At 38.6% G+C, this 72,089-nt stretch overlaps 1 protein-coding gene and 1 pseudogene across 1 annotated transcript; both read left to right on the forward strand.

Annotated features, from left to right (window-relative positions):
* Positions 1-22,151: 22,151 nt before the first annotated feature.
* Positions 22,152-24,901, forward strand: LOC101704692 (protein FAM13B pseudogene; annotated as a pseudogene).
* A 4,757-nt stretch (positions 24,902-29,658) lies between these two features.
* Dspp (dentin sialophosphoprotein) lies at positions 29,659-40,105 on the forward strand. The gene is made up of 5 exons (XM_021248831.2): positions 29,659-29,750; positions 33,855-33,930; positions 34,991-35,071; positions 35,218-36,189; positions 36,656-40,105. The coding sequence occupies exons 2-5, from the start codon at positions 33,880-33,882 to the stop codon at positions 38,243-38,245; spliced, it is 2,694 nt and encodes an 897-aa protein (XP_021104490.2). The 5' UTR covers positions 29,659-29,750; positions 33,855-33,879; the 3' UTR covers positions 38,246-40,105.
* Positions 40,106-72,089: the final 31,984 nt, after the last annotated feature.

A 72,089-nucleotide genomic window follows, 5' to 3' on the forward strand; every position in this document is an offset into this window, starting at 1 on the left:
ATACACTCTATGGTGGACAGTTTTATTCTTAGGCATATACTGTACTGAAAAAAATTCATGCACTTGTATATTAAAAGACATATACAAGAATTCCCATAGTGGCACTCCTGTTTGGAATAGCCAGGAACAGGAGGACAGAAAAATTATGATGCATTCATAAAATTAAACAGCTTCCTGCAAAGAATTTAAATGAATATAAATTGATGCTAAAAATATAATTTGCGTAAAAATTAAGGCCTCAAAGATTCCGTGTACTATATGCCCCTTTGAAAAAAGTTACAAACAACTAAAACTACCAGATATCCTTCTACAAAATATTTATATTGTGGTATAACTGATGTCCTAAAAAGCAAAGGGAGGAATCATACAAGTTATTGGGTGGTCACTTCCATTGGAGGGAGGCAGGGCACGGGACAGTGAGCAGAGGTTACAGGCAGCTGTTAGTGTGCACGTTCTTGTTTTCATGCAGTGTGTATGAGGCATTTATTATTTAAAGAACAAATAAGTCAGCAAAAGATACTGCCATAGCTGAATGGAAGACAAGGCTGTGCAATAGACCAAGCATTATGATTTATCAGATTTTAGCCATTTAGCAGTGAAAACATAATAGGTAGGGTTTAAAAAAAATTATCATACATAGAAATTTCAGGTTGAACCACCATTGGGAGAAAGAAAAGGCTTGGATCTGGGGCAGGAGGTTGGGCAGGATGGCATCTCAGAGGAAGGGAAAGAAATCTCAAGAAAATCTCAGATGCAGCCGAAGGAGAAGGGCTTGGGGGAAGTTCCCTGTGGGAGATGTTCCTTCCTGGAGCTTGGAAAACAGATGTGCCTAGGGGTTCTTTTGATGTTGGGCTCTGTTCTGAGCTCTGTTGTAAGCAACTTGCATTATTCAAAGCCCATGGTAAAACTGCTACAGAGAAAGGATAAATAATAAATTTAGAAAGACTTTTCCTTTAATCACTCAACTATTCCACATTTGTTTACTGAGTTCCTACTGCATGGAATAGTATGCTTGGGATCCAGCAGCAAACAAAACCGACTATATCTCTGTCTGCATGGGGTTAATGTATACTTTAGGGCTATGAAATGTATTTTCAAGTTATGATGCTTTCAATTTATGATGGTTCTATATATACATATCTTCACATGTAAATGGGGAAACAACTGAGGCACAGGTTCACACAGCCAAAATGTACAGTACTGGGTTGTCATCTGGGCAGCCTGACCCCTGGCTGGTGGCTCTTTTCCATTTACAACACTGCCTCTAGTAAAGACCAAAGCAAATAGGCCAACCTTGCTCAATAGTAATGAAGGCACAGCTGCCTCACAGGACAGAGCAGAAATTCTTAGTGGCCCATAATTTTAAATTTCTGCTAAAATATTTTGAAAACCTTGCTACCGTGAATGTTGAAGTTTTTTCCAGGTTCATGATCATCAGCTGGAAGAAAAGATGATTCATTGCTTTCCAAATTAAGGGGAAGTAGGTTCTCAGTGAAAACAGTCCTGGGTTAGTTGATGCCTAAATCCAAATGCCACATATAGTATGTCTTTTTATTTTTAGGCACTCCAGGAAACAAAGATATCCAGGTAGAAGCACATTAGACTCTCAGTGGACTTACCAGACAGCATAGCCTGCAGATTTATTTTGAGTGGAAAGAAGTTGGTCTATTTTCCCTACTCTGGTCACGTAGTATTTTTTTCATACAGCGTTCTTTTGTCTGTGGTTATTACTTCCTTCTACAACACACAGACAGAAATGTTCACTTACAGGCAGATGTTTCCAAACTCCTTTTACCACTACATTCCATGGTGAAACATATATATATTTTTAAGCCTCAAATTGCCTTTCTTCTTTCTACAACTATTTTGGTATTTCCAGGATTTAAAATACACACACACACACACACACACACACACACACACATGCATACACACGGACACACACACACATGCACACACACACACACACACACACATACACGAAGGCCCCCAACACCATCTTTTCCCAGAAAAAAAGAAAGTGAACTTGTGATTTCTCTTTTTGGAATTTTTTCCTTTAGGTTTCATTATAAAGTTATCTGTCAAGGTATAAGCAAGGTAGGTTGCTCACAATAGAACACCCAGTCTTTCTCTATTGATTTAAAACAGTTTCAAGAACCTGGTGTCCTTGACATTGATGCTTGGAATCTTATTACCACAGCATTGACCTGTGATACATGCTATCCTACTGCCTTCTGCTAAAATGATGCTGACTGGGCTCACTGGATGGATTTCACAACTCATCAGGAGTGACAAATACCCTTTGAAAAGCACATGTCCCCTGTGTAGCACCCCTGATGTCACAGGGAGTGGCTTTCAGCCTGGATTGAACATCAAATTACTTGTAGAACTTTGCAATAGGGCAGATGCCTAGGCCTTTTGTAGGACCTATTGCATTAGAATATCCAGGGAGTGACAGGAACGAGTCTGGAACTTCTCACTTGACAGATTTGAGATGACAGTTGGACTGGGGAAGTGACAAGAGCAGCAAATTCAACTGTCACTGAGAAAAGAGCAAATTCATCTGTCATCTACATATAAGGGAGGTGCAGGGCTTGATCTCTTTCATAGGACTGAAACTTTTACAATTTTGTCCTTTAGAAGAAAAATAATATAAAATTAGGTAAGAAAATGAATATTTTTTTATAATGAGAAAATAAGTCACAATAGATTACTAATTTAAAAACTGTGATGGTTGATTGATTGTGTCAACTTGAGTAAGAGAAGCTCAACTAAATTGGCTCACATCCTAGGGTGTAGAAGACCCACCCTAGGGTGGCTTGTTGCCTGGATGGTATAAAGGGGAAATGAAGGACAAATCTACTTGTTTCTTTGGAGGAGCTCTGGTCTTCACCTTCCCCTTGGAGATCATCTCTTGGCTTCTGGTGCAGACTTTTCAACTTCCAGCTCAGACTCTTCAGCCTTCTGACAGACTCCTCACCTTCTGGTGTAGATTCTTCAGCTTTTCATTGCAGACACATTGGCCTCCTGATCTGGGCTCTGCAGTGAGCTCCAGACCTATAGCTGAATCCTTTGGTCTCCAGTGTGCAGACAGACTTTCTGCAGTTTCCACATTCAATTCTGTGGATGGCCATTGTAAACAAATCTTATAAATTCATATATATATATATATATTTGTACATCTTGTGTTATATCTGTTTCTCTAGTAAACATTAACTGATATACTGACAAATCCCACAAATACAAAAAATAAAAATAATATTTATAATAGAGCAATTATTTGGTCTTTGCTTAGCATGGATGATTGAAATTAGTTTTCACTAGTAATGAGAAAGTTTCTGCAGCTTCATGGTGTGTTGGTGAAAGGTCAGGTAAATGTTTTGGATGGCTGTCCTACTCGTTTGCCAGGACTGTCATAGCAAAACTCAGACCACGTGACTGAAACAACGCAATTTATTTTCTCACAGTTGTGGAGTCTGGAATTCCAAAACCAAGGTGTCAGGAGGCCTGATTTGCTCAAAGTTTCTCTCCTTGATTTAAAGATGGCCCTTGTCACATGGTTGTCCCTCTGTCTGTGCTGTTTGTATTCTGTTCTGCTCCTGTTATAAGGACCTGGGTCACACTGGGTTAGGGCCCACTCTAATAATCCTATTTAAAAAAATTAGTTTATTAGCACATGTGTGTAGTACATATTTTACATTCCTTGTGTGGAGGTGGTCCATGAACATAACACATTTGCAATTCTTTTTGTTCATCCACTTTCCCTTACCTCCCTCCATCTGTTGATCTCCTTTCCCTTTGAGAATGATCTATTTCCCTACTTCCTACTATCTATTTTTCATTATTTTTACTTTGGGTTTCTCATATCAGAAAATAAGTTTAATTTAATCCCCTTTTTAAAAGCAATTTTAATTTAATCACCTCTCCAAATGTAGTCCCTGAGGTCAGGCATTGAGGGTTAGGATGTTAACGTGGGAATGTTGGAGGGATGCAGTTCAGCCCATTGTCAAATTTGCAAAAACTCCTCCCAAGTTTCTTTTATGTGCTAAAGAAGAACTTCAGTCCATTAAAATTTTCCCTGTGTAGTGACTGACCTTCAGTACTCCAAGCTGTCAGCACTTTAACTAGTTTGATGTCTCTGTTTTTATCATATTGGTTTATTGCTATAATTTTGTAGAAGCTAATTTAGAAAAAAATTAAAAATATTTTCCATTGATTCATTTTCCCTTATATAGATTTTCAAACACTTCAATGTATGCTGCTTACCTCTATAATCTGTTACTTTCTTTTATTGAATTATTGCTTTTGGTATCATTTAAACAAGATTTTACAGTTCCCTTCTCAACATTAGATTAATTTCAACTTATTTCATTTTCATATTTAATTGTTTTTATTTAATATTCAACTATTTTTATTTTAACATCTTTGTTATATAATAAATGACAAGGTATGTTTTGTACAAGAATAAATCAGAAATTTGTAATTTCATATTGTTTTAAAAAAGTATTCCTCAACTTTATGCCAAATTGTAGCTGAAATTTATTAAGTATGCAATTTTCATGCAAAAAGAAAAATGTCTAATGTTTTTATAATTATGTATGGTGCCTCATTGAGTATGCACGTGACAAAGACGGTGTTGTGTGTCTGATGTTGGACCCTCTTTCACAGGCCAGCTTCTCTCTACATCTGTTTCATAACTTCGTTCTCATGGCCACCCACATGGTCCTGGTACTGATTGCCATAGGAGGTGCGTATTTCTGGAACTGCCTCTGTCCCTGAACCTCGCAGTGACAGGTGTGTCAGCACAGGTGGTAAGGATGCCATTTCCACATGGAGACAGCTAGCGTGGAAATGAGTGGGAACCATGAAAATAGCTTTCCCTCGACTCAAACTGAGTCTGGACCCATTTAACCTTTCACAGCCACCAGACTCCTAGAGTGCTGGTGGCCAGTCCAACATCAGGTATTCTAAGGGGAAGGGACAGCAATCTTAACTGATTGTGGTTAAAATAGCTTTCTTTTGCAGATTTCACATAAACGTGTGCTTATCTAGATATATTGCTGGGGCCCGTTCCCGACTTTGGGAGGGGCTTGCAAGTCCATCATGGGGCTCTGCACCTCGAGCTTCATAATCTTTTTATTTTTATTTTTATTTTTTTTAACATAATGCATTTGGTTCTTATTTTTTCCCCATTCCTAGCCCTCCCTTCATGCCCTCCACTCTTCCCTATTTACAAAGACTTTATTTCCATTTTTTCCATTTCTCAGCATTTTTCCTTTCCCTTCTTTCCTTTCCACTGCCCCTCCCATTACCCCTACCCGTTTGGACCTTTTCTTCCTACTTTGCTTTATCTATTATTCATTCTAATCATTGGTACACTTTAGGTATACAATATAATGACATTCATCATTGGAAATTTGCACCTTTACATAGTCTCTCTTGGTTCTTATTTTTCACCCTTGCCCAGCCCTCCCTTCAACCTCTCCACTCCTCCCTTTACAAAGATTTTGTTCCTGTTTTTCCATTCTCTCATATTAATCCCATACCTTTCTGTCCTCTCCCCTACCCCTCCCACTTCCTTCCCCTTTGCCCCTTTTCTTCCTATTTCACATTACCTATTATACATTTAGCCCTTATTTACACTTTCAGTTTCTCACACCAGAGAAACTATTCAGTATTTATACATGTGTGTCCAATTTATTTCACTTAAGAGTATGGCCTCAATGTGCATCCACTTAGCTATAAATGTCTCTACTTTCTCATTTTTTATGGCTGAGTAGTACTCCATTTTATAAAAAACCCCACATTTTCTTTATCCAGTCTCCAGTAGATGGGCATTTGGGCTGTTTCCAAGTTTTAGCTATCACAAACTGTGCTGCTATGAACATGGGTGCACATATATCACTGTGGTATGATTCTTTTAATTCTTTGGGGAAGATCCCCAGCAGTGGAATGCAGGGTCAAATGGGACTTCCAGTCCTAGTTCTTTGAGGTATCTCCATATTGATTTCCACAGTGCTTGCACAAGTCTACACTCCCACCAGCAGTGGAGCAGGGTTCCTCTTTCCCCACAGCCCTGCCAGCATTTGTTATTGGTTGATTTCATGATAGCAGCCATTCTTTCTGGAGTGAGGTGGAATCTCAGTGCTGTTTTTATTTGCATCCCTCAAATCATTTCAGATGCCCATTTTCGGATTGGGCCTTTAAATTTGGGAGGTCTGATCTTTTTAAGTTCTTTATAGATTCGAGATAGTAGACCTTTATCTGAGGAAAAGCAGGTGAAGATGTTTTCCTACATTGTGGGTTGTCTCTTCACAGTGCTGGTGGTTTCTCTTGCTGTGCAGAAGCTTTTTAATAAGAAGAGATCCCACTTGTTGATTGTGCTAGTTCACGGGCAACTGAGGTTTTGTTCATAAAATCTTTTCCTACACTGATGTCTTCAAGAGTTCTACCTAACCTCTGTTCCAAGTGGTTCACAGTTTCTATTTTAATATTTAGATCTTTAATCCAATTTGATTTTAGTTTAGTTCATGGCAAGAGATATAGGTCTAGTTTTAATCTTTGGCAAGTTGAAACCCAGTTTTTCCAACACCATTTATTAAAGAGGCTATCTTTCCTCCAGTGAGGGTGTTTGGCTCCTTTGTAGAAGATGGGATGGCTGAGTGTGTCTGGCATTGTTTCTGCATCTTCTAATGTGTTCTACTGGTCCTCAGGTCTGTTTCTTTGCCAGTACCATGCTGTTTTTATCACAGTAGCTTTGTAGTATAGTTGCAGGCTGGGGATTGTGATACCCCCTGCCATGTCTCTGTTACCTAGAATTGCTTTTGCTATTCTGGGTCTCTTCTTGTTCCAAATGAATTTTTGGATTGTTTTCTCAAGGTCCATGAAGTATGCTGCTGGGATCTCAATTGGAATTGCGTGGAATCTATATAGCAGTTTCAGAAGTATGGCCATTTTCACTATATTAATCCTTCCTACCCAAGAGCAGGGGATGTCTGTCCATTTTCTGATATCATCTTCAATCTCTCTTTTCAGAGTGCCATTGTTTTCAGGGAAGAGGTCTTTGATTTCTTTCATTAGGTTGATTCCTAGGTATTTCAGTTTTTTGGATGCTATTGTGAAAGGAATTATTTGCCCTATTTCTCTCTCAGTGAGTCTGTCACTCGTGTGGAGGAAAGCTATTGATTTTTGTGTGTTGACCTTGTATCCAGCTACTTGACTGAATTTGGTTATTAAGTCTAGAAGACTTTTGGTGGAGTTCTTGGGGTCTTCTATATAGAGTATCATGTCATCTGCAAATAATGACAATTTGACTTCTTCATTTCCTATCTTTATTCCTTTTATTTCTTTCTCTTGTCTAATTGCTGTGGCTAATGTTTCCAGAACTATATTGAACAAGAGTGGTGATAGTGGACATCCTTGTCTTGTTCCTGATTTGAGTGTGAAGGATTTCAGTTTTTGACCATTTAGTATGACATTGGCTGTTGGTTTTTCATAGATGGCTTCTATCAGTTTGAGGTAGAGACCATCTATTCCAATTTTTTGTAGGGTTTTTATCATAAGTGCATGTTGGATTTTGTCAAATGCTTTTTCTGCATCTATGGAGATAATCATATGGTTTTTGTCCTTGGCTCTATTGATATAGTGTATTACATTGATTGATTTGCATATATTGAACCATCCCTGTATCCCTGGGATGAATCCCACTTAATCAGGGTGTATGATCTTCTTGATGATCTTCTGCATTCTATTTGCCAGTATCTTATTGAGGATTTTTGCATCTATGTTCATTAGTGAGATTGGCCTGTAGTTCTCCTTTTCGGTTGGGTCTTTCTCTGCTTTGGGGATCAAGGTGATGCTTGCTTCCAGGAATGAATTTGGGAGTATTGCTTCCCTTTCAATTTCATTGAAGAATTTAAACAGTAGTGGCAGCAGTTCCTCTCTAAATGTCTTGTAGAATTCAGCAGTGACGCCATCAGGGCCTGGGCTTTTCTTAGTTGATAAGTTTTTCATTACATTTTCAATTTCATTGGTTGATATTGGGTTGTTCAGAATTTTTAGGTCTTCTTCATTCAACTTTGGTAATTCATATGTATCTAGGAATCTGTCCATTTCTTCTGTGTTGTCCATCTTATTGGTGTATAGGTTCTGGACGTAGGCATTGATGTTCCTCTGGATTTCTGCTGGGTCTGTTGCAATTTCACCCCTTTCATTCCTAATTGCATGGATTTGGGCCTTTTCTTTCCTTTTTCTGATAGGTTTGGCTAAGGGTTTGTCAATTTTGTTGATTCTTTTGAAGAACCAACTCTTGGCTTCATTGATTTTTTGTATCATTCTCTTAGTCTCCATTGAATTGATTTCTCCTCTGATCTTTATAATTTCCTCCCTTGTATAAGCTTTGGGGTTGTCCTGCTCTTCTTTTTCTAGAAGCTTGAGGTTCAGCATCAGGTTGTTTAATTGGGCTTGTTCTGTTTTCCTAATATGTGTATTCACTGCTATGAATTTCCCTCATAAGACTGCTTTCATTGTGTCCCATAGATTCAGATATGTTGTATCGTCATTGTTATTTAATTGAAGGAACTGTCTGATTTTTTTCTTTAACTTCCTCTGTGACCTATTGGTTATTCAGAAGTGTGTTGTTCAATTTCCATGTGTTTATGAAATTTTTTGAGTTTCTTTTGCTATGGATCTCCAATTTCATCTCATTATGGTCTGATAATATACAGGGGATAACTTCAATTCCTTTGCACTTACTTAAACATGTTCTATGTGTGAGTATATGGTCTATTTTTGAGAATGACCCATGTGCAGCTGAGAAGAATGTGTATTCTGATTTTGTGGGGTGCAAGACTCTGTAAACATCTGTTAAGTTCATTCATTCAAGAGTTCGATTGAGTTCTAGTATTTCGTTGCTTGTTTTTAGTCTAGTTGATCTATCTGTTTGTGACAGTGGGGTGTTGAGTTCCCCCACTACAATTGTATTAGTGCATATATGACTTTTCATGTCCGTTAGTATTTGTTTTATATAGTTGGGTGCACTAGTGTTTGGTGCATAGATATTTATGATCATCATCTCTTCCTCTTGGATTGTTCCCTTTACAAGGATGTAGTGTCCTTCTTCATCTCTCTTAATCAGTGTTGGTTTGAAATCTACTTGATCTGCAAAGAGAATAGTTACTCCTGCTTTTTTTCTCATTCTTGTCACATGGAATATTGCTTTCCACCCTTTAACTTTCAGTCTATGAGCTTCCTTTTGAATTAAGTGTGTTTCTTGTATGCAGCATATTGTTGGATTTTGCTTCTTGACCCATTCTGCCAGTCTATTTCTTTTGATTGGTGAATTGAGACCATTAACGTTGATGGTTATAAGTGAAACATATTGACTTGTCATTGCCATAACTTTTTCTTTTTGTTGGGTTCTGTCCCTTTACCTTTAATTTCTTGTCATTCCAGATGGGTTCATTCTGCTTTGCTTCCTGGGGTTGTGATCCTCAATGTCTGTTCCTAGGCTATTGCGTAAAATTCTTTGAAGTGTTGGTTTGGTATTCACGAAGTTCCTAAGGTGCTCTTTGTCATGAAAGTATCTTATTTCTCCATCAATTTTGAAAGATAGTTTTGCAGGGTACATCAGTCTGGGTTGGAGGCTATTTTCTTTTAGGGCTTGGAATATGTCACTCCAAGCTCTTCTTGCCTTGATGGTTTGTGTTGAGAAGTCTGCTGTGATTCTGATGGGCTTTCCTTTGTATGTGATTTGTTTCTTTTCCCTAACTGCTTGTAGAACTTTGTTCTTCTGTTGAGTTTCTGGAATCTTAACAATTTTATGCCTATGTGTCGATTTTTTTGATCAAGGCTATTTGGAGTCCTATATGCCTCACTTCTTTGTATGTCAAGCTCTTTTCCCCTGCTTGGGAAGTTGTCTGCCATTATTTCTGTGAAGAGTTTTTTTATGTCATCTGCACTCTCTCCTGTTTCTTCATTGACTCCCATCAGTCATGTTATTCTTCTTTCCACTGTCTAGCAGCTGTTGGATTGATTTCTCATGTTCCCTTATATTTTTGAAGCAATTTTTCTTTTCCTGGTCACTAATTGTAATCTTATCTTCTATATCTGAAATTCTGTCCTCACATTGGCTCATTTTGCTGTGTAGACTTTCAGTGGAGTTTTTGATCTCCTGGAAATCTATTTGCATCTGTTTTATAGATTCCATTTTTTTCCTATGCTGGGATTCCATCATGTTTCTCAGGTCCTCTCTAGATTTATTAATCATGTCTTGCACTAGGAGCACAATTTCTCCTATTATCTGAGAAATTATTTTTGATTTCATTTTTTCTAGATCCTCTTTTCTTTCCATTTCAGTGGTTCCAGGTGGTTGAGTATCAGAGTGTTCCATCTCATTTCCCTTTGGGGTTGCTGTAGGTGATCTGGAAGTCTGGTTTTGAGATTTATTTATGTGTTTTCTCATTTCGACTGGGGGGGCGGTGCTGTTGGCACCTGTGTAGATCACCTCCTCTGAGCTGGGAGAGGTGGGACAGGGGCTGGGAGCAGCTATAGGATGGTAGCCTGGAAGCCCCTTACTCTGGGCCGGGAGTGGCAGGACAGAGGGCATCCCACAAGCTCTTTTCTCTGGGCTGGGAGCAGCGGGAGGGATGGTGGCTGGGAAGCCCCTTCCTCTGGACCAGGAGCAGTGGGATGGTGGCTCAGAAGCCCCTACCTCTGGGCCAGGAGCAGAGGGATAGATGGCAGCCTGGAAGCCCCTTCCTTTGGACCAGGAGCAGTGGGACGGTGGCTCAGAAGCCAGGAGCAATGGGAACGAGCTTCATAATCTTTATGGAGAGCAAACTTTGACACATGTCCACAAGGTCATTCTCCATGTGGGCCTTTCAGGTCTCCACATCATACAGGCTTTCCCAAAGCACCTCTTCAAAGTAATGCCACTCTTTGATAAAGGTTTCAATAACATGGAATGAAATGAAATGAAAATGATGTGGGCCTTGGTATACACATGTACCACATAGAGTGGTCAGCTGTCCTTTCTTGAGGGGACTGTCATCTTTAATGAGTGAAAACCTTTTCTATCAATTTGGTGCCAACGCAACCGTCCTTATTTGAAATATTGGTGGCAACAGTGAGGAAAACATTAAGCTCCCTATCTTCTGCTTCTCCTCCCTTTTTTGGTTCTGCCTTTGTAGCTTCCTTGAAACATGTTAGGCTGCTTGTGGGTAGGCTGGAAATAGCACAAGTGTGAGTCTCATGGTTATCACGGTGATGGAGGCTGGAGGCTACACAAGCATGCAGGAGCAGGGTCTGGCACTGATGCAGTCTGCTTCCTGGGCTGCAGATGGCTGACTTTTCATTACACCTCACCTGGCAGAGAGGGTGAGGACTCTCTGGGGTCCCTTTTATGAGAGCAGTAATCCCATCTCCACTCTCGAGGCCTCATCACCTCCCAGATGTGCCCCCCTCCATACTTCCATATTGGGGTCAGGATTCCCGAACATGGATTTGATGTCCTCCATGTGGACTCTCCTGAAACTGCACAATGACAATCAAGTTTCAATGTGAGCTTTGGAGAGGACAAGCCATATTCACACTACAGCACCCTCCTCTTTTCACTGCTTCTGCAGATGCACTGAGGTCTGGAGAGGTCTCTGGCACCTCACAAACCTCACAGCCAGGGCCATCATTTATCAGTTTTTCTCCTCTAATTACAATCAGTGCACACCAGGCAGTGGGCTGGGTGGGCATGGGGGTGGTCTGCAGGGCTGGGGAGGGGTTCAGCTCTGTAGACTGGAGGGGGTACATTGCTGCTGTGGTTGATTCTTCTCTATTTCAAACATCAAATACATTATGATATGGAAACAACTCCTGTGGTCTGATTTCACCTTACTGTCTCTACCTTGTGGACCATCTCAGAGCTGGACCTATGACTTTTCTGTGAAATCACTCATTTTTAAGAAAAGAGAAACAACAGTAATAGCATGAGCAACAACGACAATCAGTAGAAGCTGATACACCTACTTTTTTTTTCACAAAGTAGTTTTATACAATCATGTTTGATTCTTACAATCATCCTGTGAAGAAGGCAGGAAAGGCATTCTTTTTTTTTTTTTGGTACCGGGGATCAAACTTGGGTCCTTGTGCTTGCGAAGCAGGCGGCGAAACCACTGAGCTAAATTGCAGGCATGGAAAGGCATTCTTAATATCCACCTTCTGCAAATGAGAAAACTGAGTTCGAGAAGGTTAAACAGCTTTCCAACATATCCAAATTCAACAGTCACCCTCTTCCTCCTCAAAGCATTAATCTAAGGCTTCCATGTACCCGGCATAATACTAAGTACTTTTTGTGTCTAGTTCTTTTAAGACAGAAAATTATAAAACCAAGAGACAAAAGTATCCAAAACCTAGTGCCATTTCTACTAGACCAAACTTCCCTCTTCAATAATAAATTTCACATATTCAAAAGCAACCCATGTATTTTATGTGAGAGGATCTCATATAAAATCTACAATCCCAGGCTGGGGATGTAGCTCAGTGGCCCAGTGCCTGCCTGGCAAGCAGAAGGCCCTGAGTTCAATTCCCAGTACCAAACAAGAAAAAAAAAAACCCCTATATTCTCTGAAAATAACATCTCTTATAATCACAACCTTATAATTAAACCTATTTTTATAAAAGACTTTTGAGGAAAAATTCAATATTTATCCAAATTCTTTCACTCAGCTTTCAAGTACATTGAAGAATTTTATGATTTCACAAAGAGTTGATAGAAAAAACAGCATGTAGCTGATGGTACCTAGAGTTGCCCCTGTCCTTTAGCATAAAACAATAATTTAGGCACTTAACGTTCAAATAGTTCAGTTATCCTAAGATGCCTAAAATAATTTTGTAGCTTATTATATGAAGGCCTGTTCTGTCTTCAGGGAGTGGGTTATTTACATACATATTGGAAATGATTCTATAGTTTCCCAAACTTTGTGTTCTTTCTTTGGATCTTGACATGTTAAAACATTTATAATACACAATCACCCTTTAATATCCATTGCGGGATTGGTTCCAGGTTACTCCATGGATAGAAAAATCTGTAGCTACTCATCTTTTATATAAAATGGCACAGTATTCACATATAACCTACACACACCTTCCTGTATAACTTAAACATCTCTAGATTACTTATAACACCTAACACAATGTAAATCCCAGGCAAATAGCTGTACTGTATTGCTTAGGGAAATATGACATTTATGAGTAAAAATAAAAAATGTCCAAATACTTTAATCTGTGATTGGTTGTAGAACCCATGGATAGGGAGGGAGATAAACTACAGATTGCTAAGCAACAGCTCTAAATGTTTAATTTAAACCTGAGAGTATTTTGAGAGTCAGCACATCTGTATCAAACATGTCACCATGCTCCTAATCATGGACCAGTGGTAGAGCTTGCTAATTGCCTGAAACATTTGTTTTCTTTAAAGCCCTGTTCGGCAAAGACTGCAGCTTGTACCCTAGGTAGCCATTACTAATCAATTACAGTTGGCACCTGGAAAGAAACCTAAACCTGAGGAAGTTTAGTAGGTTGTAGCGAAGTCAATGTCCTTGTTGAGATGTTGTATTATAGTTTTGCAACATGTTACTATTGGGGGAAACTGGGTAAAGGGCACACAGGATGTTTCTGGATTAGTTCTTACAACTGTATGTGAATCTATATCTCAAAATAGTTTACATTGTGACCCCAACACACATAAAAAACTTAAACAAATGTTTTAAAATATTGCTATTATGTATGATGATCTATTTTATTCTTTAGGATTGTGACCCATAGTTTGAAAAACACGGAGGGTATTTTCCCTTTACCATGTCCCTTTCACTAATATTTTGGAGGAAACTTCCTTTTCAGTGCCACCCAGTAGCTTCCTTTCTTACTTTGTTTGGCTCTTGGATATCAAAATCAAGGAGATGCTGTCTTGGTTAGCTTTGATTATTTAAATTCATGCTAACATATGTAAATCCTTGTAGTATGACTCTTCCTGTGGCTTTAAGGCTTTTAGATCCTTTTGTCCACCACTCCCCTTCCTGACCACATCCCCATGAGAGGGAATATAGACCCCATATAATTGAACCCTGTCATTTTCTGAACTAATGGACAGTTTGTTGTTTGAGGAGAGTCAAGGCCATGTCTATAACAGGCAAATGGATGCAAATTACCACGTATTTACATTTGGCTTAAAACCTTCTCTAAATGGGTGTGTTGGGTCGTAGTAGTGGTAGAGCTGTCTACATATCATTTACACTGGCAGTCCTCCATGGAACAGGGTGAACTTGGGTACTCTGGCATTCTAACTCATTTTCTGGTGGATCTATGATGTACCCTTTGGGACCACCTGTATCCATGCATAATCTTCCATGGGAAAAGGTATATCTGGGTTCCCATTTCCTGGACCACCATGGGATTACTTTGGGGGGCTAGAAATACCACAGGTCTGCCATTGGTTTATGGCAGCTTCTGATAATTTTTAGCATCGATTTAGCCTTCTGGGGGTCAGGAACTGGGTTAATTATGTGCATTGTCTTATTGAATCCTCACAGCAGCCCTGTGATGATGTTATTTCACATTATGTTGTTTAATGTTAGCATGAAGCCTGGGCAGGCTGGCAGGCAGCTTTTGTTTAGTAGGTTCTCAGGTGGTCAGAGGAGGGTTGAATTAGAAAATGTGATGACAAAGGAGGTAGTGGAATGGAGATGAGGGACACACACATACACACAAATACCAAAAATAAAGTTTTGGACAATTTTAATGTGCAAATCAAGTTTTTGCTGCTTTTACTGGCCTTTATCATCATTTTCAGCCAACATTATGACAACTTTAGATCTTAGAATTTTCTATGCTTGGCTTTTCTCATTCCAAAAGATGAATTAAATTGGCTCTCAGTTGTGAACTCATTTTGTCATCACAGGCAGATTCAGGTTCCAAGTGGAAGGTGTATCAAGTTCTTCTTGTTGGGAAGTGGTTCTCAAAATTAGTACATAGAAGAATATCTAGGGAGCAGCTTAAAATGCAGGTTCCTGGGCTCCACCAAAGTAAATTCTGACTTAATAGGCCAGTGGTTGTTTCCTGAAGTCTACATTTTTTGTTTTTTTTTTTTGGTACTGGGGATCAAACTCGGGACCTTGAGCTTGCAAGGCAGGTGGCAGAAGCACTGAGCTAAATCCCTGGCCCTAGGCCTTGTTTATTTTGGTTGCAGAGTCTCTCTTATCTTGATGAATGCAATGTTATGTTATTAACAACACATAAGCACTCATGATGGAATATTTTTCTGTACAGTACTTACAAGAACAAACTAACTGTAACTGAATACTTCAATGAGGATGAAGCCTGAGTAATCCTGCCATTGCCCCTTCAAACTAATAGCCTACACAGACTCATTCCAATCAAATATAGTACTTGTTGAAAAGTACAAGAAGTCAGTCTTACTGAGTGTGCAAAGAATAACTACACAACTTTTCATCTATAAAAGCATCCTTTCCCTATTGTCTCAAATCTGATTATAAACCAATGCTTCCCTTTCTTCTTCCTTATGGATTATGAACCCTTCAAATGTCAGAAAGGGAAATGGCATCCATGGATTCCATGATTCTTAAATTCACAGCTGCTATGTTTTCCATGGGAAAATAGAAAATAACATGGCATCTAAAAAGGCGAAAAATAATAAAAATTGTTCAACTTTTTCTCCCATTGTTCAAATTTCTTAAGAAGGCAATCTTTAAACTTGGCCTGTTATCTTTCCCATAAACTTCTAATTCTGACTATTTGCTAGTATAGGAAAAATTATTCTCTTTCTGTGTGTACTGGAGTAGCATAGTGTTTCTCACCTGCCTATCATGACCTATAAGTGGCTCATAAAAACAATTTAATGGATGAAGCCATAATAACAAGTATTTAAAAAGAGACATTCTAGAAATTACTAAAGTGTGTCACATATAGTAAGTGCGTTGTGTTTCATGAATATTATTTCTAATACACACACAGAGTTAATTTTTTTTCTTAAATTCTTTTATTGGTACATTTTAGGTATACAATACATTTACGTTTATCTTTGGGTGCTTGTACCTGTATATGATGTATCTTAATTCTCATCAAAGTAGTTATGTTCCATAAGGGTGCCTTGAACACAGAATTAGTGAATACTGAATTATTCATTGCTTCTAGAGTAAACACAACATTAGATTCCTGCAGGCTCTGGTTATATCATTTCCATCAACTTACCAACATATAACCTTGTTTTATGTGTTTTTGCTTGAATACACCTTATTTAGTATACAAAGATACAGTTGAATCATTGACATTGGATTCACATCAACCCAACTATAACTTATGCCTGAATGGAACTTATTTAGCACATCTGTTTCTCCATGAGGCTTATCACAGCCCTCTTGTGCCTTGGATCACTAAACAGCCTTCTGCTTGGGGACTCTTTCAGACAGGGGACTCACCAAGAAAAAGGCCCCAAATAGATAAAAGTGGCACTTAATAGGCTGTAAAAAGGGCACATGCTCACCGTCAGAGAACTGAAACAAACAGGCCAAGTGTTACCTTGTTGAGCTCCGTTGGGAAGGTCTGTGTAAGACAGCTCAAGTTCCTTGCAGCCCTGTGCATGGGTATGTTTTTGACTAATCACAAAATCTCTGAAAGAATTTTGGGGTTCCAAGAAAATGTTAGCAAATAGACAAATTAGCAAATATGGACTCTGTGGATAATAAAGATTACCTATATGAATAAATGTCTATAGACATTAGATATAAAATGGATTTCTTACTGTGGTTTGTGATTTAAAAGGAAGCTGGAAAAACACTATGTTTTTATCTGATTTTTCTAAGACATTTCCTTTGTCTAAAATTCAGTATGCATGAAAGTCTCTCTGTCGCTCTCTCTTTCTCTCTTTGTGTGTGATAATAATAAACTCACCCTTCCTTTCTCTCTCTCTCTCTTTCTTTCTTTTTGCAGTACCGGGGATCGCACTTAGGACCTTGTACTTGCCAGGCAGGCACGATGCCACTGAGCTGACCCCTGGCCCCTCACTGTTTCTTAATCTTGGAAAAAATGTTGTACTTGCTGTGGGAACTCTGATTTCACATTTGTGTTTAGATTGCCAGTTGGAAATCAGATTAATTAATTTATTTAAATGTCTTGCCTATTAAATCTATTGGATGCACAGTTTGCCGTAGTTAAAAGTAGAATGATCAATGGTTTTTAGTGAATATATGCAGTAATGCTTATAAATAGATAATGTATAAATGCAATAAAAGATATACAAGCTAAGTGAAGTCTGCTATACAATAGATAACCTGCAGAGATGCCCCTGATGATTGGTAGAATGAAGTTTCCTTAAAAGCAAGGGCAAGATACTTTTTTGACTTGGACCTGCATCCTTTATGGAAACTCGCACAATTTCCCCCCCATACATTTGCTGACTAAATAAGGTTGCAAGTGGTGTAACTGGGCCTGGAAGAGTTCTACCACAGCCTGGAGCAGCTGCCCAGACTCTGAGGAAGCTTTGTGGTGGCACCATTATCTAAACATTCCACAGCCTAGTACAGGGATGGCAGACCTTTTAGAGACCGAGCACCCAAACTGCAACCCAAAACCTACTTATTTATCACAAAGTGCCAACACTGCAATTAAACCTGAATATTGAGCTTCTATTTCAGAAAAAATCCATACATTAGCCTCTTTTGCCTTAAAAGAAAAACAATATGCATGCCATAGGTTCGCCACCATGGGCTTAGTCTCTGCTTGCTTTTGTCTTTGACTTGATCTGTGAGGCAGTGTGGTAGGAGAGCTGGGGAGTCCCCGCAGCCCAGTGAGACCAAATGATGCCTGTACTGATGGACCGAGGCCAACTTATGTGTGTAATGCTGCATGGCTTCAGATATCTGATTGTCTTTCCTGCAGAGAAAAGTCACACAATGATCTCCTGGAAAGCAGCCTCATTTCTGCTGATATCTTAGGCCACCAGATTTAATACAAATCAGAATGCCCAGTTACATTAGAGTGATTTCTAATTGCTTGCACATATGTACATTGAGATAAAAGAAAAATATTCCTCAGATCATGACTTTTACTCAAGTAAGAGTTGTTTGTCTAAAATAAATTTAAAATACTAAATTACATAACCATTTCTTTATATTTCCCTGATGATTTGGCTCTCCTTTGTTACTTATTTTGTGGAATTCACCTATAAAATGTCTTGCTGTGATAGTCTATGTTTCATCTGCATTGTAACATAACTTATGCAGTGGCACAACCCATTCCTCTCTTTCTTTTCTTGTCTATCATGTAGGCATTAATGAAAAAATAAACATGCAACATTTGCATTATAAGCCAGTACACAGAACATGGATTGGCATAAAGTAAACAACTCTAAGGATGGCTCTTCAAATTTGGCTTGTTGAAGCACATGCTATGTTTCATGCCATAACTTGCTGTACTGTTCTTCAGGATTATGTCTCCTGATAACTGACTTTTAAAAATATATTCCCTGACAAGAGCATTGTTGCCAATGTTATTTCCTTTGTCCTCCTCACAACACTTGATAGTTCTATTTGTTCCCATTCTGGAAGGGTGTGTAAAACATTGATTTGAAAGAATCAAATCCTTCAAGAAATGAAATTGTTTCATAATATGGTCATGACAAGTGCTGTAATCATTACCCATTTCAAGTCAGATTTCCTTTTCATGGGTGATGCTTTCTTAATTTAAGATAAGGCCTGATAAAGTGTTAATTGTTCTATAATTCTTTGCACTCAACACCACCTTAAGATTAAAATATTTCAACAAAACTCTGATCTTTCAATTTGTACAGTTCTATTGTTAGAGATATTAATAATCACAATCAAGCAACAAACAGCTTCACTCAGTGTATTATTTTAAAAAAATCAACAAAAGTTTTGGGAGACCTCTTCATAATTGAGTTGTGGCTTAAGTGCTTCAGGTAAACTGAGGTTTCTCTCAAATGCCTTTGTTCATGAGAGCCAATGGGATTCTGAATACAAGAAAACTGAAGGCCTGAATGTCAACAAAATCACAAAAATATTTTAATAGCTCAGTTGGAAAAGTATTAATGCTCAACTAGGAGAACTATTTAATAGTGATGACTTCAATGTCAACAGAAAGAACATTAGATGCTGTTTGGACAGCATTCTTCATGCTTTGTCTTAACTTTGGATGAACATTGTCTACAGTTTCATGCAAATATCCACCAACATTTGCACGCTGATTATCACTACCAGAAGTTTATTTTCCCCATGATTCTAACTCATCAAAAGAATCTGCAAAATTTGTTTTTATCTCTCAGCCCTTACCTGGAAGAGATTTCATTCACACAGCCTCCTACATAGCTCTTTTTCATAAGAAAAATATTGCACAAGTAAAAGGACCATAAATTCCACCCTATAATTACTAACATCTTTAGCTATGTCATGAAAAGCTAAGGCTTCACATCTTCCATAGCCCCATGACAGTAAACAGAACTATTATTTTTTAATAACGTTTCATCCTGGCACTTGATAATTTGGTTGTAATTTTGGAATCAGAAAATACTTCCAGTAGTGACACATTCAAATAGTTATTTGAGCTAAAAAGACTGATGTTATCCAGTGTGGACCTTTGCTGTAATCTGAAAATCCCTATGCCTTTATATGTGGAGGCCTCATGCCCAGGTCAACAGCTTCAAGGGACAGGAGGCACTTAGGTCATAAGCACTCTGACCTCAATGGGATCAGTGCCCCAAAAAACCTGACCCCCTCCTTCTATCACTGAGGACACAGCAAGAAGATGCCATCTGTGAGGAAGCATCCCCCACATGACATTGAATCTGCTTGTGTTTGCCCTTGATCTGCTAAGCTACTAGAACTGTAAGAACTAGCTTTCTGCTGTTCATCAGTCACCCAGTTTACGGTGTTTATTACAGCAGCCTGAGTGGACAAAAATAAGGTCACAATTTCTGCTGTGATTATTTTATCTTCCTCATTTAAATTGCTCTTTAAAATTTACTATTTTATCATATTTTGATATTGAGGAGTCTACGGCCATACCACCCTGAATGCGCCCGATCTTGTCTGATACTGAGGAAATAATATTTTTAATGTTTAGTTATATTCTATTTTATATCTAAATTCTGACCATTTTTTACAATGAATAAACAATTAGGTTTGGAAAAGAGTTTCCAAAGGACTTTTCTCTTATTTAATAAATGTCCACTGCTCAGAGAATGTATCACAAAATTTACACATATGTCTGTGCACTTTGGGGTGCAAATATACACAAATCAGAATAAAGAGCAACCATTGCTAGAATTGAAAAGGTTGAATTTGATAATCTCACAGTTGGGATAGTGTGTCCCTCGCAAGTTGAACTCATAGCTAATCATAAACAGGTGCTAAACTGCTGGAAGAGTCACAAACTTGTAAACTATCAGTAAATTGAACTCTATATCTTATGTATAAAAGGTGAGCTTCCCCTTTGCCTACACAGTAGTCCTGGACTTGTAAGGAATAGCAACACCTTGATTCATGAATACCTGTTTGCATACAATTCGGTTTGCAAACAAGTGTTCTGAAAAATTTTGCTTTCGTTCCCTAATGACACATAGGTGACAAACGCAGTCAGGGCCATCTTCCCCATACAAACAGCCATCTTCCTCAAAATTGTAAAACAAATTAAGTTTGAAACCAGGCATGTTCCAATCAGTATTTTGGGAGCCTGGGATTCAGGGGTTGGCAGATTCAGAAGACTGATGTGATTGGTTGGGCTTTCAGACATGTGTGTTGGTCACTGGAGTGAGGCACTTTCTGATTGGTCATTTTCTAGGAGCTTAGGCTGTTGTGATTGGCTAACTTTTAGAAGCTTGGAATCTGGAAACTTTCAGAAAAAGTGACTAGCCTGAGGCTGTCATTGATTTACAGATTTTTAGAACTTGGGCACTGATCCGATATCACTGATTAATGGTAGTAGTTACTTTGAGACAGAGCAGAAGCCCCTGACTTTCCCTCTTTTATTCTTATGATGGCCAGAGTAGGCCATGATTTGGCCACAGGCTATCACACCCCTCCCTTTGTCTTTCTTGCTTCCTACTCTGTCCCTTCCCCAGCATGGACTGGGAAAATTCACCTTAGTGTCCTCCTGGTTATTTAGTGGCTGCTGTCCTGGCCAGTCCAATAGGAAGTGCAGCTGGCTGTCAGCTGCAGTGCCCCTCCCCCACTCTGCATGCTAAAGAAATTGCAAAGAAAGCTCCTGCCATGTGGCAGAGATCAGGGAGGGATCCAGGCCCATTATTAACATCCCCAAACTCCCCAAACCCCAATGCACTGTGATGAATACAACCAGCCCTCCTGAAGATTCCCATTTTGGTCCTGCCATTTTTCACCTAGACATGACAGTTGTCAGTCAAACAGCTCCTCTCCCCAACATTTCCTTAATCCAAGGCCACACAGCTGTGGCTGTCCTAGATGCCTTGCAACCATTTGTGCCAATCATAGGCCTGCACTTAAACCAATCAGCAGGCCTGAATTTGAACCAATGATAGGCCTGCACTTGGATCAATCAGAGGCCTACAGCTGCTGTATAAGCAGCACTTCCCCCATACTGCTCCAGTTAGTGTAGGAGGACTTTTTCTGATGCCATACAGGTCCTGTTCCCATAAAGCTGTGCTCTTGTGGACCTTAAATGTGCTCATGATGTATTTCTCAGGTAGTGTGGGCTTGGAAGGTCATGTAAAGGACAGAAGTCACTTTAAAAGAAAAAGGAAGGAACTCTATGATTGTTAGCCCTGAAGAACCCCAAAGACCAGCAATTGGCAGAGTCTACTGACAGCATTCACAGAGAGCAAGAATCGGCAGTGTCAACCAATGTCATCCACCATTAACTAGAGGCAGACAGAGCTGCACTTTGCTGATTGATGATTTCTCTCTGAACTTAGTAAAAGAACCCTCAACTGGAAACATTACAGGGGCCATCTCTGCAACAGCTGCTTTTTCCTAGAGTAAGTTCTGGAGAGAAACTTCTTCACAACACCATCATCAGGTCTGAAAATCATCATCAGGTGGCTGAGTGAAGATGCCACAGATAAAGGGTTTTACAGACACCTGGCACCTGACCATCAAAATTAACTGCTGAAGTACTGATTGAGTTCTGCATTTCTTCAATGAGGAACTACAGGCTGATCTTCTGCCATAATCTCAAACAACCATAAATGACAAGAATGCTTGCTCAGTGAGGGTAGCTGGTGCAGAAGCCATTTTTTAAACTTAGGTGTTTAAGTACTCAAAGAAAAGACAGCTTTGATTTCTGGCTGAAAAAAAGATATGAGGAAGAGCTCCTCCCCTTCCTTGAGTAACTGCAACTCCATTCTTGCTAACAAAATATTTGTAATTCCACTTGATGAGTTGCAGCAGGGAGGACATCCAGACAATGAGGTTCTATTCATAGTCCACCATGTTGTGGACCATATTGAGGAACATGGCCATCTGGAGCAACAAGGACTGTTTCAAGTCAGTGGAAATGCTGAGACAGTAGTGTGGCTTCAGCAGAGATATGACAGTGGAGAAGAGGTGGATTTGGTTAAGGAAGCAGATATTCCTTCAGCTATTAGTGTCCTTAGGTTTTTCCTTCAAGAACTTCCTGAACCTATTATTCCTGGCAGTTGGCATATTCTCTTGATACATCTTTCTCAAGATTATAATAATGAAGATGAATTTGGAAGAAAGTTGAGGTTCCTCTTGCAACAGCTTCCACCTGTTAATTACAGCTTGTTAAAGTTTCTGTGTAGATTTTTAGCCAATGTAGCATCACATCATGAAGAAATTTGGTCTGCAAATTCTTTGGCTGCTGTCTTTGGTCCAGATGTCTTCCACATTTACACAGATGTGGAAGATATGAAAGAATAAGAAACAGTGAGCAGAATAATGGCAGGACTTCTGGAAAATTACTATGAATTCTTTGAGAATGAAAAGGAAGATTTTTCATCAAATGATTTGAGCTCAATTTCTGAACAGGTTAATGACCTTTCTGAGGAAGAAGAAGATGAAAAACTGGAACATATAGAAGAACTTCCAGAAGAGGGTGCAGAAAAATCAAATGACATGCCAGAGGTGGTGCAATTAAGGATAACTGAAAACATCCTGGAATCAAATAGTGGTATAGCATCAACAAGTGTTGATATTGCTGATGGTATTATTAATGCCAGTGAGAGCAACAAGGAATGTTCAGAACCTGTGGCTGGTGCTAATTTAGACAATGAAGTAATGCAGCAAGATATTGTATTTGAGGATGAAGAAAATCAGTCTGCACATGTACTATTAGAGCCATGCAGTGACCACAGGGATGCTGAAGATGGCTGTCCTGAGAGTAAAGAATATTTGGTATTTGAGAGTGATAAATTGTTGCATTTGTTTCTGGAATCTAGTAGCAAGATATGTGGCTTGGGAATGCCAACACTGAATCAGAAGAGCTAAGACGTCAAAGTGTTGGTGTTCAAGGGGAAGCAGCCTGTATCCAAATTCCACATTTAGATCTGAAGAATGCTTCTGCTGGTGATAGATGGGAAGAGCCGTTTCCTGCATTTAAGTCTTGGCAGAAAGACTCTGAGTCTGGAGAAGCTTAGCTGTCTCCACAAGCTGGAAGAATGAATCATCATCCCCTGGAAGAGGACTGTCCTCCAGTATTATCACATCGAAGTTTAGATTTTTGGACAAAGCCAGCATTTTTTACATGATCCAGAAATGCTGAATTCCTCATCTAAAGCACTTTCATAGGCAAGGATTCGAAGATCATCCTGTAGTTCAAAAGATGAAAAAAGAGAAGGCAGAACACCTTATCAGTTGGTCAATAAACTTCAGAAAAAGATCAATTTGAGGAGCAGTTTGAAAGGGAAAAGAATAGCAAGCCCTCCTACAGTGATATCACAGCCAACCCAAAGGTCCTAAAATGGATGACAGAGCTTACCAAACTGCAGAAGCAAATTAAAGATGCAAAACCCAAAAGCTCTGATGGAGAGTTTGTACCTCAGACCTGTCCATGGAGTAACCTTCTTCCAAAGTTTTGGCTCTTCTCTAGACCATGAAGGTGAAGCAAGTGAGGATGAATCCAGAACCTTTCAGAAGGAGAAAAAACCATCTAAAGAAGCAACCCTTGAATTTATTTTGAAAAAACTGAAGGAAAAACGTGTTGAGAAATGTCTTCCAGAAGATATCAAGAAAAATGACAAAAGATCATTTGGTAGAAGAGAAAACTCTCCAGAAAAGTCTTCTTTACTATAAAAATCAACATGGAAGGCCAGGATCTCCCACCACCAGAGGAAGAGGTCAGATGTTACAGCCAATCATAGAAGGAGAAACTGCACATTTTTTTGAAGAAATCAAGGAAAAAGAAGATGGTATTAGTCTGTCCTCTGAATTAAATGATATCTTGAAAACACAGTCTTCATTGGAAAACTCAGAATCTGATATTGAAGAGAATAAAAACTGGCTCTGGATCTCCGATTGTCAAGTACTCGAGCAGCTTCTATGTCTGAATTACTGGAACAACTTTGGAAAGCTAGAGCTGAAATAAAGAAACTACGTAAAACATTATGGGAATTTGAAGAAGCATTTTATCAACAAAATGGAAGGAATGCCCAGAAAGAGGATTGTGTTCCAGTGCTTGAGGGATATGAGAGTACAAGAAAATTAAAGCTAAGCTTAGGCTTCTTGAAGTTCTTATCAGTAAATAAGATTCTCAAAATCCATATAAAATATGCTCCTTGAAAATTCACATCATAAAATCAGTTGTATTATGTGACGTTATCAAAAAAAAAAAAAAAAAAAAGAACCCTCAACTGCTTATTGGTAACAACTTGTTCCATTTGGGACATTAGCCAAAAAAACAAAAAAAAAAACCCCCAAAAGCCAACAAACAAAAAAACAAAACATGATTTTATCAGAGATTAGTAATTTACTTATAATGTTGAATAAAGTAATGTCAAAAATTTAAGGTACTATTTAAAAATTATTGCTTTGCCAGCAATCCTAGGAAAATTTATGACAAGTAAAAGATGAATTTGGTGAGTTTATTAGTGCAGATTCTCTGGGGGAAAAGAACCAATAGGATGTGTGTGGACATCTCAAGAGGTTTATTTAAGGATTGCTTCACTTCATCTTTGAGCCTGGCAAGTCTAATATCTGTAAGTGACAGGCAGACTGGGTAGCCAGGGCAGAAGAACTAGTGGTGCAAGTCTGAGGCTGTGTGTTGGAGAATTCCTCCCTGCCTTGGAGGGCAGTCCTGTGTCCTAGTCAGGCCTTCAACTGGCTGCATAAGGCCACCTCCAGTATGGAGGACAGCCTGCTTTACTCAGAGTCCATATATTTAAATGTTAATCTTTCCCCTAATTGACACTGGTCTGCTTTATAAATCACATTGGCTTTAATCTGATATTGTGTAATTGAATTGAATGCCTTTTAAACAAATTTCCACCACTCAAAAATGTCCAGCAGGGATGTTGTAAATCTGGCTAGATGGAGATCTCCTACCCAAATGTTTCCTGCTGGTTTGTAAACCAGTATTGTGCCAATTTAAAATAATTTGAATTATTCTTTCTCCAGCTGTGCTGCTATTGCTATTCTTGCCTTGGTTTTGACATTTGGCTCAGCTACTATTTATCCATATTTAAGGAAACAAGAAGGCAATAGTTTAAAGTCATGGTAATAAAATAGCCACCAGGTTAAGAGTTCAAATCCAAACATTTTCTTAAAAAATAGAATCCAATTCTAAGCAAAGGTTTTTAGATAATGAATTTAGTTACTAAATTGATGAAGCTTTCTGAACCCAGATCTTCAATTTTAATTACTTGCATGGTTTTCACAATATACTGGGGTTTATGTTTTCTTTTGGGGATCCCTGATTCAAGCCTTAGTTTTGACCTCTCAATTTTTAGGATTTGAGATGGGTCTGGCAGAAAATAAGTTATTTCTTTTTTCTCCCCAAGAGCTTTATTGAAGTATGGATGAACACAACAAATTGCCCACAGTTAAAATGTATACTTTATCAAGTTTGACATAGGTATTCACTCATGAAGCCATCACCACAATGAAGTCAATGAAAACTATCCTCAGAAGTTTTCTTATGGTTCTTTATAATTAATTCTTTCCTCCTACCCTTTCCCCTTGGACCCACCCAAAGCCTGGTCTATTTTCTGTCATTGTAACTTAGTATGTGTGGGAGGCAGAATTTTAAACAGTCCCTGAATGACCCTCAGCCTTATATAATCTCTTTCTCTTTGAGTATGAGTGGCATAAATGTGAGAAGCTATCATTTCTGTGGTTATGTCCCATTATGTGACAAGAAAAATTTGGAAGATGTAATTAAGTTTACTACTCAGTTGATTTTGCAGTAAAGAATTTACTGGGTGAACCTAATCTAATCAAATGAGCCTTTTTTTTCTTTATTTTTTTCACTAGTCTAGTCCCGTTGTGATTCTGTATTAATTTTGGAATCAATTTCTAAATTTCTTCATGAATTCTAACTGGCATTGTATTAAATCTGCAGATAAGTTGTAGGAGACTTGGCATCTTAATAATATGGGGTCTTTCAATCTATTATCATGGTACTTATCTACAATTTATTTAATTTGCCTTTAATATCAGCAACATTTGCAGTTTTTGGTGTTTATGTGTTCAAATTTATCACTGTGTATTTCACTTGCTGCAATTATAAATGTATGACTTTTAATTTAAAAATTTGATTGTTCATTGCTAGTTGTATAAATAAAATTGGCTTTGCTTATTAATATTGTGTCCAGTGACCTTGTTAAACTCATGTACTAATTCCAGTGACCCTTCTGTGGATTCTGTTGGATTTTCTACAGAGATGATCATTTGTCTGAGAATACAGTTTTATTTCTGTCTTTCCAATATGAATGCCGTTTATTTCTGTTTTTGCTTTAGAAGACAGAATAATGTTGGACAGAAGTGGTGAGAACAGATATCTTTGTCTTGCTCCCAGTGTTAGGGGGAAGTAACCAGTATTTCAGCAGTAAATGGTAAGTTAGATGCCTTCAATCAGGTTGAGGAAGCTCTCCTCTATTCCTAGCTTAGAATTTATGTTTATTCATTTATTTTTAAATGAGGAATAAATATTATATTTCTTTTTTTTTTTTTTGGTACCGGGGATTGAACTCGGATCCTTCTGCTTGCAAGGCAGGCAGGAGAACCATTGAGCTAAATCCCTGGCCCAATATTATATTTCTTGATTTTTTTGGTGCCTACTGAGACCTGTTTTACTATGTTAATATGATGACTTAAATTATTTATTTTTAAATGTTAAATTTATCTTGCACATTCAGAATATATCTTACTTGCTCATCATGAATTTTTCTAGGCCATTAGGGTTGATTTACTAATATTTTGTTTAGAATTTGTGTCTTTATATTTAAGATGGATATTGGTCAGTAGTAGTGTTTTCTTGGAATGTCTTTCATTTGGTAACAGTAATGTTGCTGTGATATTATGACTTGTAAAAGCATTTTCTCCCTTTCAGTTTTCTGGAACTGTTTGTATGGGACTGGTATTCACAGATTCACCAAGGAAGCCATTGGTCTCAAAGTGTTCTTTATGGAGAGGTTTTAAGTTATGAATTTAATTTCTTTAGTAGATATGAGGAAATCTATTTTTCTTGAGTGTACTTTGGTGTTTGGAGTCATCTATCCATTTTGTCTAAGTCGTTAGCTAATAAGCATAGAGTTGTTTCCTAAGGTGCCCTGATCAGAATTTATAGATCCTTATAGGAGGTCTGTAGAATTGGCCACCTTGTCATCACTCTCCTTCCTGATATTGCTAATTTGTGGCTTTTTTCTCTTTTTTTTTGATTACTCTGGACAGAGTCTTCTCAATTTTATGGAGATTTACAAAGAACCAACTTTTAGCTTCATGGATTTTCTGTAGTTTTTCGGTTTTCTATTTAATTAATTTGAATGAATTCTGATCTTTATTTCTTTTTCTACTTTCTTTTAATTTTTCCTTCTTTTTGTTGTTTCCTAAAGCAGAAGCTGGGGTCATTGTTTTGAAGCCTTTTTCTTTTTGTATATAGTTTTGAGTGCTAAGTAATACTTTAGTGACATCACACACATTTTGATAAGCTGGTTTTTTGAGACAGAGTCTCTCTATGTTGTTCAGGCTGGCCTTGAACTCACTATGTAGCCTAGGCTTGCCTTGAACTTGTGGCAATCCTCCTGCCTTAGCCTCCCGAGTGCTGGGATTACAAGCATGCACACTTGAACATTTATTTTATCTTTGTTGGATGATGTGCTCTGTGAATGTCAATTAGATTAAGTTGGCTAATACATCCATTTAAATCTTGTATGTAGATCCACCTGATTTTCTATCAGTTATTCACAGAGAGCTACTGAAGTCTCTGGCCACTAGTCATGTAATGCAAAAGGAAGGATGAAGAAGGCAGTTTCAGTTCATCAATGTCCATGTGAGTCCACGTGTGAATTGAGGATGTTGCTTCTAGGAGTGATGTGAGCATTCTTAAAATTTGGTAAAGTCCTTTAAGAAGCCTAAATAAGTGTGTTGTACAAATAAAAACAAAGTGCTTGTTGTGAAAATCTGGCTTCAAGGCAAATCTCCTTTCCATTCTCTTCACCCCCTTTCAACCTTACCGCATTCACTACACACACACACACACACACACACACACACACCCTCCCTATGTAACTTTCTGGAGAAACCACTGTTAGATAATGGCATAGTATTTGTGCTCTAATGTGTTTCACACCCTTCAGTATTGTAGCATGAAAAAGTATAGCATGTTCCTGAAAATTCTGAAATAGTACACAGAGAGACATGGATTGTCAAGTATTGAACTCATACACTGGAGAAGTGGTCTAGGGATTCCATGCATCATAAGAAACACCTAGAGCTCAAGAGAATGATAATTTCAAATACCAAGGTTTTGGCTAGAAACAGCCTGGTTTTCTATTTAGCACCTACAGCTAAGACGATTGAAAGCTAAATCTGTTGTGTATGTGTACTTTTTTACTTCCAGATACCTTAAATAAATTCTAATCTTTTGAATATCTATCTTAAAATTTTAGTTTGAATCCTAAATTGATAGATTTGTAAGCTTTGTATCACTGTTTACCTTAGATCATGGGAATTACTGTTTATAGATTGTTAAAGGTCCCTTGGGCAACATCAAGACTGCTGCATGTGGACAATTTCTTGAATTATAGCACAGAAACTTTAATACCTACCTCAGGAATGATAGGGGACTTAAATAGGCAGTCATATTTACTAAAGAAACCTAGAGTTTTCTTAGATTGCCAACCTTAGCAAGACAAGAAATGTCAGGGTGACAGAGTTTAAGTAGCCCTTTTCAGATATATCACACTGATTCTCTATATTTAAGATGCAAAACAGCCTTCCAGGAGCTATTTAATTAAGTGAAAGTAAGTCTAGTCCCTTTAGAACCAAATGGTTCAGTGAGCAAATACATATCAACATGTGAGGAAGTGGGGCGTTATTATGAGCTCACAGACACAGGGACACTTTATAACCCCATATCAGGGATCCGAAACAGTGATTGGCTGAGAAAATTATCAAACCGAGTTTAAATTTCAGCAGGTAGAAAATTGTCATGCAAAAGTCCAGGACAGTGTGCCACTCTCAGTCTTCAAAAAGAAAGATAAGAAAAGCTGGATTTTCAAAGTCCCTTTGAAGGCTTTTAAGGTAAGATAGACCATCCTCTTTACTTCAACCAACAGACTCCACTACAAAGAACTTTGCATGCCAGAGAAGACAACTTGACTTCAAAGAGTGCATACGAATTTTTTGATTAGATTTTTCTTCCTTTCTCAATTGTCATATAGAGAAATTATTATGAAACAATAGAAATCTATATGGTGAGGGAAGCCAAGTCCATCTGATTAAGATACTGCATCACTGGGAACAGGACTTTGCCATAGCCAGTACGTTAAAGTATCAGTTGCTGTTAGAAAGAGTATACTTAAGATAAAGCAAATATCTAAGCCTAAAGGGATTAGAGTATTTTATATGTAATTGACTAAAATTCCGTTACTGTTATTTTTATCCAGAAAAAAAGAATTTTAGATCTAATCAGAGTAACTTTTCAGCTTTGGCACTGCAGTGTGATGACAGGATTTAGTGAAAAAGGAAAGAAAAAATCTGTTCCTCTTAAAATAGTAATATAGTAACATCAAACCATTGACTCTCACTAAAATTAAACATGGATTTGGGAATTTTACCTAACATGGCATGCTACACTTCTTTAAAATTCTGGCTATCTCACCTTATTATAGGCTCTGTGAGAGAAGGGCTCAGTACCTGTATTTATTAGGGCTTTGTTGACTGACTGAATGGATCCCAGTTCACATTTAATAGCTTAGCACCAGCAAAGTCAATTTTGGCCTGTGAAATTAATTTTTTGAGGTTTGATGTTAGAGTTCTGAAATCCAGTTTAAAACACTTCTGCTTAGGATATCTAGAGATTCTGACTGAAATCACACACATTTTCTGTTTTAAGTATTATGATGGATTTGCAAAAAGAATAACAGGTCATCCCAAAATTGGCAAAACGTGGAGTGGAAATTTGATTATCTGGTCACTTTGATGAGTTTGGATAAAAATTTGATAACTCCAATTTAAAAAAATCTCACCTTAGGCTTTCAAACAATCTGCAATTAGACTTTGCTTCTCACTACTTTCCTAGTTATTTGCTTAGATTAACTTGCTAATTACTGATCTCAGTTCATGTATGACAATAAATGAAATCCCCTAGTGGCAGAGTCTCAGTTCTGAGGCTTCTGTTTTAGGCTGATGACATTTGGGCCATTTCCATATTGGTCTTTCCAGCCTTTGCCTGCCTAGGCAAATGGTGACAGGGAGCACTGTGATTGTTTTTGGAGTGGAGTTGTGAGGATGCTGAGGGGACAGACAGGTTGATGGATTGCAGGTTGGAAATGGGGGGGCACACACTGTAGCCCTCATTACAGGGCCCTTCCCAGGACACACCAGCTCCTCCAAATCACACTGTAGATCAGCCCTCCACAGTCTACGTAATGATCAGGTTGGTGACTTAGCTTGCTAAACTATTGGACTTCCGTCTCTCTGTCCTCAAGCTCTCCATCACACTTGTCCTGGAGTCACCTCAACCTCATTTTAGTCTACAGCATTTCTGAAGGAGGTCTAGCTATTCTTGGCTTTTTGCTGAACAGCCACAAGAGTGAAGTAGTTGTTTTACTTAGTATCTCTAGAACTACATCCTCTCTTCTCTGAGGAAATACCAATGATTCTTTTTTTCCCCATTAAGTTTATTGGTACACTTTAGGTATATAATGCAGTTACATTCATCATTGGGATTTTGTACCTTTACATGATGTATCTTGGTTCTTAATTTTTCCCCATTCCCCTGCCCTCCCTTCACCCCCTTCACCCTTCCCTATTTACAAAGACTTTGTTTCCATGCTTTTCCTTTTCTAATATTTTTTCTTTTCCTTTCTTTTCTTTCCCCTACCCCTCCCACTTCTCCTACTCCTTTAGATGTTTTCTTACTATTTCACAATATCAATTATACATTTTAATTCTTATTTACACTTTTAGTTTTTCACACCAGAGAAGCTATTCAGTATTTAAGCATGTGTGCCCTATTTATTTCACTTAAGAGTATGGCCTCAATGTGCATCCACTTAGCTATAAATGTCTCTAGTTTTTCATTTTTTATGGCTGAGTAGTATTCCATTTTATAACCCCCCCCATCTTCTTCATCAAGTCTACAGTTGATGGGCAATTGGGTTGTTTCCAAGTTTTAGCTATTACAAACTATGCTGCTATAAATATGAGTGCACATATATCACTGTGGTATGATTCTTTTAATTCTTTTGGGAAGATACCCAGCAGGGGAATAGCTGGGTCAAATGGGACTTCCAATCCTAGTTGTTTGAGGTATCTCCATATTGATTTCCACAGTGGTTGCACCAGTCTACACTCCCACCAACAATGAAGAAGTGTTCCTTTTTCCTCACAACCTGCCAGCATTTGTTATTGGTTGATTTCTTGACAGCAGCCATTCTTTCTGGGGTGAGGTGGAATCTCAGCATTGTTTTCATCTGCATCTCTTGAATGACCAGTGATGTTGAACATTTTTTCATATGTTTATTTGCTGCTTTTACTTGTTTGTCTGAGAAATGTCTGTTCATTTCAGATGACTATTTTTGAATTGGGTCTTTATATTTGGGGGTCTGATTTTTTTTAGTTCTTTATATATTCTAGATAGTAGATTCTATGATAGTAGATTCTATGATTCTTATGACAGTTGGTATTCACTGAGGTTTTATTACCATTAAATTCAGTCAAGGCCAGTTTATGACATGTTTCATATAATCTTTAAATCCAGTGGAAGTTTATGAAATAGGGGAAAAAATCTTTCCTTTCCATAATAATACTATCATGACATCCAATCTTCAGTAAGTATAAACAAAATTTTTGATTCACAGAGATTGTAAAATGTCTCTTCCAATGTGTGAAAAATATGTCTTAGATCAGTGGTGGTGAACCTATGGCAAGCATGTTGCTTGTTTTTCTTTTTTTGTGGTACCAAGCGACTGAACTCAGGGCCTTGTCCTTGCAAGGCAGGTGCGGTGCCCCTGAGCTAAATCCCCAGGCCTGTTTTTCTTCTAAGTCAAAAGATGTTAATGTTTAAATTGTTTTTTCTAAACAAAAACCTCAGTATTCAGGTTTAATTGCAGTATTGCCACTTTGCTATAATTAAGTGGGTTTTGGGTTGGAGTTTGGGCACTCAGTCTCTAAAAGGTTTGCCATCACTTTCCTGGATGTTTTCTGAATTTGAATTCTAATAGAGGTGAGGAATCATGTCTTTATGTGTCCCATGTAATAATTAGCATCATTTCTTAGGAGACTGCAAAGTGCCAAACAGTGCTGGATATGTTCATACTAAAAGGTACATATTCATGAAATGCTTTCCTGTGCCACCTTTTTCTGACCTTCGCATTGGAAGACAATGGTCACTGAGACATTTGGTAGCTCACAGCAGGGCAGAGGAACAGATAAATAACCTGACCTTTGTAAAACAGCTCAGCACGATGCTGGGGAGGTGTGCAGGGATCTCTGGGTGTAAAAAGGAGACACCAAATGTCCTTGGACCTGGAGTCAGAGAAAGCTTCTCAGAGATAATTTTCTGCTAAACCTTCGGGTACTCTGAGGTACAGTGCTATTATTGTCCTAGATGAAAGAAATGAAGGTTTAATGCAGATACTTATATTTCTCAAGCTAATATAGCCTGTAGTGAGACAGAATTTGAACCTCGGTCTCTGAATCCAAATCCCATGTTCTTTCCACTGGGCGAGGCTCACAGTCCATCATTTCATCTCTTACAGTCTGATGTAGCCAAATCCCATAGATTGGGTCAGAGATCACAAGAGCTCCATCTTTTAAACTCAATTTTAGTAGATTTAGTTAACACTTAATTAAAGCTATTCAGAAGAGAGCCTTGTTATTGCCATCAAGAAGGACAGCAGAAGGACAAAGTCACAGCTCTGCCCTCTGTGCCTTTGTGGCTGTGGCCCTTTGTTGGCACAGGCTGTAAAGGGCCAGGAAGCTACTTCAGTACTGACCCTGGCAATACCCTCCCACGTCTCCATAGCCGCACAAGGTAGAATTTGGGAACATCAGAAATCTTGTGTTGGATGCATACTCCTTGCCCTAAAACAGAGCAGATGTTACAGACCAAAACAATATATTGTTGTGGTTACTGCTTTTTATATGAGAGTAATTTTATATTATTCTTTTTAAAAACAGCCATTGATTATTATTCCTAAGGAAAATGAAGATAATTATATATTTTTGCATCTGGGCAGCAGCATGGGCCATTCCAGTAAGTATATTCTCAGAAACCTTTCTTACTTTGCTGTCTATTTTAGCCCAACATAAATATTTCTTCCAGTCTTTGCAGGTACTGAGTTTAAAAATTTAGATTTGCATTAAAGAGTTTGCAAGATATCTTTGAGGTCTCAACAAAAACAAATACCCAATCCAATTCATGCTCCCATTCCTCCAGATAAAATTCATGTCATGTCAGAAGAATATTTTAAAAACTCATTCAGATTAATTTACATTTAATGTCAAGAAGTTATGGAGACTTTATCCATCTTTATTTTGTGCTGTGAAAATTTCATTTTAATATAAAAAAGCCTGTGTTGTTTAGAAAAATTTAAAGAAAGAACAATAGGGAAATTGTGATTTTTAACATATAAGAAAAATAATTTATTATGTGTTAAGTTTGAAGTAATTATTTGTATGCTCACTGTGGAAAATTTAGAATATATGAATAAAAGTGGGCAAAGAAACATTAAATAAATCAGGCCATTTAGAATTTTAATAGCCAACCCCCATGTTTAACATTTTCATATGCTATCTTAGTACCAAACATGCTGGTATTTCTGTAGTTGAGAACTTTCCTAAATATTCCAAGTATTCTCTTGCGGAGCCCAGCAGTAGTGGTGTGTACTACTTGATTTTGCTTCTGCCTGGTTGTGGTCACATTCCCCTATTTTCTTAGGCATTTTGGCCAGGATTGTATTTAGGATAGGTCCTGTACTTAGCTTCTTATAAAGAAACACCAAAAGTCTTCTTGTCTTTATAAAGGGTTATTCTTCTACAGTTGAGATAAAGTGATGTGGCTAAAACGTCAGTAAAATTGGTGATAGCATAATGAAAAATATCCATAAGCCCAGTTTAAAATTCTAGTCCTGTGATAAACTGTTTTTTTTTTCTACCTGGTTAGATCATGGTTTTACCTTTGTGTTCCATATTTCCTTCTCCCTGAGGGAAAAATGTGTGTGTGTGTGTGTGTGTGTGTGTGTGTATGTGCTTGTGTAATAATTATGCACACAAAATAAGAGTCTGTACAATATCCAGTGTTTACACTTTGGCAGGTTCCTCAAATCAGACCACTGGAGAGACATGCTATTGAAAAATCTGTGAATCTTCTAGAAAAATCAAAAGTGCCACTACAGGTATGGGATATAAAATGTTTTCTTTTCTTTCTATTCCAAGCTGTTTTTGCATTCCATTAACTTCTGAAATTTTCACCCATTTTTCTAGCTTGCTTTACTTCAAGATGATACTCATGGTTTACTTTTGAACTGTTTCTCTTCTCCAGTATGAGCTGAATGCCAATGACACGACTGGAGAAAATGGTGTTCTTCCACATGAAGGCGAATTAAGAAGACAGCAGTCCATCAAGGACAGTTACACAGGGGAAGGGACAGGCTATGAGTGGGCACATGGAGGAGAGGATGACCCCTCCTCCACACATCCCACTTCAGCAAATAATGAACAGGGTGCTGAGGAGGAAAGTGGTGGTGCAGGAAAACAGAAAACCTATGATCATGATAGGATACATGGAGAAGAAGATAACAAAACAGCAAATGGCATCAGAGGACAAGGAAACACCACTGGCAGTGCTGCAGCAGTAAATGAGAGCAATAGTAATGGACATACTGATCAAAGCACAAAGACTGGGGTCGCTGGCAATGCAGGCCAGAATGAAGATGCCACTGTTGCCCATGAAAATGGACCTCAATTAGCTGGAAGCAATAATAACATAGGCGGTGTTGATGAAACGGGAGGGAATGAGGGGGATCCAAGTGGGACACCAGCTCAGAGAGAAGGAGAGGGAAATGGGAATCAGGAGGCTGAGGCAGCACCAGGCAATGGAGAAGATGCTGGCCTGGAGGACTCTAATGGGAGTCCTAGTGGGGATGGAGCAGATGAGGATGAAGACAAGGGCTCTGGTGATGATGAGGGTAGAGAAGCAGGGAACGGAAGAGAGGGCAGTGATAATAGCAAGGGCCAGGAGGGCCAGTCTCCTGGAAGAGAAGGTGACACTAGCATAGGTCAGAGTTCAGTTAGTACTGAAGATAAAAACTCTGAAGAAAAAGGAGAGCCCCATAAGGACACAGATGAGGACAGCACCTCTGATAGCCAGGAAGATTCTGACGGTGTTCCCACGGGCAACGGCAGCCCAAGAACAGAAGACGCCCAGAACCCCAGTGACAGAAAAAGCAAAGGCGTTGAAAATGGAATTACCCAAGAGTTAGGCCCAAATGCTAGTGGGAAGATCCAAGATAAGGTTGGTTTTGAATCTGATTTTTGTCAGTGGCAGTTTAAATTTTTTCCTTCCACTTTCTGATGAGGGCACAAAAATAAATACTGATGATCATACAGGTATAATCTATGTCATTTGAATATTTAATGAAAAAGCTAGGTCCTCATTAGACTTTAATATAGAGCAATTTAAAAAATCAGACATTTCTGAACATTGGATCAGAATCCTAGAAAAGTCCATGCTCAATACTGATTTCACCATGTAAGGTTTACAAGCTCCTGGCGGGGGAAATGTGGATGGGTTGTTAATAGATCTAAGCCCCAGAATCTGTTCAAGTCTGAATAAAGCAGGTTTGCACAAGCAACTGCTGAGAAGCACTGGAAGCTGAACTCTTACTCCTGTGATCACTTTTCTCAGCTAATCCTCCTTGGACCGATGTAATTTTTCAAATATTCACTAATTGATCTTTCTTTTCTCCATCATCCCACAGGGAATGGACATGGAAGTTCCTAGCAGCAGAAGTAATGCCACCAAAGAAACTGTGAAAGTCAGTGAAGACAAGGAGAATAAAGGAACCCATGGAATGAGCAGGGGAGACATCAAGACCCATGGAGAGGAGGACAGCATAGCAGAACCTAGCCCAAAGCCAGTGCCTGGAGACAAAGCAGGGCCTAGCAAGGCAGGTGGTGGCAGCAACAGTGATGGCTACAACAGCTATGATCTTGATGACACATCCATGCAAGGTGACGATCCCAACAGCAGCGATGAGTCTCATGGAAGTGATGGCACTAACTCAGAAGGGGCTAATGGCAGCAGCAGCCAAGGAGATACCATGCACAACTCTGATGAATCCAAAGATAATGGTGACAACAGTGACTCAAATGGGGGAGATGACGATGACAGTGACAGTACATCTGATGCTAATGATGGTGACAGCGATGGTGATGGTGACAGCGAGAGTGAGGAGAGTGATGAGTCAGATGGCAGCAAAGATGAGTCAGAAGGCAGTGACAGTGCTGACAATAGTGACAGTGAAGCAGACAGCAGTGACAGCAGTGACGGTGCTGACAGTAGTGACAGTGACAGCAGTGATCGTGACAGTGACAGCAAATCAGACAGCAGTGATAGCAGTGACAGTAGTGACAGCGACAGCAGTGACAGCGACAGCACTGACAGCAAATCAGACAGCAGTGACAGCAGTGACAGCAGCGAGAGCAGTGACAGCAATGATAGTAGTGACAGCAGTGACAGCAGTGACAGTGACAGCAGTGACGGTACTGACAGTAGTGATAGTGACAGCAGTGACAGTGTCAGTAGTGACAGCAAATCAGGCAGCAGTGATAGTGACAGCAGCAGCAGCGACAGCAGCGACAGCAGTGACAGTGACAGCAGCGACAGCAGTGATAGCAGCGACAGCAGTGATAGCAGTGACAGCAGCGACAGCAGCGACAGCAGTGATAGCAGTGACAGCAGTGACAGCAGCGACAGTGACAGCAGCGACAGCAGTGACAGCAGCGACAGCAGCAACAGCAGTGATAGCAGTGACAGCAGCGACAGCAGCGACAGCAGTGATAGCAGCGACAGCAGCGACAGCAGTGATAGCAGTGACAGCAGTGACAGCAGCGACAGTGACAGCAGCGACAGCAGTGACAGCAGCGACAGCAGTGATAGCAGTGACAGCAGCGACAGTGACAGCAGCGACAGCAGTGATAGCAGTGACAGCAGCGACAGCAGCGACAGTGACAGCAGCGACAGCAGCGACAGCAGTGACAGCAGCGAGAGCAGCAACAGTGACAGCAGCGAGAGCAGCGACAGCAGTGACAGTGACAGCAGTGACAGCAGTGATAGCAGTGACAGCAGTGACAGTGACAGCAGTAACAGCGACAGCAGCAACAGCAGTGACAGCAGTGACAGCGACAGCAGCATCAGCAGTGACAGTGGGGATAACACATCTGGCAGCAGCGATAAAAGTGACAACCAGAGCAAGTCTGGTAACGGGAACAACAATGGAAGTGACAGTGACAGTGACAGTGATGACAGTGAGGGCAGTGACAGTAACCACTCAACTAGTGATGACTAGAACAAAGAAAACGTGGTAAGAGACAGGAAATACAGACTCCCCACAGGACGAAGAAAGGAGAGAACTACTGGAAGCTGTGCAAACACCACTCACTGTCAAGGACCCAGTGACAGTGCTGAGCTGGCTGGGGGCCAAGCCCCAAGTCCCTCAGAGAGAACCTGAAACGCAGGAATTTTGGTACACACGTTAAGAGATATCTGTGTCCTGAAAATATTTTGTTAGAATTGTGAATATAAACATGCAAGAACGATTAACATATTGCTTAGTACTTTACACAGAAACCTGGAGCAATCATTTACTACACGATAACTTGAATAAAATGCCAGATGCATACTTCAGAGAACACAGTAAGCAAACTCATCCTAAACATCCAGTGTTGCCCTGCACACCAGGAGTCATGCATCCAGAGGAGGGGTCTGCCCACTGTGCAAGAAAGGAGCTGTCCCATGACACCAGCTTGGCTGCTGACTTGTGTCCTTGTTCTGGGGAAGAAATATCCTTGTAACATGAAAATAAAAATTCATGGCAATTTTTTAACCTATGTGGGGCACTATCACAAAAAGTACTTCCAAATTGTCCTTGAGTATCTAGCATGAGAGTTCTAAAGATAGTAGTCAGGAAAGAACTCAGGCTGGTTTAGACAAAATCTATACAATATTGCATTTCTACAAACCACAGGAAATTGAGTACAAAATCCCTACGACTATCGACAAACCCGGCACAGCGCCTAGAACAGTGTTGTGCTTCCAGCAGTCGCTCTCTGAATACTAAGTGAATGGCACACGAATGGATGACTCTGGGAGGTGGGGTCAGGGTAACTCCGTGTCCAGGGCCGTGCTATCAGTTGTCTACATGTCAGTCTTCCCAAGTCCAACTTGGTTCACAAGTCCCTTGTAAATCTCAACATGCCAGGCTCCCAGAACAGACCCTGAGATTCTCTTTTCTCTATCTATCTCTTCAATTAAGCCAATGTTGCTAGGGGGTAATACCTGGAAAATTTCTCCTTCTTATTTGAGAGTCATGTATCTGAGCATAGACCATTTAGCTTTTGCATGAATAGGGTAATTCTTAGTCTTGGGACCAAGCCCAAACCCTAGAAAATGAGAATTTTGAAGGTGCATGAGAAGATTGATTTTTAGTGGGTGGATACATATCATCCACTCTCAGGACTTTTGAGAGTGAAAGAGGTGCTATGATTAATTATATGGGAACAAGGTGTAAAATGGAGATTGCTCCAGGGAGACTGGAGGATACCATGACTCTAACAAATAAACCATGAGGGTATTTTTCAAGATTTAGTAGTGGTGCTGTGTAATTTCCCTCTTTTAACATTTAGGAAATTATTTTAGATTTGTCCTAATTCCAAAGCTAAAAATTGTATTAAGAAGTTATGAATGCAACTTCTTCAACATTAGTTTTCAACTAGTCTTCAGTTGATAACTTATGTTCCAATATTAGGCATATTCTACTAAAAACTTTTTAGAAGGTTTTTTTTTCCTGCCTCCTTCCTTTATGCAAAAGTTTTTTAGTTAAGAAATCAAAATTGCAAGGAATATTGCTGCAGTCTTTAAAAATGCTGCTATTTATAAACTACTTTGTGACTCCTCATACTGTAAAATGTCAGGTCTCTGCTATATCTCAGTCATGTAGTAACACCAAATCTTTTACATTAATATATGCTTTAAGTTTTCAATTCTGTTATACATCAGAATTTTTTATTTGTTTCAATTTGTAAAGCACTGCTTCTAGTATGTCACATCTATTTCAAAAGTCAGCAATGTATGTAGCATTCTTTGTAAACTGTACAAGATGTGTAAATGAAAGACAAAATAAATTTCAGTGTTATAATAAATATCTACTAATCCATCCGTCTCATCACTCCAGGCCCAGAGGAAGGGGTTTCTGGGCCACCTTCTGTCCCACCACTCTTGCTTCAGAGGAAGGGGCTTCTGGGCCACCATCCATCTCACTGCTCCTGGCTCAGAAGAAGGGGCTTCCAGGCCACCATCTGTCCTGCCACTCCCAGCCCAGAGGTAGGGGCTTCCAGGTCATCTTCTGTCTTGCTGCTCCTGGCTCAGAGGAAGGGGCTTCAGGGCCACCACCCTTCCCACCACTCCTGGCCCAGAGGAAGGGGCTTCCAGACCACCATCCATCCTACTGCTCCAGGCTCAGAGGAGGGGGCTTCTGAGCCCTTGTCCAACCACTCCTGTTTCAGAGGAAGGGGCTTCTGGGCCACCATCCATCCCACTGCTCCTAGCTCAGAAGAAGGGGATTCCATGCCACCATCCATCCCACTGCTCCCAGCCCAGAGAAAGGGGCTTCTGAGCTGCTGGCCCACCACTCCCAGCTCAGAGGAAGGGGCTTCTGGGCCACATCCTTCTTGCCACTCCCAGTCCAGAGGAAGGGGCTTCCAGGCCACTGACTGTCCTGTCACTCCCAGTGCAGAGGAAGGGGCTTCTGAGCCACCATCCCACCGCTCCCAGCTGAGAGGAGGTGAGCAAGAGTGCAAACAGCACCCCCCGCCCTGCCTGGGTGGAAATGAGAAGACATGAAAACAAGTCTCAAAACCAGACTACCAGATCACCTACAGCAAACCCAAAGGGAAATGAGATGTAACACTCTGATACTCAACCACCTGGCAACAAAAGGGGATCTGGAAAAAATGAAATCAGAAATAATTTCTCAGATAACAGGAGAAATTGTGCCCCTAGTGCAAGACATGATTAATAAATCTAGAGAGGAGCTGAGGAACATGATGGAATCCCAACATAAGAAACAAATGGAATCCATAAAACAGATGCAAATAGATTTCCAGGACATGAAAAACTCTATTGAAAGTCTACACAGCAGAATGAGCCAATGTGAGGACAGAATTTCAGATATAGAAGATAAGATTGCAATTAGTGACCAGGAAAAGAAAAATGGCTTCAAAATTATAAGGGAACATGAGAAATCAATCCAGCAGATGCTAGATGATGCAAAGAAGAATAACATAAGACTGATTGGGCTCGATGAAGAAACAGGAGAGAGTGCAGATGACATAAAAAAATCTCTTCACAGAAATAATGGCAGAAAACTTCCCAGGCAGGGGAAAAGAGCTTGACATACAGATAAGTGAGGCATATAGGACTCCAAATAGCCTTGATCAAAAAAAATCTACACATAGGCATATAATTGTTAAGATTCCAGAAACACAACAGAAGAACAAAGTTCTCCAAGCAGTCAGAGAAAAGAAACAAATCACATACAAAGGAAAGCCCATCAGAATCACAGCAGACTTCTCAACGCAAACCCTCAAGGCAAGAAGAGCTTGGAGTGACATATTCCAAGCCCTAAAAGAAAATAGCCTCCAACCCAGATTGATGTACCCTGCAAAACTATCTTTCAGAATGGATGGAGAAATAAGATACTTTCATGACAAAGAGCACTTTAGGAACTTCGTGAATACCAAACCAGCACTTCAAAGAATTTTACACAATATCCTAGGAACAGACATTGAGTATCACAACCCCAGGAAGCAAAGCAGAATGAACCCATCTGGCATGACAAGAAATTAAAGGTAAAGGGGGAGAACCCAACAAAAAGAAAAAGTCATGGCAATGACAAGTCAATATGTTTCAGTTATAACCATCAATGTTAATGGTCTCAATTCACCAATCAAAAGAAATAGGCTGGCAGAATGGGTCAAGAAGCAAAATCCAACAATATGCTGCTTACAAGAAACACACTTAATTCAAAAGGAAACTCATAGACTGAAAGTTAAAGGGTGGAATACAATACTGCATGCGACAGGAACCCGAAAAAAAGCAGGAGTAGCTATCCTCTTGGCAGATCAAGTAGATTTCAAACCAACACTAATTAAGAGAGATGAAGAAGGACACTACATCCTTGAAAAGGGAAGAATCCAAGAGGAAGAGATGACAATCATAAATATCTATGCACCAAACACTAGTGCACCCAACTATATAAAACAAATACTAACAGACATGAAAAGTCATATATGCACTAATACAATTGTAGTGGGGGACCTCAACACCCCACTGTCACAAATAGATAGATCAACTAGACTAAAAATAAGTACTGAAATACTAGAACTCAATCAAACTCTTGAATGAATGAACTTAACAGATGTTTACAGAGTCTTCCAATCCACAAAATCAGAATACACATTCTTCTCAGCTGCACATGGGTCATTCTCAAAAATAGACCACATATTCACACATAGAACATGTTTAAGTAAGTGCAAAGGAATGGAAGTTATCCCCTGTATATTATCAGACCATAGTGAGATGAAATTCGAGATCCATAGCAAAAGAAACTCAAAAAATTTCATAAACACATGGAAATTGAACAACACACTTTTGAATAACCAATGGGTCACAGAGGAAATTAAAGAAGAAATCAGACAGTTCCTTCAATTAAATGACAATGACAATACAACATATCGGAATCTATGGGACACAATGAAAGCAGTCTTACGAGGGAAATTCATAGCAGTGAATACACATATTAGGAAAATAGAACAAGCGCAATTAAACAACCTGATGCTGAACCTCAAGCTTCTAGAAAAAGAACAGCAAGACAACCCCAAAGCTCATATAAGGGAAGAAATTATAAAGATCAGAGGAGAAATCAATGCAATGGAGACTAAGAGAATGATACAAAAAATCAATGAAGCCAAGAGTTGGTTCTTTGAAAGAATCAACAAAATTGATAAACCTTTAGTCAACCTTGTCAGAAAAAGGAAAGAAAAGGCCCAAATCCATGCAATTAGGAATGAAAAGGGTGAAACTACAACAGACCCAGCAGAAATCCAGAGGATCATCAATACCTACTTCCAGAACCTATATGCCAATAAGATGGACAACACAGAAGAAATGGACAGGTTCCTAGATACATTTGAATCACCAAAGTTGAATGAAGAAGACCTAACAATTCTGAACAACCCAATATCAACCAATGAAATTGAAAACATAATTAAAAATTTACACTTATTTACACTTCCAGTTTCTCACAATAGAGAAACTATTCAGTATTTATGCATGTGTGTCCTATTTATTTCACTTAAGAGTATTGCCTCAAAGTACATTCATTTAGCAATGAATGTCTCTAATTTCTCATTTTTTATGGCTGAGTAGTACTCCTTTAAAAAGCCCACATCTTCTTTATCCGATCTCCAGTTGATGGGCAATTGGGCTGCTTCCAAGTTTTGGCTATTACAAATTGTGCTGCTATGAACATATATCACTGTGGTGTGATTCTTTTAATTCTTTCGGGAAGATACCCAGCAGGGGAATAGCTGGGTCAAATGGTACTTCCAGTCCTAGTTCTTTGAGGTATCTCCATACTGATTTTCACAGTGATGAAATCATGGCAATTAGCATTTCTACCTCCTTAAATATTATAATTTCATGCATTGTTAATGTTGAAATTCTTCTCCTGTAGTTATTTTGAATTGTAAAGTTAGTTGTTGTAGACCACAGCTGTCCTATTAGTTGTGCAATATTAGGACTACCTTCTACCCTCTGATTGTGTTTTGGTACCTATTATCCACCCTCCTGCTGTCTCTCATCCTCTTCTCTTCCTACTCTCTAGTGACCTCTATTCCACTCTCAACTTCTATGTGATTAATGTTTTTAGTTTCCACAAATGAATGAGAACATGTGGTATTCTGTGCCTGGCTTATTTCAGTTAATATAATTTCCTCTGGTTTGAAATCAACCAATAACAAATGCTGGCAGGGCTGTGAGGAAAAGTGGAGCCCTTCTCCACTGCTGGTGGGAGTGTAGACTGGTGCAACCACTGTGGAAATAAATATGGAGATGCCTCAAAGAACTAGGATTAGAGGTCCCATTTGACCCAGCTATTCCCCTGCTAGGTATCTTCCCAAAAGAAATAGAAGAATCATACCACAGTGATATATGTTCATAGCAGCACGATTTGTAATAGCCAAAACTTGGAAGCAGCCCAATTGCCCATCAACTGGAGATTGGATAAAGAAGATGTGGGCTTTTTAAAGGAGTACTACTCAGCCATAAAAAATGAGAAATTAGAGACATTCATTGCTAAAAGAATGTACTTTTAGGCAATACTCCTAAGTGAAATAAATAGGACACACATGCATAAATACTGAACAATTTCTCTAATCTGTTCCACTGGTCCTCAGGTCTGTTTCTTTGCCAGTACCAGGCTGTTTTTAATCACACTAACTTTGTAGTATAGTTTCAAGTTGGGGATTGTGATACCACCTGCCATGTCTCTGTTGCCTAGAATTGCTTTCACTATTCTGGGTCTCTTCTTGTTCCAAATGAATTTTTGGATTGTTTTCTCAAGGTCTGTGAAGTATGCTGCTGGAATTTCAATTGGGATTGCATTGAATCTATATAGCAGTTTTGGAAGTATGACCATTTTCACTACCCAGGAGCAAGGGATGTCTTTCCATTTTCTGATGTCATCTTCAATCTCTCTTTTCAGAGTGCTATAGTTTCCAGAGAAGAGGTCTTTGATTTCTTTTGTTAGGTTGATTCCTAGGTTTTTCAGTTTTTTGGATGGTATTTTGAAAGGAATTATTTTCCCTATTTCTCTCTCAGTGAGTCTGTTGTTCATGTAGAGGAAAGCTATTGATTTTTGTGTGTTGACCTTGTATCCAACTACTTTACTGAATTTGGTTATTCAGTCTAGAAGGCATTTGGTGGAGTTCTTGGGGTCTTTGCTATAGAGCATCATGTTATCTGCAAATAATGACAATTTGACTTCTTCATTTCCTATCTTTATTCCTTTTATTTCTTTCTCTTGTCTAATTGCTGTGGCTAATGTTTCCAAAACTATATTGAACAGGAGTGGTGATAGTGGTCATCCTTGTCTTCTTCCTGATTTTTGTGTGAAGGATTTCAGTTTTTGACTATTTAGTATGATAGCGGTTGTTGGTTTTTCATAGATGGTTTTTCTCAGATTGAGGTAGAGACTGTCTCTTCCAATTTTTTCTAGGGTTTTTATCATAAATGTGTGTTGGATTTTGTCGAGTGCTTTTTCTGCATCTATTGAGATGATCATATGGTTTTTGTCCTTGGTTCCATTGATATAGTGTATTACATTTATTGATTTGTGTATGTTGAACCATCCCTGCATCCCTGGGATGAATCCTACTTTTTCAGGGTGTATGACATTTTTGATGATCTTCTGCATTCTATTTAACAGTATTTTATTAAGGATTTTTGCATCTATGTTCATTAGTGAGATTGGCCTATAGTTCTCTTTATCAGTTGGGTCTTTCTCTGCTTTGGGGATCAAGGTGATGCTTGCTTCCAGGAATGAATTTGAGAGTATTGCTTCCCTTTTCATTTCATTGAAGACTTTAAACAGTAGTGGCAGTAGTTCTTCTCTGTCTTGTAGAATATGACAGTGAAGGAATCAGGACCTGGGCTTTTCTTAGTTGGTAAGTTTTTAATTATATTTTCAATTTCATTAATTGATATTGGGTTTTTGAACTTTTAGGTCTTCTTCATTCGACTTTGGTAATTCATACATATCTAGGAATCTGTCCATTTCTTCCGTGTTTTCCATCTTATTTGAGTATAGGTTTTCAAAGTAGGTACTGATGATCCTCTGGATTTCTCCTGGTTCTGTTTTAATTTCATGCTTTCATTCCTAATTGCATGGATTTGGGCCTTTTCTTTCCTTTTCTTTTTGATAAGGTTGGCTAAGTCTTTGCCAATTTTGTTGATTCTTTTCTTCATTGATTTTTTTTTTGTTATCATTCTCTTAGCCTCCATTGCATTGATTTCTTCTCTGATCTTTATAATTTCCTCCCTTGTATGAGCTTTGGATTTGTCCTGCTCTTCTTTTTCTAGAAGCTTGAGGTTCAGCATCGGGTTGTGTAATTGAGCTCACTCTGTTTTCCTCATTGGAGTATTCACTGCTATGTATTTCCCTCATAAGTCTTCCTTCATTGTGTCCCATAGATTCTGATATAGTGTATTGGCATTGTCATTTAATTGTAGGAACTGTCGGATTGCTTTTTAAATATTTCTCTCTGACCCATTGCTGATTCAGAAGTGTGTTGTGCAATTTCCATGTGTTTATGAAATTCTTGCTGGTTTTTTTTGCTATTGATCTCCAATTTCATCACAGTATGATTTGATAATATGCAGGGGATAACTTCAATTCCTTTGCACTTACTTAAATGTGTTCTCTGAGCAAGTATGTGGTCTAATTTGGAGAAATACCCATGTGCAGCTGAAAAGAATGTGTATTCTGATTTTGTGGGGTGGAACACTCTGTAGACATCTGTTAAGTTCATTTGTTCAAGAGTTTGAGTTCTAGTATTTTGTTGTTTATTTTTTGTCTAGTTCATGAATCTATTTGTGATAGTGTTATATTGAGGTCCCCCAGTACTATTGTATTAGTGCTTATTTGATTTTTCACATCCATTAGTATTTGTTTTATATAGTTTGGCACACTAGCATTTGGTGCATAGATATTTATGATTTACATCTCTTCCTGTTGTATTGTTCCCTTTACAGGGATGTAGTGTCTTTCTTTTTCTCTCTTAATCAGTGTTGGTTTGAAATTCACTTGATCTGCAAAGAGGATAGCTACTCCTGCCTTTTTGGGGGGGTTCCTGTCACATGGGATATTTTTTTCACCCTTTAACTTTCAGCCTATGAGTTTCTTTTTGAATTAAGTGTGTTTCTTGTGTGCAGCATATTGTTGGATCTTGCTTCTTGAGTCATCCTGCCAGCCTATTTCTTTTGATTGGTGAATTGAGACCATTAACATTGATGATTATAACTGACACATATTGACTTATCATTGTCATGACTTTCTTTTTGTTCAATTCTCCCCCTTTGTGTTTAGTTTTTTGTTGTGCCCAATGGATTCATTCTGGTGGGCTTCCTGGGGTTGTGATTCTTGTGTTTTCCTAGGATATTGTGTAAAATTTTTTGGAGTCCTTGTTTAGTATTCATGAAGTTCCTAAGGTGCACTTTTTCATGAAAGTATCTTATTTCTCCATCAATTTTAAAAGTTAGTTTTGTAGGGTACATCAGTCTGGGTTGGAAGCTGTTTTCATTTAGGGCTTGAAATATGTCTCTCCAAGCTCTTCTTTCTTTAGGGGTTTCCATTGAGAAGTCTCCTTTGATTCTGATGGGCTTTCCTTTGTATGTGATTTTTTTCTTTTCTCTAACTGCTTGTAGAACTTTGTTCTTCTGTTGGGTTTCTGGAATCTTAGCAATTACATGCCTATGTGTAGATTCTTTTTGATTACAGCTAGTTGAAGTCCTATGTGCCTCAGTTATATGTATGTCAAGTTCTTTTCCCCTGCTTGGGAAATTTTCTGCCATCACTTCTGTGAACAGTTTTTTTTTTATGTGGTCTACACTCTCTCCTGTTTCTTCCTTGACTTTGATCTGTCTTATGTTATTCTTCTTCACATTGTCTAGCAGCTGCTGGATTGATTTCTTGTGGTCCCTTATTATTTTAAGAAATTTTTCTTTTCCTGGTCACTATTTGCAATCTTTTCTTATATATATGAAATCCTGTCCTCACATTGACTCATTCTGCTGCATAAACTTTCAATGGAGTTTTTTTTATTAAATCAATTTATTTCTTAAAATAATTTAACTCCAAATACAACTGTTGAATTTACATTGAGTTATAACCACAATTCATGTTTTAATTGAAATGTCAAAGTTTAACAACTGACATTGTTATAAAACAATAAATGGTTGTTCAATTTTAAATGGTCAGTTGTGTTAGAGCTCAACAACTAACTGTGAGCTATAATCTCTGGGAATCCCCAAATCAATAATGATAAGTCTGTTTTCAAAACCTACTGAAGTCATTTTTGAAACCCTGATCAAGATTTAATAGATGCATGATGACAGTTAAAAAAGAAGAAAAAGAAAAAGACTCCCATAGTCTTTAATGTTTGATTGGCTAAAGAGACAATTAAAGCTTAACCAGTGCTAACACAGGACTACTGATAGGAACAAAAAACTGAAAAACAAAGAACCCAACAGAGAGAAACAAAATGCTCAGTTCACGCAGACACTGACAACATTCATATGGGAAAAATCCACCCTTGAAAACAAATATCAGACATCCTTAGGCAACATTTCTTTATATAGAAAAGCAAGTATCAGTTGTTGTACTACAGAATAATGATGGCAACTGTAGCAGTGAGTCAAAGGTTTAGTCCTAATTCTATAAGCCAAAGGACAAAAATCATCAAAGCACCTTTCAACAGTTTAAGGAAAGATTTTATTATTTTTTATTATTTTTTTATTTATATCTTTATTGGTACATTTTAGGTATACAATACATTTACATTTATCATTGAGTGCTTGTACCTGAGCATGCTGTATCTTAGTTCTTATATTTCCCCCCATTACCTGTGCACCCTTCACCCCCACTACCCTTCCCTATTTACATAGACTTTGTATCCAGGCAAGATTTTATATAATACTTCTGATCAGATGCTGGCTTGTTTTGTGTAAGTTGAATAAAATGAAAGGCATCATTTATCATCTCTATCATACCTTAAAGGAACCCAAAAGTCACAACATTAAGAGACAAAAATTTTAAGAAAAAATTCTGCCTTTGTATAAAAGTAAAAAACAAAACAAAAGAAAAACCTGACCACAACAGCTGGGTCTTTGGATCAAACCATAATATTTTTAAGGCATGTTAGAAAAACTTTCATTTATCTAGTTGCTAGTCTGATCAGGGCATAACATAAGCAGTGACCCAAGTCACCAAATTTCCTCTCTAGACACTATGATTTCATTTGCCAACAAGTGTAATGTTCTTGCTCTTGAGCTTTTTATTCCCATCTCTGCAAGCACATTCATTCTCGGCGATTTGGATTCATGCCGAAGACAGAAGAGGCAGGAGGCCTCCCATTCTGGGAAGTTTTGATGTCTTGTCATTACACAAGTAGGACTGCATGCAAACACTCAACAGGTGGTCACATCAGTTCTTAGCAACATCTTTACAGTAAAAGCCCACCTTACTGTCTGACAAACATTTCTAGCCAAAACTCCAAATTTGATAATCTTTTCCACCTCATTTTGCCAGACTTTTCACATTATTTCACCTACTTTTTGTGTCTGCATAGCAATTCATGATATAAAACTGTGGAATCTGTAGAGCTGTTTCTAATACACAATCTTAGTTGTCATAAATAGGTATTACGAATTCTAAAACACAGAATCATTTTTAGAAGTTAAATGCTTCAAAACTCAACCAATTTACTAACAAATATTTCTATTTCAGTAGATAAATCATACTTCTTGAATCTTTGATTTTTCTAAATGTTTGGGTCAAATCAACTTTTACATGGTGACATTTGCCTGAAGAAAATTGATTAAAACTTTTTTCTCCTATAAACAAGGTGCTTTGTAATTGAAGATTATAAAAAATTTATACTGAAGAATGTAAATATTCACAATTCAAAGATTCTCTAACAAACTTGTCTAGTTTTACTCACATTATTTCTTCAATTTTCTCATCTATGAAAAATACTATCGACCCTTCTTCTACCCTCAAAGCCTGATGCCAGTTACTAAACACTTGAGGGTTACTGATGATTTCTATGATGTAGAAAAAATTCTTAAATAATTTTAAAGAAAAAATGTTTTTGAAATACTATATTCTGCAGTGTAGATTCTCAGTATAGGTAATTGTCTCTTGTGCCAAATTCTTAGGAACGATAAACACGTATGTACACACAGACACACATCCTTCTTTCAGTTCCACACATAAGGCCAGAGGTTATTTGCACAAGACTGTGGAACCAAGAAAATTTGGGCACTAAGTATATCACAGGCTCAGTGATATTGCAGTTCTAAAGGCCAAATTTCTCTCCAGAGGGTGGGCTCAAGATCATCTCTTCAGCATTTCTAACTCTGAAGTGAGGTGAAAACATTTCTACATTTGATCATAAAACTTTTGAATAGGTTTTTCCTGTGCCATTACTCATGCAAATGATAAATACTTCATGGGTATCAAAACCAAAAATATCAGAGCTTGAGCACCTTTTCAAAACAAAATATTCACTCCAGCTTTATTTGCCACTTCAGTAATCAGGGCAGAATTGTTGTAAGAAAATCTTTTTTATAATTCTCCAGGAAAATTAAAGATAAAAGGCTTTTTGTCTCTCACCTTCCACATTATAATTTATGTTCTACTTTTAAGCCCAAATTATTTCACATGGTTATTCAATTGCTTAAACGGCTGCAGTAAAGCTCTGCCACAGCAAACTAGATTTCCAAAGCAGGTTAGCCAAGGTTCACATCACACCATAGTCCTTAAAGGTGAAAAGGAATTTGCTGCTTTAATGAATGTAAAAATGCCAGATATTTGTACTGTCCTGTGAGGTTTCTGCAAATGGGAACATGTGGTTGCAACATGGCTTCATTTTCCTTCCATGATGGTACTAGTTAAGTTACTAGAATGCTTCTTGTTAGTAGGGCTAGGCAATCTCTCCATCTCAGTTGCTTCCTTCTTGTTCAGGAAATAAAGACCATCCCTGTTTAGTTGATAGAGGGTGGGTTTGGGATTTTAATTCCAGTCAAACCTTTTTGAGAGCCTCCATTTTCTGTGCCAAAGCAGTTGATTTATCAAATTCCAAAGCCAGATTGTATTTTCACACAACTTTGTTCTGACTTTTGCTCTATCAGGGTTGATGTGTGAGTTAGTACTAGGTCACAAATTAGGATGACATCTACAATTAAGCATCAGTTTTGAAAAACAGAAACTTGTCAGCTGTGCAGACTCTCCTTGCAATGCTGTTGGCAGGCCAGCTGTTATGTTACTTGATGGAATACACTGGTTAGGAGCTCTATCCCAATTCCTGAAATTCAATTCTCTCTTAGGAAAATACTGTTAGTTATTTTTTTTGTAAATAAGACAAAATATTTAATTATGAGTGGTCATCCAAGCTGCAGGCCCTCAGTGCTGCCTGTCCATGCGCCCTATCCCCCAGTTTTTTTTTTGTTACCCAGGACCTTGCACTTTCAAGGCAGGCGCTAGAACCACTGAGCTAAATCCCCAGCCCTCAATGGAGTTTTTAATCTCCTGGAATTCTGTTTGCATCTGTTTTATGGATTTCATTTGTTTCCTATGTTGGGATTCCATCATGTTCCTCAGCTCCTCTATTTTTTAAAATCTGTGTCCTCTCTAGATTTATTAATCATGTCTTGTACTATGGGTACAATCTCTACTGAGATTATCTGAGAAATTATTTCTGATTTCATTTTTTCCAGATCCTCTTTCATTGCCAGTTCAGGGAGTCCAGGTGGTTGAGTATCAGATTGTTCCATCTTATTTCCCTTTGGGGTTGCTTTAGGTGATCTGGATGTCTGGTTTTGAGACTTGTTTATGTGCTTTCTCATTTCAATGGGTGTGTGTGTGTGCTGCTGGGGCCCTGCACAGTTCACCTCCTTGGCGCTGGGAACCTCTCCTCCTCGTTGCTGGGGGTGGTGGTGGGCAGCCGAAAGGCTCAGCTACTCGGAGCTGAGTGGGGCTCTGCTCCTCTCAACTTAGGGAAATTTCCAGAAATGTTCTTGTTTGCCTCTAAAAAGTGCACAGAAGTCAATAATGCACAAAGTCGTCACTAAACTCTTTTCAGGCTAACAGTACATCTTGAATATTGGCTTGTAGGTCAATATCACTCTTTTCCCCCACCTGTGGTAGACTATTTAATAAAGTGCTATAAGGTGTTTGTTTAATTTGTGCTACTGTCCCATCACTTTCTAAGCCATTTCCAGTCCCAGTGAGAATCTGCAGATAATAATAGCCTAAGTCAGACAAAATTTTAGCCAGTTCTTATAAAGACTTTTGCTTAAGAAGTATTCCCAGGGGGACAGATGTTCAGGCTCTAGGGCTGATGTCAGAAATCATGGAGGAAGACTATGGCCCTAAGTGTCTCATATAATCTCATTTGCATTGGCTTCTGGAGTTTTGGATCAAAAATGGAGCAGGCACATTCCAAAAAAACAGGAAGTCCTCTGAACACAAAAAGTCTGGTGTTTTGAAAAAAATTGATTTTGAGTTATTTTCTGGAATACAGATTAATAAGCTATCTCCCAATATTGCCCATGAGAACAGAATTTTTGAACTGTGAGTTGCCAATCATTTAGTAGCTCATATACCAGTCTAGTGAGTTATGACAACTTGTATTGTTTTTTATTTTTGTTTTTGTTAGTACATATTCACAGTACATGCAGAATACAGTCACCTTAGGGAGTGGGTACTTGTGCATAATAGAGCTTGGTTCTTTTTAAAATTTCCTTTCCTCCCAACCTGCCTTCCTCCTCCTCTAAATGCTATTTCACCATTTTCATTATTGTTGACATTATTAATCTTAGCTTGTGTTTATGACATATAATGTTGATATTCATTGAGGTTATTAGGTTCCTCTACATGATATTTACATATACATGTCTTTATTCTACTTATTTTCTCTTCTCCTCTCCTTCTTCTCTTGCCCTCAGTTTCTAGGACCCCTTTCCATTTTTGAGAGATCCATCCCCTTGTCTCTATCTGTTCTTTATTGTGCTCTTTGTTTATACTTTGCCTTACTCAAACAAGAGATCTTAAATGGTATTTAAACTTTGTGAGACTGATTTATTTGGCTCAACATTACATTTTCCAGGTGTATCCATTTTCCCACAAATGTCCCAAATTGTCCTCCTTTATAGCTGAGTAGTATTCCATTGTGTATAGATATCACATTTTCTTTATTCAGTTATCTGTTGACAGGTATACAGGCTGCTTCCAGGATTTAAATATTATGAATTGTGTTGCTATAAACACTGGTATGCATGTATCTCTGTAGTATGATACCTTTAGCTCTTTGGGGAGGACATTTATGAGGGGGATAGCTAAGTCATAGAGAATTTCTAATTTTAGACATTTGAGAAATTTCCATAATGGTTGTACTAGTTTACATTCCCACCAACAATGTAGGAGGTTTTCTCTTTCACTGCAGTCACATTAGCATTTGCTAGCTTTTAAATTCATGATGATTACCATTCTTTCTAGTATAAGATGGAATCTTAGCATTGTTTTAATTGACATTTCTCTAATGGGAAGAGATGTTAAACATTTTTTCATATATTTATTGACCTTTTGTACTTCTTCCTCTGTGAAATATCTGTTCATTTAACTTGCTCATTTCTTTCTTTCTTTCTTTTTTTTTTTTGGTACCATGGATTGAACTCGGGTCTTTGCACTTGCGCAGTAGGCAGTGAAACCACTGAGCAAAATCCCCGGCCCCCCATTTCTTGATTGAGTCTTTCATTTAGGTGGTCTAATTTTTAAAGTTCTTTACACATTCTAGATATTAGTTCTATCTAAAGAATAGCTGGAAATCCCTCTACCCATTCTGCAGGTTGTCTCTTCACCCTGTTAATTGATTTCTCTGTTGTGCAGAAACTTTTTAATTTGATGTAATCCCATTTTTAATTCTTGCTGCTATTTTTTGTGCAATTGTGGTTCGGTTTAGCAAATCCTTTCCTGCTCCTATGACTTTAATCGTTTTACTTATTTTATTTTCCATTAGTTTCAATGTTTGTTGTAATGTTTAGATCTTTGATCCATATTGATTCTAGTTTAGTACACGGTGAGAGATAAAGGTGCAGCTTCAATCTTCTGCAAACAAATATCCAGTTTTCCGAACACCACTTGTTGCTGGATGGTCCCTCTTGTTCTCTTTGCGTGTGTGTGTGTGTGTGTGTGTGTGTGTGTGTGTGTGTGGTTTCTTTGAATACTTCTTCATAATTTATCTTTTTGTTCTCAATTTCAGACACTCTGTCTTCACATTGGTCATTTTGGCAATTTATGAATTCTATACAGTTTTCTATTTCAGGTATTTCTGTCTGATATCTTTTCATGGATTCTATATTTTTGGTTAATTTGCCATTCATGAATTGAACCATTTAAGTCAGCTCTTCCAATTTTCTACTTATTTCACCCAAATCCACTTTGGGTGTTTTGATTGATAATTCTGTGAATTTTTGATTCATTTCCTCCTTGAACTGGCTTACTTTCTTCATCTTTTCTTTAATGTTTTCATAGAGTCCTACAACCTGGTATTTGCTTTCCTCCCCATTTGTGCCCTTTGATCTGCTTTAGGAGAGTTGGGAGAACTTGTGTATCTTCTGTTGCCTTGCTTTCCCATGATCATGAGTAAATGTATATGCATTTTTAATTTGTTCTTTTTTAAAATTTTCATCAAATCCATTTATTCTTTTTTTCATTGAGTTTATTGGTACATTTTAAGTGTACAATATGATGACATTCACTATTGGGAATTTGTACCTTTACATGATATATCTTAGTTCTTATTTTTTCCCCATTCCCCTGCCCTCTCTTCCACCCCTCTCTATTTAAAAAATTTTGTTTCCATGTTTTCCTTTTCTCATATTTATTCCTTTATTTTCCCTTCCTCCCCTGCTTTTTCAGTGCTTCCAGTTAAGGTGTAGTAGCATGGGGACAGCTTACTATTTATATGAAGATATATAGTAAGATAATGCCCCACTCATGATGTATTTTCAACTTTATATGTCCAGAGCTAGTATTTACCCTGTAAGTTATTTAATTTAAATGATTTGGCCTCTGTCCCTATGTTTGGCAGAAAGGATGATTTCTGGTTATAATAGTATCAACAGATCCATTCATACATCACTTATACAAGATAGACCTTACTTTCACACTTTCTCCCTTTATCAATACTCTATGTAGACTATATTCATTTCTTATTAGCAGTTGTTTTGCAATGTGGTGTGAGGAGAGGAGGGGAGAGTTGGAAGGGTGCATGATAGAGGAGTGCAAATCAGTAAGCAGGGACCAGCTGGTCTGTGCATTTGCCTGTGGCTCAGTGTGGACTCTGGGTGAGAAGTCTATTTAGGGGTGTGCTGAGTACTAGGGGCTGTGCATGTGCATACTGGTGAATAGGCTGGGCTGGACAGGCAGGCTTGTGAGCTGTACCTACTCAGCCAGGATGCCCTTCACTTGTGTATCCTGTCTCTCTAGCCTGAGTCTGTCAGGGTGGAAAGTCTTCCCTGTCCACAGTATGCATTGGAGTAGAGAACACAGGAGTGTTGCTTTTGTCAGTGGTTAGAAAAGGGGTAACTGTGTGAGTCTGATGAACACAAATTCTGTCCCAGAATCTGGTCTTGGCAGCACTAGATCGTTCCTCAGACTTTTTGCCCAACTATCAAAATGGCTGCTCCCTGGATGAGCAGGGGTTGGGGACTGCTGATCTGCCACACCAGTGACACTTCCCTTTTCTTTATTATCCATTTTTTAAACTTGACCTATGTATTAGTTTTCCTTATTAATTTTTTATTACAGCATGAAAGCCCCTCTCCCACCTTCCAAATAGCTTCCTTCATTTCTGAACTTCTCTGATGTGACTCTTCTTCTAGTCAGCCACTTTGAATCTCCCTCTGTGACAAATATTTTGTAAAATAAAAAAAGAAAACTATAGTGCATCACAGCTGGTGTATTGTGAAACTCAATCATTTGTATCTCTATATACATACATATGTCAGTCTGTGTCAGTATGGATATGTGAGGACATGATTTAAAATGTCTTCCTTACTGTTGGTGCCAGCTAACAAAGCCACCAATTTAGGAAAACATTACTGCTAGTAATCATTTTATATTTACTTTCCACCTTCATATTTCTCCTGAAGAATTTCTAGATTTCTTTCCCACTTTTCAAGCAAAGAAAGAAAAAGAAAAATAAAGAAAGGTGTATACACAAAGAGAGCAGGGAAGTGTATGGTAGGATGGGTCCTGGTTTTATTTGTGCCACAGTGAAATAGATGTAACATTGTCAGTCTTGAGCAAGGGGCTCTCATGATTATGCTAGTGGGTTTGTTGGGAATTCAAGGTTTCTTTCTGGTTGCATGAGTTACCCACATACTCATGAAGATGCAAGATCTTAAAACTGGCTCTCAGATGTCTTGTCCTTCCTACCTGACCTGGGAATTCCTTTTGCACTTGATCAGACCACAAATCAAGAAATATACTAAGAGTTCTTGTTATGGTTGCTGCTGTTATTTTTAAATCAATTTCTAACATAGAAAGATAACCTTTAGGAAATCATACCTCACTACATAAATATATTTTAAATTATTAACTGGAGTGAAATTTCCCAGAAGTCAAACTTGCTCTATGCTTTGTAATGGAAGTTTTGAGAAGTTGTAGACCAAAATAACCAAGAAGAATTTTCCTCCCCTTAAAAGGAGCAGGAACAGAATAGATGAAAATATCACAGCGATCTCTTTACTGCTGCCTGGAAGCAAATCCTCTAGAGAAAGAATCAAGTCAACCATGCAGTGTTTCCAACTCTACCCCCTGAACTGGGACCTGGGATTCAGAGGGTAAAAAAGGGGAAAAGAAAAGATTCAATCTCTGTGCAGCAATTTATAGCTTGAAAAAATTATATAAAGTCTAAAGACCTGGCTACATCATACTCAGTATGTTTTCCACTAGTTTGCACAGTCCCAGTGCCAGTAAGAAACACTAAATTGGGAGACAGGTTTCTCATAGTATATTTGCCTTATTTCCAAGCCCATTATTTTGGACTTTGACATGGGCTCTCTGCTTCCCTCCTTTTCTCCTTTTCTTTTTCTTCCCTTTCCTCACTAGTCTTTTTCACTTCAAAGCAACAAAGGTCAGTTTCAATCAGCTGGTTTCCAGCTCCCACCTCCTTGGTACTTTCCTCAGTTGAAACCACCAAATCTTTTCTTTACTCTCTGTATGGAGATCTTGAGACCAATCCAAACTGAAGGTGAGAGATACTCAGGCTGTGACAGACACCATCACTCAGTGATGGCACCAAGGGTGGTGGACTTCTGGTTTTTATCTTAGTATCCTAATTCCAATAAGCAGACTCCTGCTTTGTTCCCAAGCAACAATTTTCTCTAAGTGACCTGATCTTTTAGCCAGACCCCTGCCCTACTTCTTCATCCCATCTGAGTAAACATACAAGATATCCTCATCTGTTCAACCTGAGAATACCAAGAACAACTATTGTCTGACACAATCCTGCTTAACAGCCAATGCAATGGAGACAGCACACAAGAGCTACCGTAGGCTTCTCAGCAAAACAATGTAGAATTATTATAGGATGGGGAAAGGGTATAATTCAGATAATATTTAAATGAAGCAGTGTTTGAGAAACTCAAAGCTGTAGGGGAGGAGTCAACGTCAGAAGAGGATTATGAAGTAGATACAGATTCCCATTCCTGTGGAAAAAATAAAGCTAAATTGAATGAGACCCCTTGTGTGCATCCAGGAACCACTAACCTGAATCACTGCACCTGAGCTATAGATCAGGGATACTTCTCTGTGTCAAAGTGGCTTATTCTCCAGACAAGGAGAGTGGAATGCTTGGTTCTTACTGACATAGTCTCCAACAGTAATATCTCCAGCAATCTTTGATTTTAGAGAATAGTGTTAGCGTTTAATAAAGCAGAAGTCATTTAAAGAAGTGGGTTGATATGACACTTTGAAGCTTCAGCATCCTTGAGAGATAGGCTGTTTCCTATGAAGACTGCAGCTGGCTTTGTCTTCGTTTATTTTTTTAGTCTGATGAATGCTGGGCAGGGTTTTACTCTCTAGGCTAGTTCTCAGGACGTATGTTTCTGTTCAAACCAGTGCTGCTTGAATCACACATATACTCCCCAGATCCAGGCAGAGCTTTCAGCTGCCTGCCTGTCCTTTACCCATCACCCTTTCCAGATCACCTCCTAACAGACTTTACATCATCCCATTACTTCTGTTTCTGCTTGGGTGATTACTATCTGTACCCTAAACACACACTACCACTTTGTCTGAGTCCTTATGTTTTGCACACAGATTTCCCTGTTTAAACTTTGCAACAGGCCATAATTTGTCCCCTCTTATTTGTTGCCTGCTCCATGTAGACAGGAAGGGTCATGCTCTGTCATCTCATTCCACAATTGATCAAATTCTGGGATTTAGGAATTCCCATATCTAAATTGAACTCAAGTTCTCCACTGAAATATGCACTGACTTTGTAGGTATTTTCTCAGGGGTCTCTCTGACTCTGGGTTTCTCAAGTTGTATTTCTAATTTTGACATATGTCTCTTTATCTTTTTGGCTTCTCTGAAGAACAGTTAAGAGCCTGATGACTATAACAGGTCTTAGGTTTTATTTTTCAGTAAAGCTCAAGTCTTCACCTGTTATTATCTGCTAGATGTGGGAATTAATTTCATTTTGGGGAATGTAAAAAAAAAAGAATGCAGCCATTTTGTTTAAAGAAAGAATCTTATCACAGTCCATTTTGGCATTTTGACTAGAGCCAGAGAAGCAAAATAAGAAAAGAAATACACAAAATAATGAGAAAACAAGTCTACAAAATTCTTTAGGGGCCTACCCTGAGAAAGACTTGAAACAAAATGGCAATTGATAAGTAAACTAACCCTAGACCAATCAGATAGGTAAACTAAAGTCAGTGATATTTGGATATGCATATAGAGAAAATTTAGTCACACATTGTCTGCATTGCTCTACATAATTTCAGAGAAGTGTTTGATGAAGGAATGTCCCGATCCAGAATGTCTATTGTGAGAGCTTTAGCAATACTATTGCTAGTTTCAACTTTTTAAAGCTCTTGAAATAATCTTAACAACCTCACAAATGTTTATACCATAGGTTGAGCATTCTTTGATTCTAAGTATTTTTATTAAGGTATTGAACAGATGTATTGAAAGTGTTTTATGTAAATCTTTTAAAAAATTATTTTATTGGTACATTTTAGGTATATAATACATTTACATTTATCATTGGGTACTTGTACCTGTACATGATGTATCTTAGTTCTTATTTTTTCCCCCATTCCCTGTCCTCCCTTCAGCCTCTCCACCCTTCCCTATTTACAAAGACTTTGTTTCCATTTTTGCCTTTTGGGTTGAGCATTCTTTTTTTTTCCCATTAAGTTTATTGGTACATTTTAGGTATAAAATACTGTTACATTCATTATTGGGATCTTGTACCATTACATGAGTCTCTTGGTTCTTACTTTTTTCCCCATTCCCCTGCCCTCCCTTCACCCCTTCCACCCTTCCCTATTTGCAAAGACTTTGTTTCCATTTCTTCCTTTTCTCATATTTTTTCTTTTTTTTCCCCTTTTTTCCTTTCCCCTACCCCTTCCACTTCCCCTGCTGCTTTAGACTTTTTCTTCCTATTATAAACTATCAATTATACATTTTTAAAATTACAATATCAAGATCTAGGAGGCATTACCACAGATTTTACAGAATTTAAAAGGATATAGAAAGCATATTTCAAAAATCTGTTTTGAAATAAATTTGACAACTTCTAAGAAGTACCTTGGAAGACAAATTAATGAAACTAACTCTGGAGGAATATAAAATTTGAATAGCACCTATTAAAGAAAGTATATTCCTAGCTTGAAAACGTACCTATGTGACAGCAGCAGGCTCATATACATTTTAACTGATAAATTATATCAAACAATTAAAGCAGAAAAAAGAAGGAACACTTCTCCCCTCATTTTAGGAACTCAACATTGTGCTAATCCTAAAACTGGATAAAGATAATAGAAGAAAAGAGTACGAACATAGATAGAAATTTGTTTAACAAAACAAACTATTAGAAGCCAGATCTGGCAGTATGTAGAAAGTGGTTTTGTTATAGGGATGGCAGTGTTGGTTCAGCATTGGAAGATCCACCCCCAGAAGTCATCATTTTAACAGAGGAAAGGAAAAAGCCATATGATCCTGTCACTAGTTGGAGAAAAAGTATTGGACCAAATTCTACAGCTGTTCATGGTAAAAGCTATCAGGACACTAGAAGTAGAACAGAACCTTCTCAACAGATTAAAGACATGTACTCCATACTTCCAGTGAGAACACCTTATATGAATGGAGAAGATACAATGCTTTCTCCTTAAGGTGGGGAACAAGGGCAGATATGTTTACTCTTTATTTGTCTATTAAACTTTGAAACCTAGGCCCCACCAAAATAGTCTGGCAATGAAACGACACAATTAGGATAGGATTGGCAAGGTAGAAGCAAAATCTCTATATGTAGATGAAATGATCACCTACAGAGAAAATACTAAGAAATCTCCAGGAGCCCCTAGAACTTGTATTTGAATTTAGCAGGATTAGAAAACACAAGGTATTTATAAAAATTCAGGTCTGTGTATACTTGCTATAAATGAAGAATTGGATATTGAAATGTAAAAGTTATGTAGGAGTACAAAGGACCTAGAAAAGTTTAAAAAAAGACAAAAAACAGTGTTGGAAGACATTTAGTACCTAATTTTAAGACTTCCTGTAAAGCTACAGTAATCAAGGCAGTGTTGGTGTAAGGAAAGACATATAGATCATTGGAATAAAACAGAGAATCTAGAAATAGAACCACACATATATGGTCCACTGAGTTTTGAAAGATTAAGATTAGCACTTTATAGAATATAAACTAAATTCAAGAGCTGAGGAAGAGATAGTGTTTTCAGCAAACAGCCCTAGAACACCTGGTATCCATCTATAAAAATTAACCTCAACTCTTTATTTCCATACATGAAAATAACTTGAAGGGATCTATGAACCTAAATATGAAAGCCTAAAAGTATTAAACTTTAAGAAGAAATTATAAGAGAAAATTTTTATGAATTTAGGGAAGGCAAGAACTTCCTAGGATACAAAAAACATGCTGTACAAAAGAAAAACTTGATAAATGAGATTCCATCAAAATTTAGAACTTTAAATGACATCATTAAAATGAAAAGTCATCCTTAAACAGACCATATTTACAATGCATATAACCTATGACCAGAATATATAAAGAACTTTTACAGCTCATTAATAGACAACCCAATTAAAAAGTAGACATAAGATGATAAATAGCCAGTATAGCACAAGGAAAGGTGTGCAACTCTAGAATCAGAAAAATACTAATCAGTACAATAACAAGATTGAATTATGCACTCATTAGGGAGATGGCATTAAAAGTTTTAAAAGCCTTGTCATGACTTTTTCTTTTTGTTGGATTCTCCTCCTTTGCGTTTAATTTGTCACACCCAATGGATTCATTCTGCTGGGTTTCCTGGGCTGTCATCCTCATTGCCTTTCCTAGGGTATTGTCTAAAATTTTTTGGAGTGCCAGTTTGATATTCATGAAGTTCCTGAGGTGCTCTTTATCATGAAAGTACCTTATTTCTCCATCAATTTTGAAAGAGAGTTTTGCAGGGTACATCAATCTGGGTTGGAGGCTGATTTCCTTTAGGGCTTGAAATACATCACTCTAAGCTCTTCTTGCCTTGAGGGTTTGCATTGAGAAGTCTACTTGTGATTCTGATGGGCTTTCTTTTGTATGTGATTTGTTTCTTTTCTCTCACTGCTTGAAGAATTTTGTTGTTCTGTTGGATTTCTGGAATCCTAACTATTATATGCCTATGTGTAGATTTTTTTTTGATCAAGGCTAGCTGGAGTCTTATATGCCTCACTTATCTGTATGTCTAATTCTTTTCCCCTCCTTGGGAAGTTTTCTGCCATCACTTCTGTGAAGAGATTTTTTTATGGCATCTGCACTCTCTCCTGTTTCTTCATTGACTCCAATTAGTCTTATGTTGTTATTCTTTGCATCGTCTAGCAGCTGCTGGATTGATTTCTCATGTTCCCTTGCAATCTTAAAGCAATTTTTCTTTTCCTGGTCACTAATTGCAATCTTATCTTCTGTATCTGAAATTCTATCCTCACATTGGTTCATTCTGCTGCGCAGACTTTCGATGGAGTTTTTAATCTCCTGGAAATCTGTTTACATCTGTTTTATGGATTCCATTTGTTTCCTATGTTGGGATTCCATCATGTTCCTCAGCTCCTCTATTTTTTTTTATCTGTGTCCTCTCTAGATTTATTAATCATGTCTTGCATCATGAGCAAAATCTTTGCTGTTATCTGAGCAATTATTTCTGATTTCATTTTTCCCAGATCCTCTTTTTTGCCAGTTCAGAGAGTCCAGGTGGTTGAGTATCAGGTTGTTCCCTCTCGTTTCCCTTTGAGGTTGCTGTAGGTGATCCAAAAGTCTGCTTTTGAGGTTTATTTACATGTCTTCTCATTTCCACAGGGCAGAGGTGCTTCTGGTGCCTGCGTGCCTCAGCTTCTCTGCGCTAGGAGCATGGGATGGCAATGAGTAATAATTCTGCCAACTAGGTTGATATCTAAATTAGTTGAGATTGTACAATGGGTCACAATTACAGAAAATACCAGGAACAAGAGTTTAAAACACATAGGAGTTAATTTTATTTCAGGCCACAAGAGCCTGTATTTGGGCAGACCAGGAGTAGTTCAGCTGCAGGTCAGCAATGACATCACAGAACAAGGTTCTTTCTGTGCGCTCCCTAGCAATTGCTTTTACACTCGTGCTAAACCTCCAAGCATTGATTCCATATTCCTGGCAGGAAGAAGGCTAAAGTGCCCAAAGTTATCTCCTCTTTGGCTTTTTATGGAAAGAAAACCATTGCCAACAGACTTGTACTTATATTTCCAAGGCCAGTACTATGTCCCAGGGCCAACTCATGCAGAAAGATGTCCGAGGGGTGCGCTTGCTTACACGGGGACCACCACTGCTGCGCATTGGCATTCTTCCTGCTGGCTGTGGCTGTACCGCCGAGCGACTGACCCTAACAACAAGTAAGTACTGTAACTCTCTCGACTAGCTCGTCTGCTGCACACTCCTGCCTGCCACCTGTCCACTGCCCGCCAGGCCCACCAGCCTGCACGCTCTCGGGTTGAGCATTCTTAACACAAAAATCCAAAATAAAAGTGATCCAAAATCTTAAAGTTTTGACCTGATGCCACAAGGGGAAAATTCCACACCATAAAATTGTTTTATGCACAAAATTATTAAAAATACTGTATAAAGTTATGGTCAGACTATATGGTGTAAATAAAACGACAAATTTCATATTTAGACATGGGTCCTATCCCCAAGATATCTCATTATATATAATGCAAATATTCCAAAATCTAAAAGATCCAAAACACTTTTGGTTGGAAGTATTTTTAGTAAAAGGCTGACTCAATTTGTACCTATGTTAGTGCTAAATAAAATGTGACCAGTGGAGTAGTGTTGTCCTGTAAGCAATTAGAGCTCAAAACCCCAGAAATATGGAAATAGCAAGCATTATAACTCTTTTAGAAATTTGACATTGCTATGAAGTTCAAGTATGAACATTTTCTAGCAGCTCATGTCATTGTATTTTATAGAAGTACTGATCTATAATAAATTTGAAATAAAATTGCAACAGATTCTTCACCATATGTAGTTTGTGAAACATCTGGCTATCAGACTGAGACAGGTGAGAAGTGCCCAACTCCCACTTTTCCCTACACCAGCTGGAGGGCAGTGTGCAGTGTGTACCCTTCAGCTGTTGAGCCCTTCCTCCTCACTTCCCTTTGCTCCCCCTCACTCTCCCTACAATGGACTGGAACAACTTGATTCAGTGCCTTCCCTGGCTATCAAGCTACCACACTCCATGCCAACAGGAGTGCAGTCAGTTAATGAACATGGCACCCCTTCCAGATACTGAACTACAGATGCTACTGATGCCTTTTTGAAGAAGGGAGAGAACACCCTGGTGTGCTAAGACAAGGAAGGGTGGGATCTAGGTCCCTTATTTGCATATACAACCCTCACAGCCTTCCAGAAGATTTCCTGATTTCAGCCTGCCCTCACTGACACAGGCCTGTAGCTACTACATAAGCTGCATTTCTTGGGCACTTCCTTGGTCAGTCTAGAAGGGCTCCTGCCTGTGTACTGACCCTTTGTGCTGCAGCCCAGGCTCTGCTGTATTAAGACCCACTTTGGTGATCCTGTAAACCTGCTTATGAATTATTTTTCAGGCAATGTGGGTTCCAAAAGTGTCTAGCACAAGCTGGAACTGGAAGGTGCGGCAGAGACTAGCACCTAGTAGAATTGACCTATGGTGTCCACCACAAGCTGGCTCCATAAGGTAGTGGCTGGAGGGGCTGTAACCATCAGGGTGTGTCAACTGTTGGCATCCAGCATTATCCAGTGTCATCTGATGTCATTGGGACTGCTAGCAGAGCTGTCTGCTGCCAGTTCACAATTTCCATCTGAATTAAGCAAAAGAACCCTAGACTGATTAGCAACAAGATGACTTCCAACTGGAAACCAAACATTTAATTATCTTCAAATATATAGGTAGAAATAATATAAACTCTACTACATATCAAGGTCACCTAAATGAGGAACTGAGATAGAAACAAATTCATGTTCCACGTGCTAGAAATCTCAGAGATTGTCTCCCATTGAGACTAAAATGACTAACTTATCTGCTATCTGTTAAAATTAAGTTATTACACAACTAGTAGAAAATGAGAGGAGGAATGAAAACTTTAAAAACAATAGGGTTGGTTTTCTGAAATCTAGGCCTCATAATAAATATTTCAAGACAAATAACTGGCAATGTGTCTTTCTGCCAAGCTAATGAGGCCAATCTTGGACAGGAGAAGGGATAGTTCAGAGAAGACACAATGATTTGCCCTTTTACATTTATTGTGACATTGACCTAGGCATTGACCTACTTTTGTCTACTTACCAGGTGTGACTAGACTGACTTCCACCAGTGGAAAAATAGGACAACTAAAAGTACTTGAGTGTAGACCTACTTACACTGCAAAAGGAGAGGGCTCTGTAGGTAGTTTTCATGACGGAGATTTGTTAATCTCTACTGATAATAATTTCAGTGGGATTCTTTAAATATCCCCCTCCTAAAATCTGAAGCTATTCATCATGATAACCTAAAAACTGACCATGGGTATTTGCATATGGCTCAGGAATTTCATTAAATGCATCTGTGTTGTGCTCTTAAGTGCTTCTCATCCACCAACTCCTGCAGTTTCTCCTTTCCTTTTTTGCTCTTGAACTTCTTCTAGCTCTTATATTAGATTACTCTGTTTTGGACTTTCTCTACTAGTGTTCATCTTGGACATACTTTGGGTCACAACTACTAGCATTTGAAAGGCTCCATCAGCTGCTATTCCAGGTAAGAAGTTTTTTGTTTCTAGTTCCTACAGCTCTTAACCCTGCCCCCATCCCCAGTCACTTCACAGGAACCTCCTCACTGGTCATTTAATAGTTGTTATGGCTTATATCGAAATATCCTCCTAAAGCCTTATGCATTCACAGGTGGGGCTTTTAGGAGTGACTGGTATATGATACTGGATCATGGGTTTATTCATTGTTTGGTTTGGCATAGTTTTGGGTATGGATAATAGACTTACTAAAGAGGGAAGACCCAACCTGGGTATGGGTGGCACCAAACAATAGGCTTGTACCCTGGATGGAATGAAAAAGAAAAAAAGAAAGTTTTGCTGCTTCCTATCTGCTATGCTATGGACTGTTTCTCCTCTGCCATGCTACTGACGGAGCCAGCTGACTTTGGACTGAAACCTTTACAGAGTGTGAGCCAAATCAAACCTTTCCTCCTTTACCATTTAACAGTTTACCACAAGTGTCACTCAGGCAGTGTGTTTGTTTATGTACTGACCATTCTGAGTGTTGCTCAGCAGGTGTCATTTTAACCAGTCAATTCTTGTTTACATGAGATACACTCATGCATCTTTGTTTTATATCAACTATTTTGCATACTTGCTTATTTCTAATATTGTATTCACCTTTGATGTTTATTTCTAGTGAAATCTATTAATAATTTCTGGTTATTTTCTTTTACCAATTCATGTTTATTTTATTTGTGAAAAAGAACCTATAATTTTCTGCTACAATATATAAAATCTCTTATCATAAGTACATTAGATATAATTTTTATACTTCTCCAGAACTCAGCGATACTCCTTGGCAATACAAAACAGACATGTTTGAGGCACTGAGACTGAATAGGAAGGAAGTGCCAAAAGATTCGCAAAAGAAAAAACTGAAAAAAGAAGAAATGCTAGCATATCAGAAAGGAAAGGTCTGTGTTATAAAATGGAAAGACAAAAGAGACTTCTCCTTGTTGTCAACTATTCATAATACAGAAATAATAAAGCTTGAACGAAGAAATGAAACTAAAAAAATTCCAATAGTAGTCAATGATTATAATAGTTCTGAGTGTTGTTGACAGAGTTGACCAACATCTAACAAGCTATCCTGTAATCAAAAAAAGAAGACAAATATTATTATAAAATATTTATGCACCTTCTGGACCGAACAATGTGGAATTAATTTGGTATGTATTCAAAACAAAGGGGTGGAAAAAGTCATTTACAATTTAGATTAGGTCTGATAGACAAAATAATTGAAAAATACAGAATAGTGAAACGCCAACCAGGATTTCCATCATTGATGTCTTCACCATTATGTTTAGTGGGTAGACATTTTATTGAAATTATACCACCCACAGAAAAAAAAGAAAGGTCAACACCACAGTGTAAAGGGTGTTGTTCAAAGAAAGACAATAAAAAAAAGAAAGACAATAATGCAAAAAGAATTCTGAAAGAGACTAGATACTACTGTCCTGACTGTAATGTTACATTGTGTATTGAATGTTTTAAGATATAGAAAAATATTGAGTAAATTTGATAAATTATTGTTCTTATATTTCCTGTTATATTATCATAAAAATTAACAAAAATGCAATTTTTTGTCATCCTGTATTTAGATAATTGGACTAGTAAGTGGTTAACTTGTGAGTGCTGGGTATTTTGTCCCAACAATGAAAAAGTAACTAAAAAAAAATCTGTTTTGATTTTGGTACAAGAGAAGTGGGACTATTGTTGTGATGATACCTGGCTATCTGGTGCAGGAGCCTTTGGAAATGGGTAACAGGAAGAGTTTGGAAAGGTTTGGAGATGCTGGATGAAGAAGCAGCCCTGGAATGCTGTAAGCTGAGGTTGATGAGAGTTCTGGTCAGAGCTCGGAAGACCAGAATGCTGATAGATATGCAGTAGATAAAGACCAGGCTTGGGCTGGGGATTTAGCTCAGTGGTTCTGCCACCTGCCTCACAAGTGCAAGGTCCTGAGTTTGATGCCTGGTACAAAAAAAAAAAAAAAAAAAAAAAACCAACAAAAAAAACCAGGCTCAGGAGGCTTCAGAGCTGGGAACAAGGACTACATTGGCTGTTGGGACTCCAGGTCATGTGTATTATGCTTTGGCAGAAAATTTGTCTGCAGTTTGCTCATGTACAGAGACATTGCAGGAGTTCAAGATTAAAGGCTTTCTCAAAGCAGTCTAATGTTTAGGTGGTGGCATGGCTACTGTTTTTTTCTCTTTCTTTTCTTTCTCTCTCTCTCTCTCTCTCTCTCTCTTTCTTTCTTTCTTTCTTTCTTTCTTTCTTTCTTTCTTTCTTTCTTTCTTTCTTTCTTTCTTTCTTTCTTCTTCCCTCCTTTCTTTCACCAGCTGTACCTTGAGAATCAAGAGCAAACAGTCCAGCAGAATGATTTAAAAATTTTTGACTTTGGGGGCTGGTGATTTAGCTCAGTGGTGCCCGTGCCTGCCTCGCAAGGACCCAAGTTCAATGCCCGGTAACAAAAAAAAATTTTTTTTTGAGTTTGGCCAGAAAGGAGGCTCTGATAAAGTTGCAGCCAGGAAAAATGAAACAGAGGAGAACTTGGTTGCTGAAAAGATAAGCATTAAAAAGCCAAATAATTTGGAACAGGTCTATAGAAAATGTAACCTCAGGGTATTGCCAAAACTAGGAAGACTCCACCCTTTGCAGCCTCAAAATTACAAAGGAGAAAGACTGTTTTGAGAAGAGAGCCAGCGCACTATGTTCAAGAATGATGATGGCCTAGGGACTTTGTTCCTTGGGGTTGGGTTGATAGCACTCGGAATTTAGCCACTCAACTCCTACAGCCAAGAGAAAAGGAAACCTGGCTACTGCTCCTGCTGCTGGCAGACACTGACATCATCCACATGGTTCTGGTTTTAGGTACATGCAGAATGCAATAGTTATAGAGTCAGGAAGGCTTCAGAAGAAGACCTGTGAGGCCAAGTAGTATGCTCCTGAGAGGGCAGTGTGTGAAGCTGTGAGTATGCAGCCAAAAGTGCAGTGGAGTCTCCAGAAGGTTGAAGAAGTGAGGGACATGAATGTTCTGAGGAAAAATCACAAGGAGTGAGTAAAAGCTGGCCGAAAAGAGAGGCCATCAGGGCTACAACCACCAACAGTGCCATTGGGGTGGGGCCACCTTAGCCATGTGGAGGTCGAATCTTGTCACAAATTGGGTGCTGGACATGAGACTTAATGTTTACCCTGCTGGATTTTGGTCTTGTATTGGTCCCATTTCTTTCTACCACCCTATTTGTACTTTTTAGAATAGGGATGTTTATCTTGTGCCATTGTATGTTAGAAGTGTTTAACTTTCTTTTAATTTGTACAGAGGCTCACAGCTGAATTTGCCTTAAATCCCAAAGTAGAACTTGAACTTGGACTTTATAGCAATGATGAAACTGTTGAGACTTCAGCAAGTCTTAGAGATAGAGTAAGTGTATTTTGCATAAAGGAATGTGCATGAGTCTTTTGGGGGCCAAGGGTGAAATGTTATGGCTTGTATCTAGATGTTCCCCTAAAGTCTCATGTGCTCATAGGTGGGGCTTTTGTGAGGTGATTGGATCATGGGAATATGATACTGGATCATGGGTGTGTGATTCTGGATTAGTCCACTGATTGGTTGAGCGTAGTTCTGGGTGTAGATGGTGGATGAGAAATGTAAATAAGACAACTGTGGAGGGAAACAAAACAGCAATTGCTAGAGATGATTTCATTAGGGTGGGTAAGTTTCAGCACAGATTTGTGTATCCCAGATATGGTGAGTGTTAGCCATCATCTTTCTGTTTCTCTGAACCTCCACAGTGATATTGGGAGAAGTAATATGTGGAAAAGATGGAATAAGTGGTCACCTACTCCAGCAGCTCTCAAACTTGAGCATGTATCAGAATCTTTTAGAGTGCTTGTTTAAACACAGATCTGCTCCTCTCTTCCCCTGCCAAGTTTCTGATTTAGTAAAGGTGAGGGCCAACATGTGCATTTCTCAGTTCCCAGGGGAACCACACTTTGAGAACCCCTGAGCTAAAGCACTGTCAACTAGGAAGGCTGTGTACATTGGCAGTGAAGTGGGCCTTAGAAAATGGAGGCTAGATTCAATTAGTTTGAATTACACTAAGTCAAGAAAAATCAATGTGAAGATTTGAGTTCTGCATATTGACTAATTTGCTTACCTGGGTCTTAGATTCATTGGCAGTCACATCTTCCTGTAATTGACAATCTAGACTTGGAGGATTTCTTTATGACAAACTGAGTTAGCTTCCTGTAAGTTTATGAAACAGGTGTTTTATATTCTCTAAGTCTCTAGGATTTGGGGCAAACTTTTATGACCAATGAGAGTTTTCTTTTTTATTGTGTAGCAATAACAACCCATGCCCCCAAAATTATTTTAGAGATTATGATGGTTAATATTATGTGTCAACATAGGTAGGCTGTGTTGGCACATACATAAAATATTTGGTCAAACATTATTCTACATGTCTTTTTGAAGACATTTATAAGGTTACCATTTAAATCAGTGGAATTAGAGTAAAGCAGAAAACCTTCCATAGTGTGGGTGGACCTGGCCCAAATAGTTGATGGCCCTAATAAAAAGTATCAGAATTCCCTGGATAGAGAGGAAATTCTACCTGAAGACTGCTTTCAGGATCCTGCTGCAACTTTTCCCTAGGTTTCTGGTCTGCCAGCCTAGCCTGAAGATTTTGCACTCACCAGTCTCCACAACTGAGTTAGCTGATTCCTTAAATCCTCACCCCTCCTCTTCCTCTTCCTTTTATTTTTCTGGGGAACCCAATATTCTAATCAATTTTTTGTTATTTGACAGGAGCATTTGTAAAGCATTTCCCAGAGCAGGATCCATGAAACACCATCCTGAAATATGTTCAGTAACAAAAGGGAGCTCTAGGGTTGCCAATAAGTGTTAGCAAATAACAAGTTCTCAAAATTCCTATAGGAAGTATGATTTTTAAATTTTTTTTCTCACTGAAATGTTTCCAAATAAATTTGATCATGGAGACTTTTTTTTTTTTTTGCCATTCAAGAAAGGGAATCTATGTTCTGCAGAATAATTGTGGGAACTGCTATTTAGTGACATCCTTGTCCCATACCCTAAAATTTACCTCCATCTATGCTCACTCTGCTCTTCCCTAGGTACCAATGGCTTCTGCAGCTGTCTGAGGCTGGCCTATCTTGTCTGAGGTCTCTGAATCTGCCTCTTGGGAACACTCACTCTTAGAGTGCTTACAAGTTAAGTTTCACTTTCTTGAGCTTCCATGTTGTTAGAGAGATGCCATGGGCACCCAGCCCCCAGCTCTTCTTGCCATCTCTGTAGCCCCAAGAAAGGTGACTAAAGAAGCATCAGATGACTCCAGTCCTAGTCAACATGAAAGCAGGCAATGAGAGACCCCCACTGAGAATCATCTAGCTGAGTCTGTGGTTGACCCACAGAAGTGTATGGGATAATAATAAATTAGTGTTTTAAGCCACTAGGTTTTGGGTATTATTAGCCAAATGCTTGTGTTTCCTCAAAATTCATATGCTGAAATCCTAATTGCTGATATGATGGTATCAGGAGTATGGAGGTATTGATGATGGTGTTTGGAGGTGAATTGGGTCATGAAGAAGGAGCTCTCACGAAGGGGATCCGTACCCTTAGAAGAGGCCAGAAAGCCACCTTGCTCTCTTTCTCCCATGTGAGGATACAATGACAGATCAGCAGTCTGAAACCAGAAGAGGGCCTGATCAGGACCCAGCCACACTGCATCTTCATCTTGGGCTTCCAGACTCCAGGACCATGAGAAATAAATTTCTGTTATCAACCACTCAAACTGTTAGTTTGTTATGGCAACCTGGACTAAGACAGATGGTTTGCCAAAATTCAGCAAATGCATAGAACTGTCTGATAAGTTCCTCCCTCCTCCACTCTCAAAATACCCCATAAATTTGTGTATCATTGTCTTGGTTGGACTGTGTTATGAAATCAATGTGTATTATGACAATAATGTCTGTGTGTTTAATCAGATTGTAAATTGCTGAAGAACAATGAGTGTGTCTATTTCTGCTTTGTATTTCCAATACAGTATCTGCAAACTAATTTGGTTTAAATATGTGTTAAATACTGAAGGAAGAGAAATGTGTGGGAAGAAGTGTTTATGAGTTGCCAGAAATAAGACAGTCACTGTCAGATTTGAAGAGAGGGCTTTAAAAGATGTATAGGTGATTAGGGCCAGGGATTTAGCTTAGTGGTTTTGCCGCCTTCTGCACCAGCACAAGGACCTAAGTTCGATCCCAGGTATAAAAAAAAAAAAAAAAAAATATAGGTCATTGATGGATGGTGAGAAGAGGATTCTCAGTAAGGCAAACCTTTAATAATAAGAAGAATATAGGAATCAGCCCACTGCAGACAAGCAGGTCTGTACATGCCCTACCGAGGTCCTGAGTCACACAGGACTCACCGAATCAGCCTGCTGCAGACAGGCAGGTCCGTGCACGCCCTACCGAGGTCCTGAGTCACGCAGAAGATGCTGAATCACCCCGCTGTAGAGAGGCAGGTCTGTAAATGCCCTACTGAGGTCCTGAGTCATGTGGAAGACACTGAATCGCCCCGCTGCAGACAGGCAGCCACCTGATTCCACACTACAAAGACGCAGAGGACAACAGACCACCAGACCAAGGTACTGAGTCCCACTGTTCTCGGCCCAAAGGTAGGGGCTTCTGAGCTGTCATCCCACTGCTCCTGGCCCAGAGGAAGGGGCTTCTGGACCACCAT

This window comes from Heterocephalus glaber, unplaced genomic scaffold, assembly GCF_053883595.1.
Source record: "Heterocephalus glaber isolate CG9 unplaced genomic scaffold, H.glaber_assembly_v1.0 deba00001503, whole genome shotgun sequence".
Taxonomy (NCBI): domain Eukaryota; kingdom Metazoa; phylum Chordata; class Mammalia; order Rodentia; family Bathyergidae; genus Heterocephalus; species Heterocephalus glaber.

Excerpts from the sequence above, each read along its gene's own strand:
- Dspp (XM_021248831.2), top strand. The coding sequence starts at position 33,880 with ATGAAGATAATTATATATTTTTGCATCTGGGCAGCAGCATGGGCCATT. Across the intron at positions 33,931-34,990 it reads CAGCAGCATGGGCCATTCCA|GTTCCTCAAATCAGACCACT; the intron begins GTAAGTATATTC and ends ACACTTTGGCAG. Across the intron at positions 35,072-35,217 it reads AATCAAAAGTGCCACTACAG|TATGAGCTGAATGCCAATGA; the intron begins GTATGGGATATA and ends TCTCTTCTCCAG.